Below are 72,089 nucleotides of genomic sequence, written 5' to 3'. Positions count from 1 at the left end.
AGAAAGCAACCTATTGCACAAGCTAAAGGGCCCTTTCATGTTTTTTAACACCTGCTGTGGTACCTCCTCATGACAAGTTTATCAGGAAGAAACAGGTTAATTGTAAATATCAAAATACAGTAAAAACATAAGAAATAATAGATGTGGTTATTTTATAAATTCAGTGTCCTTTCCAGGAAATGAAATGAAAAAGGTCTTCCTTTCTAACAATCAAGGTCATTACATAGAACATTTATACATATTTCACTTTGGGCTTTTCAATAATTTTCATGTAATATGCTGAGATTTATTTTACAGGAAAACCAGCAGAGAAGAGTGGGATAACTGAACTAATCCTATTCTAATTCCCTTGACATAATACTACAGATTCTCAGAAGGACCAAAACACAGACATAAAACCAGCGGAACAGAATACAGAATGTTTGCTTATAGTAGTTCCTTCTAAGCAGAGGGAACAGCCAGTACTAAACTCAGATGAGGATGTTCCTTGATGAGTTCTGGGAACAGGACAACCAGTGTGGATGGCAAACAATGACTAAGGGAGGGAGCGTTTAGGATGACAGCAGAGAGGGAGCGGAGTCAGATCATGGAGAGCCTCAATTCAATCTTGATGACCAAGGGGACCTATTGGAGAGTTTGAAGCAGGGAGCAATCTGGTCTGTATTATATTTTTTCAAGAATGACTCTGGCTGCTCTCTGGAAAATGTAACCCTAATATACACTCTACTAGGGACCCGGTGCATGAAATTCGTGCACAGAGGGGGGGTTGTCCCTCAGCCCAGCCTATACCCTCTCCAATCTGGGACCCCTCAAGGGATGTCTGACTGCCTGTTTAGGCCCGATCCAGGTGGGATCGGGCCTAAATGGGCAGTCGGACATCCCTCTCAGTGGGATCAGGCCTAAACAGGCAGTCGAACATCCCTCTCACAATCCAGGACTGCTGGCTCCCAACTGCTCGCCTGCCTGCCTTCCTGATTGCCCCTAGCCGCTTCTGCCTGCCAGCCTGATCACCCCCTAACCACTCCGCTGCCAGCCTGATTGATGCCTAACTGCTCCCCTGCCAGCCTGTTTGCCCCCAACTTCCCTCCTCTGCCGGCCTGGTCACCCCTAACTACCCTCCCCTGCAGGGTTGATCGCCTCCAACTGCCCTCCCTTGCAAGCCCGGTCCCTCCCAACTGTCCTCCCCTGCTGGCCATCTTGTGGTGGCCATCTTGTGTCCACATGGGGGCAGGATCTTTGACCACATGGGGGCAGCCATATTATGTGTTTGAGTGATGGTCAATCTGCATATTACTCTTTTATTAGATAAGGATAGAGGCCTGGTGCAGGGGTGAGGGCCAGCTGGTTTGCCCTGAAGGGTGTCCCGGATCAGGATGGGGGTTCCCTTGGGGCATGGGGCATCCTGAGCAAGGGGCCTGTGGTGGTTTGCAGGCCAGCCACACCCCCTGGCGACCCAAGCAGAGGCCCCGGTATCTGGAATTTATTTACCTTCTACAATTGAAACTTTGTAGCCTGGAGTGGAGCCAAGCCTCCTGCTCACTCCGTGGCCGGCAGCCATTTCTGTTGGGGTTAATTCACCTTCTATAATTGAAACTTTGTAGCCTGGAGTGGAGGCCTAGGCCAACCAGGGCAGGTGGAAAGCTTGGCTCCCTCTGTTGCCGGGGGCAACCCTGGCCTGCTCTCTCCAGCTCTGTGGCTGCCACAATTTCTGTTTGGATTTGTTTACCTTCTATAATTGAAACTTTGTAGCTTGAGTGGAGGCTTAGGCCTGCAAGGGCAGGTGGAAATCTTGGCTTCCTCCATTGCCTGGGAAACCTTGCTCTCTGCGGCTGTAGCCATCTTGGTTAGGTTTATTTGCATATCTGCTCCTGATTGGCTGGTGGGTGTGGCTTGTGGGCATGGCTTGTGGGTGTAGCAGAGCTAGGGTCAATTTGCATATTACTCTTCTATTAGGTAGGATTTCTCTTGGTTTGCCTTCTCTGGGAAATAAGAATGGGAGAAAGTTGGATGTTATTGTCATCATCATGGCAAGGAATGGTATGGAGTTAGACTAGAATATCTGCAGCAGATGTGGGGAAACATTGCCAGATCTGGAACATTCTGCCTGGAGAACTGAGAGTATTTGTGAATGCAATTGCTATGTGTGGTGATATTGGGGGTGGGTGGGGGGATGGAGTGACTCATGTTGGGGCCCCCAATGTATTGTTTCAGTTAAGTTTCTCGATAACTCTAGCCTGGGCAAACTGCAGCAGTGTACTAATCTCCACTTTTTTTTTTTTTGGTCTTCCATTCTTCCCATACAATCATCTTCAAAATATCCTCTATGTTATCCCATAAATCTCAGAATAATTTCCCTTAAAAATTGGATTAGTCAACATCTGGTTAGGAAAAAAGAATCCACACTAAATATTGTCAGAGAGGAATTTTTTCTCAGGGCATAAAGGGGACACGGAGGTAAGACCAGATATTAGCAATTTCAAAGCCATTGTCACTCCTAGTCTAGATCACTGACACCTGAAAGATGCAGTTACTACCCCAAAGGCTGGGATAAATAGAGAAGAGTGAGGATCCCAGACAGAATCCAAAGCTCCTAGATTCCAGCTGCATTATCTCCTGAACCCATCAGGTTTTTAAGAAACCTTTGCACATGTCATTTACTCTGTCTGGAATTACATCCTATCTGCATAGGGAACAGCTCTAGAAAGCCACCTCAGTTTCTCCAAGCAGAGTAAATCACACCCTCTTCTTTGACAGCTCTGTGCTTCCACAGCTCTATCTCAACATTGAATCATATTGCAATGTCATGTATCTGTTTACAGGGCGGTCTCACTCACAGGACTGTGAATTCCTTGCAGATAATATTATGTCTTGAAAACTTCTCATCATTCCTCTGAAGATGTTTGTTTAATTGATAGTAGCCACAGATAAGCTAGAGGATCCACACTGACATTGGACAACTTTTTGAAGTTCAAATTGGAGTGAAAGATTAATTACTGCTCACCGCATAGTCCATAAAATAAAGCAGAATTGATGGTGGTCATTTTGCATCTATGACATATATATCAGTCCATTTTGGTGCCATAATAAAACCATTCCTGAACTTCATGGCTAGCTCAGATTCTTGGGTCCTGCCTGCCAGAGATTTTTGAAGTAACAGATCTGGGCGAGGCCCAAGAAACAGCATTATAGCAAGAACCCAAGTGATACCGATGATGGCAGTTTAAAGACCATACTTAAGCACCACTTCAACTATCTGAGGTAACTTAATTGTATTGGGTCCTTATTTTTAAAACATCAAGGTGTTAATAAATTTAAAACCCATACAAACTAAAGCCACTTTGTGAAAGAGTTCAAAATTGTGCTTTAGGAATTGACCAATTAACAACTGCAAGCAATTTTAAGTTCTACAAAGTTCTTTATAGATAAGTCATGTTTATATACAGGATGGAAAAGTTAATCTAAGCCAAAGACAGTAACCAACTTCCAGCCAAAGTCTAAAAGCAAGACATAAAAACAAAATAAAAAATATACATTAGGCTTTATTGGCCTGTATACAAAATAAGAAAAAAAATCCATCTCAAGGCTCTCTTAAATTAGGTTTTGCTCCTCCTAACTGCGCCATTTTTCCAATTCTCTCTAAAATATCTAATAATGGCACACTCAGTAACAACCACATACTCCATTGCTCAAAATAATTAATATTTTCCCACTAATAACAGATTGCAGATGCTCTCCTACCAGTCCTCAAGATTTCAGACTGATCACTAGTGGAGCAGCTTACTACTTAGCATGTACCTGGTCAGATCTGTTGTGAGCCAATGAATGATATTTGAAAATCATCCTATAATGAGTCTTTATAAATTACTATAATTAAGCTGGTTATTAGCCTGCCCTTCCTTGATCCTAATTTAATTTCTTTCCATGATTTCTTTCTTCCACCCATCTTTCTACTTCATTGCTTAAAATAAAAAGAGCAAAGCACTTCCTTTTAAAATTGCATAATGTACCTCCATTTTATCTTGATCATTAAGATCATACTCCTGTTATTAGCAGAAAGCTGACCTGAATAATATTTTGAGTCTACTTTAAATGTGGAATAAGCCTCAGAGAGCAGGAGACTCTTAATGACTTTGGGAGAGTTTACATTCACCTCAGTGTCCAGTCCAAAGGCATGAGGTTAAAAGTAAATGCCAGCTTCTGTCATGTGGGATCATAGAGGAGAGGCCTGGAACAAAAATCTCACATGCCCCATGTGCAGATTCAAAGATTTATGAGCTCTTACAACTAAACACAACACACACCCACATGCTCTAATGGAATTGTCCTTACATCTCATAGCGTGTTCCTGAAATAAGTCTTCTCCGCCAACGGGGGTATCTACACTAATAAAAGATAAAGATGCAAATTGACTGTACCTCCAAGACGCCCACCAGCCAATCAGGAGTGTGTATGCAAATTAACCCAACAAAGACGGTGGGTTAATTTGCATACACAGGCATGGATCGAAGACTGAAGGCTCCGCTGGAGCAAAGACTGAAGACTGAAGACTGAAGGGTCTGCCCATGGCTGGAGCCAAGCCTGAAGGCTGCAGGCTTGGCTCCACTGAAGGCTGCAGGTTGAAGGCTCTGCCAGTGGCCGAAGCCAAGCCTGAAGGCTGAAGGTTTGGCTTCACTGCGGCCTGGGTTCCGGGTGTTGGAGGAAAACTGGTGCTGACAGCCAGGGGAAGGAATGCCTATTGCATGAATCTTTGTACAATGGGCCTCTAGTCCTATATAATAAAAGGATAATATACAAATTGACCCTAACAGCGGAATGATGCTTGAGCAGTCACTATGAGGTGCACTGACCATCTCTCAGTTCCTCCCCCAGGCTGGCAGGCTCCAATCATCTGATGGCAAACAGGGAACCAGGGGTAGGTGGTGGCAAGGGGCAGGGCCAGCTGCAGGCAGCTGGGGAAGATGGCCCTGATCTCAGGCCAGGCCTAGGGACCATACTCACACATGATTTTCATGCACTGGGCCTCTAGTTAGAATAATTAAGTACTTCAGATGTAGAAAAATCTGGTTTACATCCTGATTCTGCCTCATTTTTTCTTCCTTCCCTCTCTTCCTTTCTCCCTCTGTCCTTTCCTTCTTTCTTTTATTTGTCTTTGGTGCAATTCCATGAGTAGCTTTCCCAATTTATTAGAGTTATAGCTCTTTCTTTTCTTGCTTTCTTTCTTAAAAACCTCACCTGAGGATATTTTTTCATTGATTTTATTTTTTTTTTTTTTTAGAAAGGTGAAAGAAGGGAGGAAAAGGAGCGGGGAGAGAGAGAGAGAATATCGATGTGAGACAGACACATGGATTGGTTGCCTCCAGCATGTGCCTTGACTGGGGCTGGATTGAGCCTGCAAATGACTTATATGCCCTTGACCTGGAATTGAACCTGTGACCTTAGGGTCCTTGGGCCAATGCTCTAACCAATGAGCCAAACCAGCCAGGGCAGCTTTCATTTTTAAAACAGAGATTGAAAATTCCTACCAGACAGCCCTAGCTGGTTTGGCTCAGTGGATAAAGTGTTGGACTGTGGACCAAAGGGTCCCAGGTTCAATTCTGGTCAAGGGCATGTATCTTGGTTGCAGGCTCCACCCAGCCTTGGCCCTGGTCAGGGCTTGTGCAGGAGGCAACCAATCAATGTGTTTCTCTCAGATTTCTGTTTCTCTCTGTCTTTCCCTCTCTCTTCCACTCTCCCTAAAAATCAATGGAAAAATATCTTTGGGTGAGGATTAACAAAAAAAAGAAAGGAAGGAAGGAAAGGAAGGAAGGAAGGAAGGAAGGAAGGAAGGAAGGAAGGAAGGAAGGAAAGGAAGAAAGAAAGGAAGAAAGAAAGAAAGAAAGAAAGAAAGAAAGAAAGAAAGAAAGGAAGGAAGGAAGAAAGGAAGGAAGAAGGAAAATTCCTACCAGACAAATTTTGAAAGTTCCATTGGGACCACAGTTTGACTTAAACAAATTATTTCTACTTTTCTACATTTTCCGAATTTTCTACAATGGACATGCATTTTTAGAATAAACTTGAGAAGCAATATCTAGTATAGCATTTAGGAGTATGGTCCGCTTCAGAGCACCTTGGATCAATTTTGCTCCACGGCTTACTAATTGTGCCACACTAGGTAGCTATGTAATCTACCCAGGCCTCAATTTATCACTCTGTAAAGTAGGGGAAAAAAGAAGTATTAAAAGGATTAAATTAAATGAAAACTCATGAAAAATGCTTGAACAGTATTAATTATCATCATCACCATTTTTGTTACTTTGCTGATTACAAATCAGGATGCTATACATTTAATCCTCTTTGTCCTTGGCATATATCTTATTATAATGTAGAACCCAAATCTTATTTACTATGTTGTCTGCCTCCCGGACATTCACATTAATATTCTTTCCACAGTACAGCTTTTGGTTTGATGAATGACCCAGCTTTCTGGAATCACCTCCCAAATAAATACATACCTTTGAATCCTTGTCTTCGGATCTGCTTCTGGGTGATCACAGATTGAGTCATATATTTAAACCTGAGAATGCTAAATTGAAGGAAACACAGAAAAACCTAAAATTCATAGTCGACTACCAAAAAAAAAATAGAAGAGAGTTCACTGGAATGAAACAGATCTTACTTAATTTGAAAAACAGAACTTGAAGGCAAGAATGGGCCTGTTCAGGAAGTTCCTGTGTGCAGGGAAGGGTGGGGGTGGTGTCAATTTTGATCTAACTAGTAGTTCTGAGATGTAAACTAGCCACCAGAGATCAGAGTGAGTGGAAATATCATCAGGACTTTTCACAGAGTACACTTGGTACTGTTGTCCAGTTACAAAAAAAAAAAAAAAAAAAAAAAGAACCGGGAATGTGAATAGGAAATTCATAAAAGCAGAATGAGATGAGTTCATCTGTAGAAGTCATGAGATAATATACATTTATCATAAATTTAAATGCCTTTTAAAAGCAAATGCCTAATTCTTTTTCTGGCAGTATTGAAATTTAGAAAACCAGACTGACCTTAACAAAAACAATTTAAAATGCTAGCTAAAATATAAATAACATATTTGTATGTGTGAGAACGAGTGGGTGAGAAAGTGGCATTCTCAGAGGCTAAACACTAATTGAGAGCAGGAATCTACACAGGCTCAGGTTAGGGGTGTTTGCAAGTCCAAGGGAACTTGAGAGTTGGTGGTGGCTTTCACAGCTCACTTTAGGGATAGGGTTGCCTGGCATTAAGAGACAATGCCAGCCGAAACCGGTTTGGCTCAGTGGATAGAGCGTCGGTCTGCGGACTGAAAGGTCCCAGGTTCGATTCCGGTCAAGGGCATGTACATTGGTTGCGGGCACATCCCTGGTCGGGGATGTGCAGGAGGCAGCTGGTCGATGTTTCTCTCTTATCGATGTTTCTAGCTCTCTATCCCTCTCCCATCCTCTCTGTGGAAAATCAATAAATATATATATATAGAGACAATGCCAGAGCTCACCCATATAAAGGAAGATCTGCAAAGGACCACATTCAAGGTAAAGATACATGAAAAAAAAGTCCTTACTGTCTAACCTTTCTAAACCCTCCCATGCTTCACATGACATGAATCAGCAAGGAAAATGATCATCTCAGATCTTGGAATTGGGAGAAAAAGAAAAAAATCTCCTGAGAGGCTACAGTCACAAGATGTTCCTGTCATAGTTTCACAATCCAATTCCTATTGAACAGCCTCAAGCTAAGAATTTAACTTAAAATTGTATTTTTAGGGTAAGATTAACTGCTTTAATAAATAAACCTTGAAATATCAGTGGCTTAACACAACCACATTTATGTCTTTTTTAAATATATATATTTTATTGATTTTTACAGAGAGGGCTAGAGAGCCAGAAACATAGATGAGAGAAAAACATCGATCAGCTGCCTCCTGCACACCCCCTACTGGGGATGTGCCCGAAACCAAGGTACATGCCCTTGACTGGAATCAAACCTGGGACCCTTTAGTCTGCAGGCCAATGCTCCATCCACTGAGCCAAACCGGTTAGGGCCCACATTTATTTCTTGCTTACACTTCACCCAATTGCCAGAGGGCAGAACCTGGAAGTGAGGAGCTCTATAGGCACTTCATTACATGGCTCAGAAGGCCTCCTGGAGCATCTGAATCTACCTATCAGTGGAATAGAAAGAGGATTTTGTGTGAGTACGTTCAGGGCTGATGTGGTAGAATATTAAAAATGGCCCCCAATGAATTATGTCTCTCTGTGTCCATGCCCCTTTGCACTGTGACTTTGAAGTTCCTTCTCTGAAAAGGTGGAATCTACTTCCAGACTCCTTGTATAACCAAACCAAGGTTTGACTGCCTGACATCATGAAAGCCAAACTCGCGAGACAGGTGCTAGTGAAAAGGGAAAGAGATGTATTCAAGCGCCAGTCACCTGAGAAGATGGGGGACTCTTGTCCTCCCACCATTTTTTCATCACAGTGCAGGCAGAGATTTTTATAAGAAGGGAGATAGAAAACAGAACAAAGAAACCAAGGGGAGAGGGTTGAAAAGCTCTCTACGTGCAGGCCAGTGCAAGCCATTCTGATAAAGATCTTAAAACTGGTCAAGTAATGGTCTGGTGTGAGTCAGCCTAGTTCTACGGTTGAAGGTCAGCATTGTGGCCACATTGGGGAGAAAAATGGCTTCCAGCTCACATGAGTAACAAGGCCCCTGATACGTGAGAGAGACCATGTTGGGCTTTCCAGCTAAGTCCAGCTTACAAGCTTAATGCACTCAGTCATGTAACTGAGCACAGGCAAGACTGGCAAAATAACGCCCAGTCAACTGAGAGTTTCATGAAGAACAATAAAATGGTTGATGTTTTCAGGCACTAGATCTCAGGGGTTGTTTGTAACACAGCAATTGGGTGTTAATTCAGTGGAAAGGTTTTTATGGGCCAGGGTACCTGATTCGACTCATACTCCATGGGCAAGAACTGAGGCTCAAGGCCACACCCAACTCTAAGGATAGCTGGGCAATAGAATCTACCTAAGTACCCAGGATGATGAATAATATGCTTTGGTGAACAATTAGCCAGTTCCTCCCACAGAACTGGAACCTACTCCATAGTTTCCAAGCACTTAGAATATGCAGAAAGAGATAGTGTCTGAAGAAATTTACCTTTACTCCAGGCTTCAAATAACTAGGAAAAAAAAAATGTTCTAAATAAGCTTAAAGATGAAGAAAGAGAATAACTCTAGCTATTACAGTTATTTAAAAAGAATGTAAGAGGATTTTTCTGCAAAAAAGGAAAATAAACCTATAAATTCCTCAAAATATGACGCATCAACACTGACCCTGCAATCATAAAGATAAGGAATCTACACTTAAAAGCTTCTCCGCAAAGAAAATTCCAGATCCTGAAAGATATGTGGGCAAGTTCTAACAAACATTTGAAAAAATGATAATTTAAACATTACTCAGACTCTTCTAAAAAACAGCCAAAGAAAGAATATTTTTAAGAATTTATGAGGTGAGTATAACTCATGTCACAAAATCAAATAAGATGCTTAGTGAATGAAAATTGATAGGACGCCGAAACCGGTTTGGCTCAATGGATAGAGCGTCGGCCTGCTGACTCAAGGGTCCCAGGTTCGATTCCGGTCAAGGGCATGTAACTTGGTTGCGGGCACATCCCCAAGTAGGGGATGTGCAAGAGGCAGCTGATCGATGTTTCTCTCTCATCGATGTTTCTAACTCTCTATCCCTCTCTCTTCCTCTCTATAAAAAATCAATAAAATATATTTTTTAAAAAAAAGAAAAGAAAATTGATAGGATATTCTCACTCATGAACATACATATAAAAATCTGAAAGAAAACTTCAGCAAACTGAATTCAGCAGAGTGTAGAAAAGATAACACATCATGACCAAGTTGGATTTATTCTAGGAATGTGAGGTTAGTGTGTACAACCTAACATATATATATATATATAATTTATATATATATATATAATTTAACTACATTGAATTATATTCATACTATTCATTATATTGACAGATTAAAAGAATCTGGTTTCTGGTCTAGTATGTAAGGAGCTTGGAAAACATTACTTTGTACTACCAATAAGTAAAAATTGAACAAACTGAAAATCAATAATTGTTTATAATTCATCAGAGAATTGAGGTCATAGGACAAAGTGCTGCCCTAACTATTGGAGAGATGGGCAGGTAGAGAGAGACAACTTACAGGAGCAGAAACTTTTGTGGGAACCAGTTCAGTGGTAGGAAACCTCAACTGAAATTGATGAATTATTGGAAGCTAAGTGTAGAGAAGACTAAGAATTAAAAACTCCAGAGAGGCGCAGTCTTGATGGGGGTAAGGGTGAGGGGGACACCACACTTCTGTGAGTTTCTCCTCCTGGAACTCTACTCATTCTCACAGTGAAGTCGGGAGACAAATTTCCTTTTACTTCCAGCAGAGGGAGAGAAAAAGTAGCCATTTTGAATACACCAGAGCCGTGGTTGGCAAACTGCAGCTCGCGAGCCACATGCGACTCTTTGGACCCTTGAGTGTGGCTCTTCCACAAAATACCACGGCCTGAGCGAGTCTATTTTGAAGAAGGTGGCGTTAGAAGAAGTTTAAGTTTAAAAAATTTGGCTCTCAAAAGAAATTTCAATTGTTGTACTGTTGATATTTGGCTCTGTTGTCTAATGAGTTTACCGACCACTGCACCAGAGCATTCTGTGTTTAATAAGCCTACCCTAAGGAGAAGTTATCTAACCCATTAGGGTTTCATCTGCGCCTAACTGAACTGGAGGAAAGCAATACCCATCTCCTGGCCCCTCTAGTCATCCTGTCCCATCTAAGTGAGGGAACAAGCGAGAAGCTGAGAAGCACTTGGGAAGATCACAGTCCAGGGGCACAGGCTCATTAAAAGACTGAGACCTATCATAGGTCCATAGGACATTTTCCCTCCTCATCGCCATATTACAAAGGTCTATTTACTGCCATTCCTTTTACCCAGTACATCATGTCCAGCTTTGAACAAAAATGACAAGGCATGTTAAAGGACAAAAAACAACAATACAAAAAGCCCCCCAAGTTTGAAGAGACAGAGCAAGCATCAGAACCAGAGTCAAATATGCCAGGGGTATTGGAATTACCAGAATAGCAATTTTATTTTATTTTTAATTTATTTTATTGATTTTTTACAGAGAGGAAGAGAGAGGGATAGAGTTAGAAACATCGATGAGAGAGAAACATCGATCAGCTGCCTCTTGCACACCCCCTACTGGGGATGTGCCCGTAACCAAGGTACATGCCCTTGACCGGAATCGAACCTGGGACCCTTGAGTCCGCAGGCCGACGCTCTATCCACTGAGCCAAACCAGTTTCGGCGAGAATAGCAATTTTAAAGTAACTCTGATTAATATGCTAAGGCCTCTCATGGAAAAAGTGGACAGTATGAGAAGAAATATGGGTAATACTGTAGAGAAATGAACATTCTAAGAAAGAATAAGAAAGCGATGATAGAAATCAAAATGCTCTAACAGAAATGAAGAATGAATGCCTTTGATGTGCTCATTAGTAGACTGAACATGGCTGAGGAAAGAATCTCTGATCAAAACCATTGCTCAAAATACATTTGAGGAGCAAATGTATTAAGATACACAGTCGTCTCTCTTTATCCCCATCTTCCAGGTTTCTGTTACCATCAGTCAACCACAGTCTGAAAATATTACATGGGAAATCCCAGAAATAAACAATTCATAAGTTTTAAACTGTCTATCATTCTGAGTTCTGTGATGAAATCTCATGATTTCCCACTTTAAAACTGTGCACAACATGCCCCTTAGTTACACAGAAGTCAACTCAGTTATCAGATGGACCATCTCAGTATTGCAGTGCTTGTGTTCAAGTGACCTTATTTTACTTTAAAATACCTTTTATTACATTATACTGTACTTAATTTATAAATTACACTTTATCATAGGTATGTATATACAGAAAAACAGCAACAGTATATGTAGGATCAGTATTACCCTCTGTTTAAGGCATCCACTGTGGGTCTTAGAATGTGTCCCCTGCAGATAAGGGGTGCTACTATACACTTCTACTCCCATCTGCACTCATTCTCTCTCCCCCTCTTCCGATTCATTGCCAGCAGTGTCCCTCTTCCCAACCAAGACCAAGACTTCAACCAATGCTTGAATTTCTATCCCCCACCAGTTTTTCATTTACCCTTTTTTTTAAAAAAATCATTACTCATTTACTCTTTTTCTCTTTCTTATTCATACTACAAACCATATTCTCCCAAATAGCTTTGAACAGTTCTCATCTGTCTCATTCAAACATAACTCTCCTTAAACCGACATTTCCTCTCCAGCTTCCATCTTTCTCCCTCTTGTCTCCTTCGAAGAATTCTTACAGAATTGCTTACATTTGCCTCCATATGCTCAGGAGAATCTCCATCAACCCAAGTGGTACTAGCTAGCATCTCATTTTGAAGATCACAGCTGTCACCCACTGCAGCTTGGCTTTCTTCACCATGAGTTTGCTCATATTGTTCTTGTGTCAGGAATGGCCTACTTGCTCTAGCCAGTTTGGCTCAGTGGATAGAGCGTCAGCCTACAGACTGAAGGGTCCCAGGTTCAAGTCCAGTCAAGGGCACATGCCTGGGTTGCGGGCTTGATCCCCAGTAGGGGGTGTGCAGGAGGCAGCTGATCAAGGATGCTCTCTTTCATTTTTGATGTTTCTATCTCTCCTTCTCCCTTCTGCTCTGAAACCAATAAAATATATTTTTAAAAAACGGAATGGCCTACTTGAGCACAAATCCAATAACTTTTTTAACACCTCATCAAACATAACCCTCAACCTATTCCATAATCTCTTGACTATTTCCTCTTTCTTAAAATACTATCCGCCCTGCACTTTTCTGGGTTTTCACTTACCTCTTCAGATTCTCCTTTTTTGACTTTATTACGGGTTCATTCCTTTCTCCTCAGTCAGTGCATGTGACTGGTGATCACAATGCTCTAGCCAGCCCACTGTAGTCTTACTCAAGCCTTACAGTCACAGTTTCAATAACTACCTACAAGTAAGTGACTCACAGAGAGTTTTAGTATCAGCTCAGATCATCTCTCTGACTCCCAGACCTGAATATGCCAGCAACTTCCTCCTTCCTTGCATGCCCATCTGGATATCTCCAAATCTCCTCAAACTCTAAAATCTTTGAGAATACTGTCTTAGCCACTTCAGTTCTAAATGAGATAATATATCGTCTAAGTAGAATAGCCTAACCCTTCTCAGAGTATATTGGGAAATTTGCCTACAAAATATTGCATACTGCATATTGCAAATTACACACCAGCAATTAGGGAAAATTGAACTGATATAAGTGAAACTGATAAACTAGTGTTAACAGACTTCTCGGTAACAAAGAAGATACCACTGACATCAAGTTTGGGAAGTACCTCCATCAGGAACATGTAAAGATCAGTAAAAACCTCACTCCCCATGTTTCCTCTGTCACCAAGTTCTATAGCTTGTTCTATTTTCCTCATCTCCTCAGATCTACAGCCCATAATTCAATTCTTTCAGTGACAAAATCCAAGCACCCTGAACCACTCTTCAAGTTCCCATCATATCAACAAATCTAGAAGCAAAGGGGTCTTTTCTGTTAATTATGGATGACATTTCTCCTACTTTTATTTATGGTAGACCCTCTACTTGTTCACTGGGCACTCATAATTTTCATTCTCCTATATCCTGTCTTTTCCCTCCTTTTTAATGAATCACTCTCTTCAGCATTCAAACATGAAATTTTTCCCACCTTAAAAACTTTTCTTGGTCCCATTTCTCTCTCCATATAGCACCTCAGTTTTGTTTCCCTTTATAGCAAAACTATATGAAAAAAAACTCTCTACTCTTCCTTTTTTATTGCCTCCAATTTCTCCTTTACCTCTTGAACCATCAGAATTAGACACTCACTCAATGACCAACAACACTGGTATTACAAAAGTCACCTGTAATGTAAAGTTTAGGAAACAGAACAACATCCAGCAAAGGAGAATGAAAAGGACATGCCAATAAAGTAGGAGAAAAAGCAGGACCATGTGCTGTTTTAGAGACCAAGAAAAGAAAGTAATTCAAAAGGAGGAATATGATGTCTTGATTCAAAAGCTGCTGAGAGGCAGGAATGACCTTTGGATGGTGCAGTTTGGAAGTCATGGAGGACTCTGACAAGAGTGGCTCCCATGGAGACAATGGAATGACAAACTTTATTATGGAGGAGGTTCAAATGAGAATGGAAAGTGAGGAGAATGACAAAGAGTCTCCAAGACCACCCACTGTTTCAACCATTTCCTGAGAACATTCATAGAATTCAGCACAGCTGTACTCTCATCTATGATTCATGGCAGTGAAAGGTTACAAAAAATCAACAAAGGGAAAAGTTGTGAAGTCTGGGTGAAACTAGGCACAAGCTTCCAAGAGTCCTCTCCAAGTAGAGTCACATAGAACCATGTTTAGTTCCCCCATCAAGGGAGTTGTAACAACATGTGTGAAACTGTGCCAACCAGAGAAGCTCATTAGAGACTCACAACCACAGCTTTTATTAAACGCTGATCATGTAGCAGTCTCTGCCTAGCATGCACCAAAATTCTAGACTCACACAGGTATTTGGTGTAAAACATATTGTTTATGCAAACAGTGAGCCACTCTTATAATTAATGGTGGTAGTAACCCTCCAAGAACCAAGCTCCCTTGTAAACAGGCCTCTTAAAGTCGGGTCTGCTACTTTAACACTCTTCTTCAGGAGGAGAGAGACTCAGCAAGTAGAGATTATTCCTTTCATGAATTTGCTTAAAAGAGGAGAAGATCCAGCAGCTGGCAGCTGAAGGGAATGTAGAATACCAAAGGTTTTTATTTTATTTTTCATATGAGAGATTACAGGATTCTTCAATGCTAAAGAGAATAATCATTAAGGACAGAAAATTTGATGATGCAGAAGAGAAAGGGATACTTAAGTGGGAAAGAAGAATGAGATTCAGCACAGAATTGAACATGGCAATATGGGAAGTGTACCCATCATATGAATGAGTATGATTGCTGATTGACATAATAAATATGCCTATTTTTGTTATATATGATTAACAAGAGAGTTCAGCATTATAACAACTTATGTAATTAAATATACAAAATCATTAGCTGTCCTATTTAAAAAATTTTATAAGGAAAATCACCATTCTCAGTACCAATAGGAAAAACACATCTAGATAGAAATAGACACAATATATGTAAGACTTTTATGAAAAACACTATAAAATGTTACAGAAGGGCATAAAAGAGGAGAATTCATGGAGATACATACCAATCAATATTCTTGGGAAGAAAGACTAAATATTGCAATAGAGTATTTTCTCCTCAAATTAATTCAATCAAATTTATTCATTCAAATCAAAACCAATTTCAGAAAGAAGGAATTTAAAAGATTTCAAACTTTTTATTAACTGAAATATCCTTAAGTTATCTGAAACAAATTGATTTGATTCACATCAAAACCTAATTGGATTTATAGGAGTAAAAATTAAGTACTACATTTTTTCTTATTTATTTTTGTATTATACAAACAATATACAGCTAACCCTTGAACAACTTGGGGGTAAGAGTATTGACCCCCATGCAGTTGAAAATCTATGCATGACTTTTGATTCCCCCAAAACTTAAGTTGTCCCGGTATCCATGGGGGATTGTTTCCAGGACACTGGGCAGATACCAAAGTCCAGAGATGCTCAAGTCCCCTACATAAAGAGGCATAGATCAATGCATAGAGTTGGCCCTCTGCATCTGCTGCACTCCCAACTGTGGATCAAAAACTGTACATGAATTTATTGCTCAGGTGGGGGGGGCGGAATCCATGTATAAGTGGACCTGCACAGTTCAAACCCATGTTGTCCAAAGGTCAACTGTATATTAATAGCAAGAATACATAGAATACATATAAGGACTTTTTTTGAATTTAATAAAGTGAAACTATCTGCAAATGCAAGGCCCAGGAGAGCCACTCACTCCGCATTTTGTTGCATGCTCTTCAAGGCTTTTTCTGTTTGCAGTTTTTGATCTGCACGGTGCTGATATGCAAAACTCAGTTACCATGGTTCAAATTTTGGTTTCTATGTTATATTCACTGTAAGTAACTGCCTAAAGTACCAACTTTGCTTCCAGATCTTTGGTCCACCAATCACTTTGCAAATAACAGCAGTGCATCATGATCAGTGACCAATGGAATTACCTCTTTCCAAGTCTGTTAGTGATTGGACACTGCACATTTATTCTGTTCACACACAGACAGCAAAGCTTGTGGCCGTGTTTCCCAGTGATAAACCCATGTGACAATTTAGCAAAATGAGTAATTGAAAGATGAAATTGGCCAACCAAATGAAAGTTCAGCATAAAAAGAAGTGATAATGTTAGAAGTGAAATTCAAACAGAATGTAAGTGCGGTTATAGAAGAAAGAGCTGGCATTTGCAATGTTGACAGTGCTGCCATTAGAGAGGAACTTAGTGAAGGCAAACACACACATACATGAGGAATGCAGTTGTGATGAAAGGATGATGTCCCAGCAAAAATCTTTCCGTGAAAGAAACTCTCAGAGATATTTCATACTTGACAGTGCAAAGAATAAAATGTTAGAAGATGACACAAACTTATCAAGGAGGATGGTAATTTGCCAAGGCATAGAAAAGATGCTTCCTTCATATCATATACTAGAGGCCTGGTGCATGAAATTCGTGCATGGGGGGTGCTCCCCTCAGCCCAGCCTGCACCCTCTTCAATCCGGGACCCCTCGGGGGATGTCCGACTGCCGGTTCAGGCCTAAACTGGCAGTCGGACATCCCTCTCACAATCCTGGACTGCTGGCTCCTAATAGCTCACCTGCCTGCCTGCCTGGTCACCCCTAACTGCTCCCCCTCTTCCCCCCGCCGGCCTGATCATCCCTCACTGCCTCTGTGTGCCGGCCTGATTGCCCCTAACTGCCCCCTGCTGCCAGCCAGGTCGCCCCCAACTGCCCCCTCCCTGCTGGCCTGGTTGCCCCCAACTGCCCCCCCTGCTGGCCTAGTCGCTCCTCACTGCCCCCCCTGCCAGCCTAATCTCCCCCAACTGCCCTCCCTGCTGGCCTGGTTGCCCCATGCAGCCTGCTTCTTCAGTCATTTGGTTGTCCCTCACTAACTCCTTTGCCAGCCTGGTCATAAGCAGCTATCTTGTGAGGGTGTGAGGGTCAATTTGCATATTACCTCTTTATTATGCAGGATTATATGACAAGAAGAAGGCAAGCACTATTCAAACTACTATTGATACTTTTTTATTGAGAAACAAAACACTTTAATTTCCAATGCTTCTAATATTTTCCATTAATTTTACTATGCTTTTTCATTTCTGTATCACCTATCACAGATAGGAAGAAACAACTTGCACAGTCAGTTTTATAGTTCCACACTATCATGGAAAGGAAGGGCTGACTGTATTTCTCTCCTGTTCACTCTTTCTCTCTATCTCTTATCATCACTTGCACTTGAATAAAAATGGTACCATAATAGAAATGTTGTTTTGAGGCCTACTTTCACATATGATATGTTATTCCCATGTCGACAACATAAATACACACCACTTTGCTTTTAGTGAATGCAAAATATTCCACTGACTGATTGTGTCAACATTTGTACAATGATTTGTATTTAAAAAAACAAATTTAAGTTGTTGCTTTTTCTTTATAGTATGAACAATGCTACAATGTACTTCCTAAAAGTAGAATTGCTAATTAAAAGAGTACCTGTGTGTATATTTTAATTGGATAACATATTACTGAACTGTGTTTCTGAAAGTTACACCAATTTACACTTCCTCAGCAAGTGAAAGAGAACCCAATACTCAGATCCACATCAAAAGTTTGTATTTTTAATCTTTCTAAACTTTGCTAATCCAATAAATAAAATATTCATTTGTATGTTTTTGTTAAATAGTGTAACTGAATTGAATTTGTAATGGAATAAAATAAGAGACCATGGCAAATTTCTATTTCACATTAAAAAGAATAAAATTTTAGGTCAGAACGTTTAGAGATTCAAAAGAGACTTTTTGTAGTTTTCCAAAACCTTTAACTGTTGTTTCTTAGTAATCAATGTTACCTCCATCTTCACAAACTAGAAAATGTAGCTTACATAGAAACAGAATACAAGTTTGAGATTCCGTTTATTGTTCTTTTCACTGGCTTATTCACCCCAGATACTTGGATGTTCATATAGTGGTCCACATGAACACCCCTGTGTACTAAGGATGCTTCTAACATTAACAGATACTAATTAATGGATGGGTTTTGTTTTTTTGTTTGTTTGCTTTTTAATTTATTGATTTCAGAGCGAGAGAGGGAGAGAGGGGGGAGAGAAAGAGGGAAATTCATAGAGGCGGTGGGGAGAGAAAGGGAGAGAGAGAGATTCGTTGTCTGTAACCTTGGCATATCTGGACGACACTCCAACCAACTGAGCTACCCAGCCAGGGTAAGGTCTCGTGTTCTCTAGTGATAACACTCGACCTTTCATTTCTACATGGCAACTGTCGACAGGGACTGGAAAGTAGCTGCTTCCTTATAAAGGGGCAAACTTCATAGTCTCTACCTCACCTTCTTTATTCACTTATATTGCCTGCCTGCCTTTTGTTCAAGAAAATAAATCAATCTTGAGTTTCCTTTTTAATTTATATTACTAGGGGAAAGAAATGAAAAGTTATTATGGACTCTGATTAGCATATCAATTATATTTGAAAGGGACAGCAAATAAGTTTATCGCTCTCTTTAGACATTTTATTTTGGGAAATTATTTTTTTCTTTAATGTCCTGTGACGTTCTGACTACCTGCCCAAACAGATAAACGCTGTGAGTTAACGCACCACGTAAGGGTACATAGAATTCCACTGAATTTTCCATGGCCCTAGTGGAATCACTTATCTGACTGTAACATGTACGGTAAAAAGTGGCCATCATTAAGGGGAATGGATATAATATTCAGGTCTGCTGGAGAAGGGACTTCTTGATGTTACTTTGTGCCCCTGTGTACCTGGTATATACTTGTGCTGCCTGCCTGGCTCATATTCCCTTGTACTTACTGGTGCCAGATGCCTGACTTCCTATTGCCAGCAACTGAGATTCTTTGACTTTCTTTGTGGTCTCAGAACCACATTCAGCTCACGAGCAAGGACTGAATGAAAGACTAGGGAAATTAGTTTCCCTGGGAGCAGCCCTCAGTCTTTGATAGACTAGACAGGAATTGGTAGATAATGACCCCAGTGCTCTAGTCTCTTGATGAATGGGTGTGAGTGGATAATGATCCCAGCTCCCTGGACCCTCCATTGGGATATCCCTGAGCTGTGCCTTCAGCACTGGCTCCCAGAGCTCCCCTGTAGGACTGAACGCCGTCTGGTAACTCGGCTGCCTCCCCTTCGTGGTTTAACTTCCCCACTTCCCCACCAGTGCTTCCTCAGGTCACTTCCAACTAAACTACTCGCACTTGGATTCTGCTTGCTTCTGAAGAAAAGCAAGAGGGTCTGGTGGGATAAGGCTTTATGCTGTCACTTTAAGTTCCAGAACATTGCAAATCCACAAAACTAACCTTGGGAGAATTAGAACCCACAAGACTTTACTCAGAAAGAATACCTTCTCCAGCTTTCTGGGGAGTTACACAGTAACAACCCTTTTTAAAAGGGCAAACAGCATAATATAAATAAGTAGTGTTTCTCAGTCTATTTTTTGTCATTTACTCATGTAGGCACAAAGTGTTGCATGGTAATTCAAAGCTCTATGAACTGTAATTTACTCTTGTAAGGTTATAATCTAGTAACAAACAATTTACAATGCTTGTTTAAAGGGAAAAAGAAAAAAAAAATGTTTCTATAGGACTCTGAACCTCCACAGATGCCAAATAAGTAACCTCAGAGAAGAAAATGTACTTGTTTTATGTCTGAACACATAGATTAGTTATATTCTCAATTGATAAAATACAATGCTTTTTACTTTAATGTCTGGGTTTAAGAATCTCTCCATATATAACATTTTTGTATGTTTTCCTCAAAATTCAACCGGGAATGGTTTGACATGATGAAATGAGCCATCAATTGTGAACGAATGCAGTGAAAAACACACGTGTGAACTACAAATGTTCAATGGACAATGGACAAGCAGGAAGTGTTTATCAATATTGCATACATATAAACGCTTATGTACTTGATTTTTTAAAAATCAAATTTAGAATTTTGACAGAATATATAGCATTTAAAACCTTTTTGGAACTCAAGACAATGCATAGTCTTTTAAACTCATTGTATCTGTTTACAATCACAAATTTATTCATTTTTATTATTTATCCATCTAATCAAGTTTAAAAAGAAGTTTAAAAACATAAAATGACTAGACCACAAAGAAAAATTCTAAAAAACAGGATTCTAATAAAACTTAGAGATCCCATTTACAATAGGGAGAAATATTCAATCCTATATAGTAAAACCCTAATATGCAAATTGACCAAACAGCAGAATGACTGGTCGCTATGACACATACTGACCACCAGGGGGCAGATGCTCAATGCAGGAGCTGCCCCTGGTGGTCAGTGTGCTCCCAGAGGGGGAGTGCTGCTCAGCCAGAAGCCAGGCCCACGGCTGGCGAGCGCAGTGGGAGCTCTTCCACCTCTGCAGCAGCGCTAAGGACCCCTCGGGGGTTGTTCGACTGCCGGGTTAGGCCCGCAGGGAGTACTGTAATAGCCAAGAGAGATTAAAAAAAAAATGAGGCAGAGTAGGAACAACTGGAAAACAAACAGAACAGAACATGAGAGGACAAGTCAAATAAAACATGGTGCATGGCAGATTGAATGCACTCATGCCTGTATCCATGCCCTTTGGTAATGCCTCCTGCACTGACTCCAGGTTTGCCCATGTGGCTTGCTTTGGCCAATGAAACTGTGTCAACTTCATACACTCAGAATCTTGAAAATGTGCTTTCATATTTTTATATCATCTCTGAAAGGCCACCACTGCTCTTGAGAGCAAACCGAGGCTAGCTTGCTAGAGGTTAAGAGATCACAAGGAACAGAGCTGAGTTGTTCCAGGTGAGACCATCTGTTGGGAGCAAGGGACCATCCCTAAAAGAAGTCACTCACACATGTTTGTGTCTTTCCACAATGCCAGGTTTATTAGGGGTGACCTCCCCAATAAACCAATAGAGTTAAATTCAAGTTACACACAGAGAGGGACAGCTTATGTGATAGAGCCAGTAGAGCGAGCAAGGGGCGCCAACTCCTGGGTTACAAGTGCAAAAGTGGGCGTCAGTCTCAAGCCAGGTGGCTACAGTGGTGGGACACGTCCTGTGGAATTGAAGTCCTGTTGGGGTCCGAGAGTGACCTGTGGTACAGCTAAGCTTGAGCATCCAATGGTTGGAGCTCTGATTTCTCAGAGCCTACAATGGGTGGCTATGGATGAAGTCCTTATCTGCCTGTCCAGCCTTGTGGTTTTGGGCATTCAGGGTTCATCCATTACCTCAGCCTTGGGCATACCGCACTTGACGTAAGTGCCATGGCTGACAGTGACTCAATATTGGATTTTCAAAAGGTGTCCAAAAAGTCTGCTCTGCTCTTGCTCTATACACCACCCTGGACCAACACACCTCCAGGCACCCCACCAGCTACCTGGGGATGCTTGAGAGAGCTTCAGCAAGATTAACCAACTCTGGCCCAGAAGCAAAGCTGTACAGCAGACCCATAGGCTTGAGGGAATAAAGGTTGTTATTTTAAAGCCACTGAGATCTTTGAGCCGTTTATTACTGTGCAATATTAGATCTACCTAATATATTAGTTACAGATAACCAATAATCACAGGAGTAGAAAACAAGATGGGAAATACCTGTCAGGAGTGTAAGTTAGCCCTTATACTTGCAATAGGGTACTGGACACCAAGAGCTAAACATATCAAATAAATGTACGCATCATAGAAAGATTTATGACCCCATTGTTAAAGGGATTTCTCTATTAGGAGAGTTATCAAACAAATAAAAAATAAAAAAATCCAGAACATACACAGAAGTACCACTACTCAACAGTGCTCACAACGCACTAAATTAAATCCTCACCTGGAATCATCCATGTTATATATAAACTCAGGGCCAGATTAATCAAAACTTTGGAACTTCATTAGCGATTATTAATTATATTAAAAATACTAGGGATGTGCACATGCCATGTATGTTACCTATATCAGTATGTTTCAGCATGATTTTTAAATGCTGTTGGTTTCAAATAAGAAATCATTGCCACTGGTGTCATCACATTAAAGTTTTAATAATGCTTTAAAAAATAAGTGAGACTAATGATTTTCAAACTTTGCTTATTTGACTCTCCTAAAGAGTTTTTTGTTTGTTTTTGTTTTGTTTTTTTGGTGTGTTTTTAATTCCAATACCCAGGTGACACCACAAAGTAAATACACAAGAATCATGGGACCATGACTTAAGGCATCAACATTTTTTCAAGTTTCTCAGGTGATTCCATTGTGTAGCCCAGTTTGAGAACAAATGACCTAGTCCTACATCTGTGCTGTCCATCCAATATTACAGCCATTTAACTAGTCAATATGGAGATGAGCTGTAAATGAAAAATATACACCAGATTTCCAAGATGCAGTATTAAAACAATTGTTAAGTATGTCATTAATAATTTTCATATTATTATATGTTAAAGTAATAATATGGTGGATATTTGGATTAAATAAAATGTATTAATAAAGTTAATTTCACCTATTTTGCTTTACTTTTTAATATGACTACTAGAAAATTTAAAATTACATATGTTCCTTGTATTTATGGCTAACATTTCTATTAGATAGCATTGTTCCACCAAACTAAGGTATGCAAATAATTATTTTGATATTCATGTGACTTTACAAAACCTTGCTTAATGAAGTATGTGTTTTCATTCTAGAAAACTGGATATAATGTTCTGTAAGAGGTTCATTTTTAAAGAAAAACCCTCTGTAGCACAATATTGGGTTTGTTGCACTATTTTTGCCATTGCATATGCAGAATAATGTATATGTATTTAATTTTATGATCATATTCTATTTTCTATTTTAAATGTCATACTGATGTAGCTTATTTAGAATTCAAAATTACAGGTACAAGTAAAATGTGCAAAAGTCAGCTTATTGAAAATTTATGTCAATCCATCACATTTTGTCAGTGGGATGAAAAATTAAAGGGGAGATGGAGGTAAAAACCTATAAAGAATAACCAATATTGTGCCTGCTAACCATATTATTAAATTTTAATTTTTATGATAAAATATTCTTATAATAAGAAACACATTGCCATTCTCTTTACTGAGTGGGCAATATTCTATCTGATACTGTTCAGGTTGAATTCTCTTGAATAGTATTAATTAAAAAATCATGGAAAAAAGAATGCTGCATACAAATAGTGTATAGCTAATTGTGTTGTAAGTCTAATTTTAACCCATTCCATGCAAGTACATTGGTTAAATTTACAAGGCATTATTCCAGGGTTTGTAATTAAAAAAAAAAAAAATCTGGCCTAGGATGTATTTTAACTTATTTCACATCTTCTATTATCATCATTATTATTCATCAGATGATAATTAACATCCATGGCTGGAGGCCATTCCTTTTGATTTTATAAAAACTTTTCCTTTTCTGGTATTGGGTTTCCTTTAATCTCAGATAATTTATTTCCCAGTCACTGTGCCAAAATTCCTGAAATTAATATCTTCACAAATTCTCATGATAAAATAATATCCTGATTATTTAAAGATTACTAAAATGCTATGTATTTTCCCCAAATCACTTGCTTTTGTCAATCCTGGAGTTGGTTTACTCTCATCCATAGTGGAATATTTCACTCTCAACCAAAAGGAAAAAGGTCACAATATGGCAACATGGGCACAGAACAAGCATGATGGCCATTTTTGTCCACCTGGTTAATGGTTTCCAACTCAATCATTCCTTGTCCTTTTATAAACCCAAACCCCCATCTTTTGTTATTTTGATGTTACTTTTTATGTACTTTCCTCATAAATCTCAATTAGGTCAGGGAAATTTATCTCATTTTTTTCTAATGCTAAAGTTAAATTTTCCTTTAAATAAAACAGAAAAACCCAGCCAGGACAATAAAGAGAAAACAAAGAACAAAGGGGCTTTTACATCTGAGTGGGCTGTAAAAGCCTCTCCCATCCCTCTCTTACTGTGTCTTATAAACAGTAAAGCAAATGAGTCCATGGAATGAAAGCGTTATTTTTGTTGATATTTACCAACTTTGCTCAAAATGTCTTTAAAGCATGCTACTCTGTTCCACTATTTTGCACTATACTAAACTGTGCAAAGCTGGGGGCAATAATAGAGGCAGGATTGGGAGACTGAGCCCCCATCACCAACTTCCTGAACAAGATACAATTGGCCCAATCATTTATGTTCCTCCTCCCGCACTTGCCACATTCTGCCTTAAGTTATAGTTATGGTTATTCATTTTATTCTAGGCTATTTGATAAATTCCCTGAGGGCAGGGATGCTGCCTAGGACATAATAAATGGCAATATTTGTAGATTAAATGGAATATTTTCCCCATTTTTACAGGCTTCCAAAAGCCATAGGCATGCCCAAGAAGGAATTAAATAAACACACTGATTGAGTGCTGTATCATGCACCTACTCTGAGACGGGGAATTATTTCAAAGGTAAGTTTGCTTAGGTTTTTCTTTCCTAGTAGCAAGTAAAGTGAATTGAATTGGCATATATATTGGAATAAAATGTTCAGATGTGAATAAAAAGATGTGTTTTAAGAGTACAGCTAGAGTCTGTATTTACTTAATGGCTCATTTGGCATTTATTTCCAAATAATTAAAATATTCATGCTATTATATTTTTAGCACATCAGAGCTGAGACAAAAATATTCTGTTATCTCTTAAAACTATTTTTTAAATTTAATGCTATTACCTAGTAAACTGAGAAAATGCTTTCATAGTGCTAATATCCACCCTCTTGTTTTTGCCGCTGGTATTGCCTCACACGTAATAGTAGCTGCCATTTATTAAGACCCTACCATGTGTTGGATGCTTTACCCAGTTTTATTTAGTTTTTCATAACCTTACAAATTAAAGACTATAATCCCAATTTTTCAGGTTTAGATGATAATTAATTTATATAATCTTCATGATCTGGCAAGATATATTAGTCAGGGTTCTCCAGAGAAACAGAACTATCTATCTATCTATCTATCTATCTATCTATCTATCTATCTATCTATCTATCATCATCCATCCATCTGAGAAAAGACACTTATTTCAAGGAATTGACTCACGTGATTATGGAGGCTGGCAAGTCCAAAATCTGAAGGGTGGGCTGGCAGGCTGGAGACCCAGGGAAGAGTTGCAGTTCAAGTCCAAAAGCAGTCCATTAGCACAATTCCTTTTTGTTGTTGTTTTTGTTTTTTTGAATCCTCACCCGAGGGTATTTTTCCATTGATTTTTAGAGAGAGAGGAAGCAAGAAAGAGGGAAAGACAGAGAGAAATATCGATGTGAGAGAAACATATTGATTGATTACCTCCTGCATGCGCCCTGATCAGGGCTTAGCCAGGGGAGGAGCCTGCAACAGAGGTCTGTGCCCTTGATCAGAATCAACCTGGGACCCTTAGGTCAGCAGGCCCATGCTCTATCCACCGAGCCAAACCAGCTAGGGCAGCACAATTCCTTTTTATTAATGTTAGTTAAGTTATTTTTCTATCAGGGCCTTCATTGACCCAAAGTCCACTGATTTAAATGTTAACCTCACCTTAAAAAAAAAAACTACATTCATAATAACATCTAGAATATGTTTGACCAAATATCTGAGTACTGTGGCCAGCTAAATTAACCACCAACAAGGTAAACATTATAATTCTATGTAACAGATGAGCACGGTAAGGCCCAGAGATATTAAGTAAATTGCACAATATCAAACAGTTTATTTTGGAGCATATGGACTTCATGAAAAGGGTTTCTGTCTTTCAAAGTCCATGTGTCTTTCACTATGTATACTACTTCTCAAATTAAGTTTATTGATAGAGTAGAAATAAGTTCTTCCAGGGCCAAATTCATTTTAAAAGAATTATTTAGTGACTGTAGCGGTATATTTTAGAGGTCTAATTTATCCACTAATAAATATTTACCAAGGATGATGACTGAGAATAGAGTGTCATAAAGCTATGAAATCCTCCTGTTCTTCAAAATCACTAAAATGTTTCCATGCTTTCCATTCCTGCTGCCATTACTTAAATTTAGAAACCTACTACTTCTTACCTAGAGTATATACTACAGTATTTCCTGTCTGTAGTCTTTATATTCCTAAATTCTGACTACCACAGGTCCCTCTCCACTAAACTTTAGTATTTCTCAATTATCCATTAAAGAAATGCTAAAATTTTGAAGTTAAACATTAAAAATAATGATGAACTTCAACTACTCTTCCAACTGTCATTTGCACTATTCACTATGAGCAATACACTCAGGTTAAACTTGTTCACAACAGGGTTCATGAGCTCACATATTTGATATATTTTTTAAATTTTTATTTGTTTGCCACTTATGTCTTTGTATTCCCCTTCCTTGCCAGGTGATCTTATCTTTTGACTCTAGCTCTTATACTTTCAGGCTACTCAAATAATTTTTCTCTTCACCCCAGCCAGCAGCAACACCCTGTCCCTCAATTGCTTAGGAGTGTAGTTAAGGTTTGCAGTTTGGGGTATGGGATTATTCCTATCTATGCACTCTCCTTATCTGTGCAAAGGGAGGGCTGGAATCAGTTCCGGAAATGTAATCCCTAACCCAAATGTAATGGGTTCCCCAATATCAGAGGATGCCCTGTATCCTGCACAGAGACTTTGCCAAAGTAGATGCTCAATAAATGTTCAACACATTAATGAATGAACCAGATTAGGAAACTTCCGTTGGTGGGACAAGGGTAAACTTGCCTCTTAGTGGGGAGGGACTCCTGGCCTTTACTACCTTCCTCCTTTTTATTGGTCGAGGGTCAAAGTCCATTTTGCATTCCACCCCCCACCCCCACCCCACAACGCCCAAGGGACAGGCCAGTGCGCATGCCCCGTATCCACAGCCGCCTTTGGGAACACCGCCCGCTTGGCTCCGCCCCGTCCCAGCGCTCGAGCGCGCGCGCGCGCGGCCCCGCGGAGCGTGCCCTGCGTGCGGGTGCCCGCTGAGCCCGCCGGGCGCTAGATTCCCGAGTGCCCGGGCCAGGGCCTCAGGAGTGGGCACCGGGCCGGAGCGGCCCGCAGCGAGCTGTGCAGGCGGCGGCGCCGGAGGCGAAGAGAAACGCGGATGGTGAGTCAGGGCGCCGCCAGCGAGCGGGCGGGTACCTCCGCGCGTGCGCAGCGCCGGACCGCCCGGCTAGGGGCGCGCTCCCGGCCTCGGACCGGAGGGGCCAAGCGCGGTCGGGTCGGGACGCGGCTGCGGCCGGCGATGGGCTCGGGGTTCCGGGGGCGCCTGGAAGCCCTGCCCGGGCTTTAGAGGCTTCGGTCGCGCGCGCGCTTCCCTAAGGCTTTCCGGCGGCGGGACAGTGCGGGGCCCGCGCGGGGGTCCCGGCGTGCAGCTCCCGGCGCTGGGCCAGCTGCAGCCCGGGTACCCCGGGGAGGGAAGAGGCGAGCCCCCGGGCTCCAGCCGGCCGGCCGGGCTCCCGCGGAGTGTGCGGTCCGGGAGGTGGCGGCGGTCCAGCGAGGGGGCGCGGCCGGGGAGCCTTGGCGCCGAGCAGGTGGCGGGGGCCGCGACCCTCGCCCGGGGAGGAAAAGTGAGCAAACTTCCCTCAAGTAACTTTATGGAGGGAGTTCCAGGGACCGACGCCCAGTCCCGGTCGTGGTCGTCGCAGCACCTTGGCTAATGCTGGTGGGATAACTGGGGGTTCGGTTTCTTTCTGGTCCTGGAGCTGGCCCACCAGGTTCTTAGCGGCATTCATGGCCCATTCGCTGCTAAAATAGAAAAAAAATGAGTTTGGTGTTTTGGTAAGAAGGAGAGTTGCTCTCTTGGGAAGAAAAGACTGAAACTGCCCGGTCTTTGTATCTCAAAGAAAGTATTGTTAAGGCATGCTGGGGACTCCTCTTTATGAAGCAGCCTATTGTCCTGTGTGCTTGGAAAAAGCCAGCTAGTTCTATTATTAGCCTTAAAAAGACAACGGGAGATAATTGTGCTTTCTTTTCCTTTTCTTGTTAAAAATAGTCCCAGCCACCTCGCCAAATCATGGAACACGGTAGTCCCCAAAATTGGCTACACAAGGGAATCTCTTGGGAGTTTCAAAACTCTGTACCCAGATCACACCCCAAGTTAATGAAACACAATGTATATTTCAAAGATCCCCGGATAACTCCTGTATGCAACAGTTTGGGAACCACCGGTTTAATATAAGAAAATCAAGATTTCAGTTTTTACAGAGTGTTCAGTTTGTAGTTGGTGAGATGAAACTCCATAGCGTCATTTTTTCATAGACAGAAACTCACAAAGGGGTGGTTTGTTTCCCACCGGGGATGGAGGGAAGCGTCTCTACTGTTTCAAACTTTAGCTGAACTATAACATGACTCCAGCGTCCAGAACATTGTTCCGACTGGTGTTTTGAGTTTCTGTGGGGTTCCTAAGCCCACTCTCTCTGGCCCCTGCGAAAGCCAAAGGGTTTCATCCTCTTTTTTTAACCCTCTCTCTACCCCCTTCTCTTCACCCTTCTCCCACTCTCCTCTTTTAACCATTCCCAGCCTCTGGGAGGATCCCCTCCCAGACTGTTCTGGCTTGAAAGGGTTATTTCGGGTTCTCCTAGCAACCGGTTCTCCAGGGGAAGTGGGCGGGTCTGCTGTGCCTTCGGGTGCCCGAATCTTTTCTGAAAATTTTGAATCCCCATTTTCAGTTCTTGGTCTCAGCGCAGGTAAGGGTGAGTGATACAATTCCAGTGGTTTTTGTTTGTTTTTCTAAGTAATTACAGAATTATTTAATAATGCTCTCATATGAGGTGACACTGCTGGCGGCTATGTTGTCCTCTGAATATTCATTCTCCCTCCCCAACCCCCCCGTCCAGTCTTTGTTCTGAAAACTTGTTTAACAAAGTTCCAAAATAAAGTGGAAACAATAAAAACAAACAAAACAAAACAAAAAAACGACACACGCAAAACCAGTCCTCCTGCGGGGCACACAAATCTAAGAATTGTATCATCATTTGTCTAAAGTTCTAAAACCTTACAGTTAAGAAATTTTTAAAAGTGAAATATAATCCTACAGCCATGCAAAAAATCCTTTGATAATTTGTGGCCCAGGGAAAAAAAAAAAGTCAAATGTCAATTTCAGCCTGTAATTTGTTTTGTTCCTAGAAAGTACTTAGCCATGATTCTTTACAAAAAGTTAAACCACTTGTAATGTTACACTTTAAAGTAACAAAGGAAAGGCACAGTTTGTCTACAAAATCGCCCACTCCTTTTCCTCCCCCAAGGCACACACATCCAAACAAAGATGCATTTTAAAAATATTAATTCTTTTATGCTCAAAACAGATATTTGGTAGTCATCTAATTGCAGTTTGCCTTGCAAAGAACTGTTCTGAACAAAATAGTATAAAAATATGTCACTCGTCTCAGATTTTTGTTTTTTTTTGAAACCTTTTTAACTTTACTGTGTAAATAATTGGAATTCAATCAGTGAATTCCCAAATGCTTTTAGTAGTCCAGTGATTTGGAGCATGTATGGGATGTTGAAGAGTTTTTTCCTTGCTAATATCTCTTGTTTTATGTGCTAGTTAAATTTCAGTTAACTGGGCTATCAAGCAAGTTACTTAAGGCTAGTTTTTCCAATTTCACTCTGAGAAAAGAATAATGATGGAAAATACTCTTATTTGCTGGACCCTGTAGTTCAGCAGTATTGCTAAGAGTAACCCTCTCACCTGATCTTCCCTGTTTTCATTGCTTGTTTAAAAATTGAGGACTTCTAAGCAGGCACAATTATGAATTTCTATTGTTTCTATGCTTTTAAACATTTTACAATAAAAAGCAATTATCCCTGTTGTAGACATTTTCCAGAAACATCCCTCCCTCCTCCCCCCCAAAAAACAAAAAAGATTAAGAAAGTAAAAATCACAATCACATTACCCAGAAATAAACTACTGCTCATTGGATGAAGTTCTTTCATTTTTCCCTTTTTATTTATCTGCACAGACATATTTTTAAATATTGCCCCTTCACTTAATATATTACAGATTTCCTATACCTTTAACTCTTACTTGAAAATATGATTTTTAATGATGAATATGCCCAAGTTTAACTTGTTTTCTATTGTTTGACATATATCCATTTTTAGTAGTTGAGAATATGGTATTAAATACTGGTTGCAAATCCTAGCTTGGCTACTTCCAATCTCAGTGACCTTAATGGCGTCATTGCATTTCCTTATGATTGCTTAGAATGAAGGTGATAAAGGTGGCCACAGTGTAGAGTTTGGAGAGGTGGAATGAAGGAAGGTCCTCAACAGTCTGACACGGGAGGTAGGCTCAGAAAGAATACACATGCAGGCAGAGCTGGGCTAAATGCCCTTGTCTGAAAGTCTGTGTGTCTGACTTGTTTGGGTTAGATTTAAAGAGAAGAATTCCTCAGGCAGAGGTGAAGTCTTTTATGGCTTGAGGCGTGTTGCCAAATTGCTTCTGCCTAGATACACGGATTCCCTTAAGCATAGAATGATCTTCCCATGATGTCAGCATCTCAGTGTTAAATCTTTCCTAATTTTCTATAAAAATGTGGTCTTTTATATTTTTTGGTAGCTAGTGAAGTTAGTTTTCTGTTTTACCTTTTGAGAGTTTATTCAGGTACTTTGCCCATTTTACTCTTAACTGATGACTTTTATAAATGATTTTACATACTTGTTTTATATAGAGTATTGTGCCTTTATCATATTTGCAGTGATTCCTCTCCCCCCTCTGGTCATAATTTGTCTTTTACTCTATGGTGTTTTCCAAACAACGTAATATTTTCATTTTTATGCAGTCAGCTCTCTATATCTTGTCCTTTATGATTTTTCCTTGTGAACATTTGTGTTTGGAAAACCCAGAGGTGAAGTGAGTGAAACAAAATTTTGGAAATATACTAGTTTTTACATTTAATTCTGTATTAGTATATAGATATGATTTGTCTTATACCACCTTCTCCCCCCACCCCTCGCAGCTCCTCCCTTCCTTTCCCCAACTAGCCAATTCTATCAGCACCATTTGTTAAATATATACAGTCCATCCTTTCCTAACTGGTTAGTAGTCTTTCCTTAATTATATTTTAAGATCTTAACTAGCTTTGGGGTCTATTCTGTTTTATGCCTTATGCATCAATGCATTGATCTCTACTCTTAATGCCAGATCTTTTTTTGTTTGTTTGTTTTTTGTTTTAAATTTAAATTCTTTATTGTTTAAAGTATTACATAAGTCTCCTTTTCCCCCCATTGACCTCTCCCTGCCCCCCCAGCACATGCCCACCCCCAAGGGCAAGACCCCACCACCCCCATGTCTGTGTCCATTGGTTATGCTAATATGCATGCATACAAGTCCTTTGGTTGATCTCTAACCCCCCTCCCCCTCCTCTGCCTTCTCTCTGAGGTTAGACAGTCTGTTCAGTGCCTTGTCTCTGGATCTATTTTTGTTCATCAGTGTATGTTGATCATTATATCCCACATATGAGTGAGATCATGTGGTATTTATCTTTCTCTGACTGGCTTATTTCGCTTAGCATAATGTTTTCCAGTTCCATGCTCTCCTGTTGCAAATGGTAAAAGCTCCTTCTTTTTATAGCAGTGTAGTATTCCATTGTGTAGATGTACCACAGTTTTTTAATCCACTCACCTGCTGATGGGCACTTAGGCTGTTTCCAAATCTTAGCTATTGTAAATTGTGCTGCTATGAACATAGGGGTGCATATATCCTTTCTGATTGGTGTTTCTGATTTCTTGGGATATATTCCTAGAAGTGGGATTACTGGGTCAAATGGGAGTTCCACTTTTAATTTTTTGAGGAAACGCCATACTGTTTCCCATAGTGGCTGCACCAGTCTGCATTCCCACCAGCAGTGCAAGAGGGTTCCTTTTTCTCAGCATCCTTGCCAACACATGTTGTTTGTTGATATGTTGATGATAGCCATTCTGATAGGTGTGAAATGGTACCTCGTTGTTTTGATTTGCATCTCTAGGATGATTAGTGACTTTGACATTGGAGTCAAGACAGTCTCTTCAATAAATGGTGTTGGGAAAATTGGACAGATACATGCAAAAAAAAAAATGAAACTAGACCATCAACTTACACCATATACAAAAATAAACTCAAAATGGATAAAGGACTTAAACATAAGACAGGAAACCATAAAATTCTTAGAAGAAGCCATAGGCAGCAAAATATCAGACATTTGTCGTAGCAATATCTTTACTGATATAGCTCCTAGGGCAATGGAAACTAAGGAGAAAATAAACAAATGGGACTACATCAAAATAAAAAGCTCTGCACAGCAAAAGAAATCATCAACAAAACAACAAGAAAGCACACTGCGTGGGAGAACATATTTGCCAATGTTATCTTCAATAAGGGTTTAATCTCCAAAATTTATAGGGAACTCATACAACCTAACAAAAGGAAGATAAGCAATCCAATAAAAGAAATGGGCAAAGGACCTAAATAGACACTTTTTGAAAGAAGACATACAGAAGGCCAAGAGACATATGAAAACATGCTCAATGCCAGATCTTTTAAATGTAGATTTAGAATATATAGAAATACCTGGTAGAGCAAATCACACTATTCTTTTTAAAAAATCATAATGACATTCATCTGTCCTTAAAGATTATTGTCTTGCTATCATTAATATATTCATGAAGTTTATATCTAAGAATACTGAAAGAGAGCATCAGTCTGGAATGTTAGCAGTCTCTTTGTATAGTCACTTTGGGGAAAGTTCCCATTCTCTCACGGTTCAAAAATTTACCTGATTTATCTACTCTTCCCAGAATCAGTGTTCAGTCTGGCTGGGCCCTGGGACTGTCAGCCAGAGCTCACCAGTGAGGAGTTGGGAAAGGCATCCAGGGATGTAGGTCTCAGCCTTTACTAACCTTTTATTAGCCCGCCACCCTTTTCACCTCCAGCTTTTGAGCAATCTGGAGTGCTTCTCAGCTTTCCTCTGACAGTGTAGTGTTTCACTCTTTCAGTTCTGCCAAGTTGCTACTTGTCCTTTGCTTTCCACTTCCATGATTGTGTTTCTTTAAGTCCTAAGGTCTCTGTCTTGTAGAAAGATCTCTCTACTGCCATTTTAGTGGAGTTTAGAGAGAGGATGTATCGATAAACCTACCATCTTCATCTGGAAGACTCTGCCGATACATCCTTAGAACTAAGAAATGCCCAATTATGTTGTATTTTTATTCTTTGTCAAGGACTGTCGTCTACATGTAGTGTAGTCAATGTTTCTATTAAGGGACATAAAAGCTTATTCAACTTGTCTCTCCTAGCAGAGGTAGTATATACCTCTTTTTTTTTTTTTTTTTCCTTAGAAGTTCTAGTATTTCCTGTTAGGGTTCTTAGGTATTTTTGACTTTGTTGTTGTTGTAATGGGTTCTTCCTATTGGCTATTGCTGGTGTAAGATGGTTGTTGATTTTTTGTATATTTATTTTATAGCTAGCTCTTATTCTAAGAGCTTTGTGGTTTATTCTTTTGGGTTTCTAGTTATATAATCAATTGCAGATAATGACACTGTGTCTACTTCCTAATAATTATACCTTTCATTTTGGTTTTTATGGCTGGCTGCACTAGTGTTAGCATTTTGGAACATAATCAAATAATAATGGCAATAATGTACAAAATTGTGTTGTTCTTTATTTTAATAGGAAAAACAGTGCTGTAATATTGGCTTTTGGTTTTATCATAACTCTTCATGAGGACCAAATAAATCTGTCCTTTTATTTCCAGTTTACATAGAGGTATTTTTATTTTTTAAGGGACAGGAATTGAATGTTGGCAAATTACTGTTAGCATCTGAAGTTTATCACCGTATTTCCTAACAGAGTGCTGATTTGAGTCCCAAATAGTAAACTGGAGTAAATCCTTCCTTTTGGATAATTCTTGAGAAAAACAAATTCAGTTCATGAGAAAATTGAAAGATAACACATTCAGTGCATAATCATGTTCTCTGAGGTAGGATGAAGGTAGGGTGGGGTACAGTCACAGGGCTTTTTCAAAAGGAAATATTCCAAGTTGCTATATTCAACAGTCATTTCTCTATCTGTACCTGGTAGCAGCATTGGATATAATGGGTCATTCCCTCTTCTTTATGACATCCTTTCTTCATTCAATTTTGAGGATACCACAACTCCCCTGCTTTTCCTCCTATACCACTGGCCCACTGGTTTCTTTTCAGTTCTGAGTTTCTTAAAATTTGTGTTTGTTTTCTTTTCTCACCATCCTATTATTTGGAAATACTTCAAGGCTCAGTTCTTGCAGAACACTTGTCCCAGGTGTAAGACTTTCATAAAATGCGTGTCGCTGCTTAAGACTCCCAGATGTGTATTTCCAGCTGGGGTACCTCTCTGAAACTCCAGGCACATATACCTAACTACTTTTTTGGCTTCTTCACTTGAGTATGTAAAAGATGCCTCAGTTTTCACAAGACTCAACCTGGAAAGTTCTGATCTTCCTCTGTAAACCTGTTCTTCCTGCGACCTGCTCTAATTTGGCTCCATTTTTCAGTTTATTCAGTCAAAAACCTTGAAATCCTCCTGATTTTTCTTTTTCTCTCCATTCTTTTCCTCTCCCACTCTACATGTAGGCTGTCAGCAAATCCTGCTGTTTTATCTTCAAAATATTTCCAAATAAATTCAGGAGTTCAACCCTTTTCCCACTTCTGCTGTTAGCTAGTGCCTTTGTCCTAGTCTCCAGGACCTCTTGCCTGGATTACTGCCATGGCTCTTCTTTCTCTTCTTCTGGCTTCCCTTTAATTTGTTATCAGTGTAACAACCAGAGTGACTTTTTTTTTTTTTTTTTTTTAAGAAAACATAAATCAGATTACACTTAAAATCCTCAATGGCTTTCCATGTCACTAAGAATAAAAGTCAGATTTTTCATAAAGGTTCACAGAGCAGATACAATCCAGTTACCAGTAATTCTGACTTCTTTCCCTCCCTCTCAGATGCTCTACATTCCAGGCATCCTTACTTACCTCCTTGCTCATCTTGGAACAGATCAGGCATGTTCCCATTGTTTTATCTTTGTGCTTGGTTTTCCAATTTGCATATTTCCAAAAACATATATCTTCTCCTCTGATATATTTTTTGGCCAGTTCTCTCACCTCCTTTGAGTCTTCACTAAAATGGCACCATGTCAGTGAGGTCTGTCCTGATTAAAGTTGCAAGCTTCACCGATGTCCTTGGAATACTCCACTTTTTCCACGGCATCTGTTACTTTCTAAATACTATAGTGTTTGTTTTTGGTGAGCTGTCTCTTTCCCCCTCTTCTAGGCTATTAGTTCCATGTCTGCTCATTACTGTGTTCCAAGTGTCTGGTATATAGAAGTTGCTCAGTAAATATTTTTGAATGAATAAATGTAAGCTGCCTTCTTCTCCCCACCTCTGACCCATGAATTTCTCATAAAGCAGTCTAGTGCTTTGGCATCTGTGGATCCAATATAGATTATTTAGCATCCCACCAGCAAGGGAGAAGTTCCAGAACATGTAACATTTATAATGGATATAATACATAGAGTGGTTGTGAGGATTAAATAAGATGCTGTCTGTAGTGCTAAACTGTGCGAGTGTGTAGGAGAAGGTCACTTAACTGTCAGAAAAGCCCAGCCAATTGTCTTGATTCAAGTCTGAATGACATGAATCGTATTCTAGAACATGCTCTCTTTGGATTTCAGTTTTTAATCAAGGTTGGGCAGTGGCCTCATCTTGGGAACTTTTCAAATTTATGCCTGAGCCCCCTGATAAATATCAGTGATGTACTGTTACAATATTTATTCTTTAACCAATCTGTTAAAGTGGAATGTGGTAACCATTTGTTTTCTCCTTTTGTACTTTCTTACTGTTCAGGACATCTCTTCATCTCTCATGTCCCCTTTAATCCTTTTTTCCCCCTGAGGTTCTAGCTGAAGTAAGTTCTTTTAAGTTGATTTTGAAACATTTCAGAGCCACAGAGAATCATATAACTGTACATGGAACTAAATCCACAAAATCTAAGACTCTCAGTTCTTTACCTTCAATTTCCCAGACAAGAGTACATTGTAGTCATCGCTATAGCAATCATTTTAAAGTTTTGCTTACAGTGTTTCTAGAGTCTCCTTTTGTGTCCAGGTCCCAGAGTATCTCAAAAACATCAGACTTCCTTTCCTTCTCTTTTAATAGAGCAAGAAATATTTGCATAGTTTGTACTGTTACAGTCACTGCGCAAGTAAGTGGTGTCGGTATGCAAGGAAAAGATGGTTATTAGAGATCATGTAAGCATAGAATAGAGGGTAAACCAGATATATACCTCTATAAATGCATAAACCCAATAATTGCTGCTATGTAAAAGCACAAAAATATGTGAAAATTTCCACTTTTTTCCCTCTCAAGACATATCTAGTTTCTTTCTTTCTTTCTTTTTTAATCTACTTAATTTTTCAGTAATAGCACGGATGGGGAAAAAGTAGGTTTATAGTTCATATAGAAAAAATAATACAAGAATAAACTCTATTTAGCATATTCACAACTGTAAACCTACTTTTGACCCACCCTGTGTATCAGCAAGAATGTTCCTACATTCAGTTAGAGGGTGTAAACATTTTAGTCATGGTTACCATACAGCACCACTCTTCTGAATGCATTACACTAGAGACTGCCTTGGCTTTGAAACGATTAGCATTGTATCTGGGTTTTGTTATTGTGAAGACTCATTCTTTTGCAAATATCACTGTTACAGCCTATTTTATTTGAATACTTTACAGTCAGTCCTATTGACCAAAGCTGAATGGAAAGCTCTGACCTGCATTTGTGCTGCTGAATCACAAAATATCCCTTGTTTAGGCTATTAATGGATAGCCCAGTTAGAATACACACCTTGTTTTTATAGTTCTATACCTGGTTTGGGGACCTGTGTATGTATTTGTTTTGTATGTAGATTTTTTTTTTAATTGACATCTTTCTTATATTCATCCAATTTTTTGAAAGTGGGGATCTTGCCTATGCTGCCCAGAAAATAGGCCTACTTTATCGTGAGGGACTAATTTTGGCCTTCAGCTATTATTATACTTCAGGTGTCTGGATAGACTAGAGGCCCGGTGCACGAAATTTGTGCACGGCGGGGGGTGGGAGGTGAAGGGAGGGTGTCCCTCAGCCCAGCCTACACCCTCTCCAGTCTGGGACCCCTCAAGGGATGTCCGACTGCCCGGTAGGATCGGGCCTAAACGAGCAGTCAGACATCCCTCTCACAATCCAGGACTGCTGGCTCCCAACTGCTTACCTGCCTGCCTTTCTGATTGCCCCTCACCGCTTCTGCCTGCCAGCCTGATCACCTCCTAACCACTCTGCTGTCAGCCTGATTGATGCCTAACTGCTCCTCTGCCAGCCTGTTTGCCCCTAACTGCCCTCCCCTGCAGGCCTGGTCACCCCTAGCTGCCCTCCCCTGCAGGCCTGGTCTCCCCCCAACTGCTCTCCCTTGCAGGCCTGGGTCCCCCACAACTGACCTTCCCTGCAGGCCCGGTCACCCCCAACTTCCCTCCCCTGCTGGTCATCTTGTGTCCACATGGGGCAGTCATCTCTGACCACATGGGGGCAGCCATGTTGTGCGTTGGAGTGATGGTCAATTTGCATATTACTCTTTTATTAGATAGGATAGAGGCCTGGTGCACGGGTGGGGGCCGGCTGGTTTGCCCTGAAGGGTGTCCCGGATCAGGGTGGGGGTTCCTTTGGGGTGTGGGGCGGCCTGGGAAAGGGGCCTTTGGTGGTTTGCAGGCTGGCCACGCCTCCCAGCAACCCAAGCGGAGGCCCTGGGATCTGGGATTTATTTATCTTCTATAATTGAAACTTTGTAGCCTTGAGCGGAGCCAAGCCTCCTGCTTGCTCCCTGGCTGCAGCCATTTTTGTTGGGATTTATTTATCTTCTATAATTGAAACTTTGTAGCCTTGAGTGGAGTCCAGGGCCTGCCAGGGTGTGCAGAAAGCTTGGCTTCCTCCATTGCCAGGGGAAACCCAAGCCTCCTGCTCGCTCCGTGGCCGCAGCCATCTTGATTGGGTTAATTTACATACTTGCTCCTGATTGGCTGGTGGGCATGACTTTGTGGGTGTAGCGGAGGTACGGTCAATTTGCATATTACTCTTTTATTAGATAGGCTATCTGGACTAGTACCTATTTTCATGCCTTTTGTTCATGGAAATGTAGTGAATAGTTGGCTGTAATATTCAAACTACATTTAGATGTTTTATTGGAAGGACTTACTCAGAAATGATCTACAGTCCTAATTCTTAACTAAGGTTACAGCAGGCATCTCTTCCTAAATAACCTTATTGTCAACATTAAAAAGGTGAGAAGCTAACCAGTAGCACCTCCTGCTCAAAATGCAGGTTTAGGCTCCAAACAGCTGTTGCTAGCTACACACACCCCCTTTCTCTTGCACAGCCCTTCCACCCCCTCCCAGAGTGCTCCCTCCCTTTACCCTCTCCTGTGGCCTCAGGAGACAGAGTGAGTGCTAGGAGCTGGCACCCATCTGCTGGAGACTGGGCAGCAGCAGTGGAGGAAGAGTACACAAGTACAGTAGTTTCTGATGCCTACATCTACCCCTCCTCCAGGTGGTTTCAGCACATTTTCATAAACACTGTAGAAATTCTTTATGTGAATTAGATTTTGTACCTAATTTAATGCTATTCAACAAGTATTTCTGTGAGACCTCATAGATGGTGGCACCCACAGCCACAAGATGGCAGCGCCCAGTCCCCTCAGGGCCGCTGGGGCCTTGCTGCGCGCCTGCCTCTGGAGTCCCCCGATCCCCTCAGCCCTCCAGCCGCCCACGTCTGGCCCGAGGCGCAGGCAAGCCTCAGATGTAGGCTGCCCAACCACCAGGGCCGGCCCGAGGCACAGGCAAGCCTCGGATGGTGGCTGCCCAGCCTCCCAGGGCTGCCCAAGGCTCAGGTAACCAGGGCCGGCCGAGCCTTGTGCCACTGGCAGTGGCAGCAGCAGAGGTGTGATGGGGCGTCACCTTCCCCTGATCACTGGGTCGCCTCCCACCCCTGAGGGCTCCCAGACTGTGAGAGGGAGCAGTCCGGGCTGAGGGACCCCTCCTCCGGTGCATGAATTTTCATGCACTGGGCCTCTAGTACAATATAAAAGATTACATTTATTTAATATCACCAATCTCATCAGGAACAGTCTTTAACCATTGGGAAGCTCATGGTTGCTTAATCAGTATTTTCAAAATTCTAATTTTTGCTTAAATGTTCAAATGTTATCATTAGCAATAGTTTTCCTTAAAGTGACAGGCTCACTTCATTCACTTTTGAGAAAATGGCTGCTAAATACCTAAGTGTGAATAGCACAGTTTGCATGTTTTCTCAAGTACAGTAGTGTTTCATGGAAAAAAATAAAAAGGTGTCTGGTTCAGCTCTAACATAAAGAGTTGCACAACTCTTTTTTCTCAAGGCAATAATTGTATTTCAGTTTCACCAGAAATGCTTTAAATATACTTCCATTTCATCACACAGAACATTAAAAAGGTGTGTGCTCGAGGATCGAGATTTGATGAAGTCAATAATTTGTACTGCTTATCTCCCATGAAACAGTACATTGATTATGACAGGAATACACAATACCTAATCTGTACTCACATAAGCTGTTTCACCACTGTTCCTAATCCCCCAGGTGTGAATGGGGAAGGAAAGGTGACCTGACTGGTCCTTCAGTGACTGTGCCCTTTGGCTGCTCAGAGTCCACTGGAGTGACCTTCAAGTGGCTGAAAAACCAGTGGCATCAATAGTAAAAAAGAGCCCTGACTGGTTTGGCTCAGTGATAGAGTGTCGGCCTGTGGACTGAAGGGTCCCAGGTTCGATTCTGGTCAAGGGTATGTACCTCGGTTGTGGGCACATACCCAGTGGGGAGTGTGCAGGAGGCGGCTGATCAATGTTTCTCTCTCATCGATGTTTCTAACTCTCTATCCTTCTCCCTTCCTCTCTGTAAAAAATCAGTAAAATATATTTTTAAAAATAGTAAAAAAGAAACATAGAGCCAGACTATGGAGCTCTTAGAGAAAACCCTCTCTTTTCTGTTGGAGCAGAGAGACGGCTCTTCCCATGAGGGCTTTTGGTTATGCTCCATCACTACCAGATGGCATTGGGCGATTTCAGAGGGCTTCAGCCACTTGTACCAGCTTTAAATACCTTCTTACCTATTGTGATCAAAACCTAATACATTAAAATCATTCACAGTTTAAACAACAGGTGCAAAACAGATGTATTTACCTCATTGCACCTTCCAAAACATACACTTTTATAAAAAAAACAGTTGAGCTTACTTGGAAATTCAAGCTGTCTTTTATTTTTTGCCAGCACACAATTCAAGCCATTACTTTACAATAGTTTGTTTACATTATCAACCTTACTAAAAAATTTTAAAATCATTGCTGGTGGTAAAAGTTTCCCTTCATAAGCACACCAGCCAAGCACCAGACTTTCCAGCCATGGCTAGGACATTCAGCTATCTCACTATTGGTATTACCATCTCCATTTATTCTTACACTGTAATATTGTAAGAGAATATATAATTTTAGGGGAAAAAACTTAACACTGGTTCTTAGTAAAGCATGACCTGGAGACACACACGTGTGAGCGCGCTTGGCTACTTGCACTGTGCTCTGCAATAATTGGAAATGCGACATTGCCCATCCCTAGCAGTGGGGCTTGTTTGCGGTGTAGGTGTGAGTTTCTAGACTGTTCACATATTCAGCCCTGTACACAAAGCCTGTTTTATTGCTTTGTTTGAAGAGGCGGGTGTCTAATGTAGTGGGAATTCATCCATTCAATGTTAAATACAGACAAAATATATTTCAAAGCCACATATTAAAGTCTCTTTAATTATCCATTTTTTAGATTATTCATATGACTGCTTTCCTCCTTTTACATGAATTGCTGAGCATTTATTATCCTTTCCAGTTCATTAAGTCACTAAAATTCTCTACTGGTGCTATAAATAAATATGCCAGACCATGCATTGAGACTAGTTGATAAAGGCAGCTTTGTCCTAGTAATGGAGTCTTTTACTCCTGGTTGACCCACACTTCTCTTTGAATATGTGAGTATATTACATTAAATTTTAGACTTCTAATGAAGCAAAGCCTTGCTTTCAGTACATGTGGAGACTTGCTTAAGTCCTGCTTTAGTACTTTCAGTTGGCCTAGCTGCAAGTTGAGTGCAATATTATAAAACCACATTTGTGTTTAGACATGTTCAGGAGAGCCTCGGGACACATTTAATAGATGTCTAGATTCGTTACTACTGTACCTTGTTTAGGCCTATATCTCAGACAGCTAAAAACATCATAGACCTTATTTGCAGACCATTTTAACCCAGGACAAGTTGTATTCCACAAATGCAATCTAGGGTTCTAGATAGACTTGGCAGTGTTGAACTTTATCCTTCCTGTTTCTTATTGATTGAAAGCCAGATGTGGGTGTGGTGCTGTTAGCTCTTGTTGGGAGATGCAGCCCTCAGAGAAATCAGTCTAATGGATCAGACAACATTAGGCAAGATGAAATGTGATAAAGTGCTGCAAGAAGTCTAGAAGTGCAGGGAAACCTTCCTTGAGGTGTCTGGAATGCACTGTGAAGGATGCATAGGCTTCTGATAGGTAAGAGTTGTAGGGGAAAGGGGCAGTGAGGATAGCAGGAGCAGTGGACTCATTCACAGTATTGGAATATAATTGACCTTTGAACAACATGGGTGCTGGGCACCTGTTCCCTGTGCAGCTGAAAATCTGGGTATCACCTTTGAATTCCCAAAACCTTAACTACTGTTGACTGGAAGACTTTCCAATAACAGTCAATTAGTAAATGTATGTTAAATGTGTTATAAACTGTATTTTTACAATAAAGTAAGGTAGAGAAAAGAAAATGTTATTAAGAAAATCTTAAGAAAGAAAAAGTAATTTACAGTAATTATTGAAAACAATCCACATAAAAGGGACCCACATTTTTCAAACCTGTGCAGTACAAGGGTCAACTGTAGCCTTGTTTGCACTGTGAGCGAATGAAGAGGACTAGAGCGGCAAAGAGCTTAGATCCAGATCATGGAGGTCCAAAATGCACCGCAAGCCATGTGTCTTCCTCTCACTGAGAAAGGTGAAGCAGAATTTCTTCTCCTCCTGGGCAGATGCTTGGTCTACAGTCCTGGCAATCTTCTGATAGACCCATCCTCAACTAACATGGTAACCTCTGGGAAGAGCATCATAGAGTAAGTAGCTGGTTAAGACTTGACCACATGCCCCTTAATAAATATCCCTTTTCATTTTCTTCTTGTTTTAAATTTTATGAAAGAGTATTACCTTAAGAAAACTGACATCAACCAGGTCTCCCATATGAACTTCTTTAGTGGATTTAGTGATGGCATCCTTACTGCTGGCTAGCAAAAAATCCTTATATATTGATCACCATTTTCAGAGACTATCTGTTCTTCCTTGGCCTTGTTCCACCCATCATCATTACAGTGGATCTTGTATGAGTGCATGTAGTTCATAACTATGATGAAATGGTTGCTTCTCTGTATGTTATTAAAATAAATACTAAGTCAAGTTGCCACTTTTTGACAAAACACACACACACACACACACACACACACACACACACACACACACTAATTGATTTCAGAGAGAGGAAGGGAGAGGGAGAGAGAAACATCAATGATGAGAGAGACTCATTGATTGGCTGGCTGCCTCCTGCACCCCCCTCCTGGGGATCAAGCCCACACCTGGGCATGTGCCCTGACCAGGAATCGAACTATGCCTTTCTGGTTCATAGGTCAACCCTCAGTCACTGAGCCACCCTGGCTGGGCTGAAAATATATTTTGACTTGAATGTTTTTATTCTGCTCATTATAGTTAAAGTACATACACATGTAAAAACTGTGTACCTATTGTTTATTATATGATGCAAAGATGGGGGAAACCCAAATTTAAGAACTTATTTCCATGAATAGTCTTGACTTTCTAAGTGAGACTTCTTTTAACATTATTTTATGAGCAATTAAAGTATTTTATTCTGTACCTCTGGGCAGTTCAAGTACTGACCTACTTATATAGTAGCTTTTAATTAAAAAGAAGACTTGCTGAATATATTGTTAGAATTGAATTTTTATTTGAAATACCTTATTTTCTTAGTTCTGACACATTCAGTGAAGCTAAGTATAGAAGCCCCTCAACTTTCATCCCAGTTACACCAGCATGAGAGTTGGAAGTAACAAGGGAGTACTAATCAGTGCCAAATTATTTTCTGCAGCAAATGGAGGCAGTCTCTGCATGTTACTTGGTGTTGATATTGTTAAGGTTAGGCCAACATTTACAGGGCAATGTGTCTTTATATTGTGTCTTTCACAACAGTCATGGGGAATTATATACTTTAAAGCTAATTAAAAGTAGCATAAAACACTTTTTAATTTAGACTTAGAACATATTTTACTTTGAATTTTTGCCAGAAGCTGGTTTCTATAATAACCCTCTGTCACTGGCTTTTAGTTCTAGTTGAATTTTTTTGTTAGCCAATATTTTTGTAACTAGGTTTAGAAATAAATGCATGTGCCTTTTTCATTTTCATTTGATGGTTTTCAACTTCAGACAAAGATGTTAGAAATTGGATATAAAGGTGCCTATAACTTCATTTGCTTGTGTTTTCTTATAGTACATTTTTTCTCGCTGTAGCAGATCTCGTTTTTAGATCTTATATTGTTTGCTTAAAATAACCATATTCTAGTCCCATACATTATAAAAGTAAGGGAAGGTATTTCATTAAATAGTAATTAATTGAGGCTTTTTTTTATACACATATGTATAATAGTGGTCAAATCACAAAATTGGTAACTGATCTTTTCTATGTAGTTTTGCTAAAATAAGAAATGAAAGTTTTTTTTTTCCCCTGACCTTGCTTTTTCCAAACCTATTTTGTTCATTCTATAGTGATAAAAATTTTATATCTAAAATAATTTATGTCATGCCCTGTCTGGTGGGGCTCAGTTGGTTGGAGTGTCGTTCCCTATACCAAGAGGTTGTGGGTTTAATCCCAGTTTGGGATGCGTGCAGGAGGCAGTGGATCAGTGCTTTTTTGTTACATCATGCTTCTCTCTCTTTCCACCTTCTTCTCTCTAAAATCAATAAAAATAAAAAGACTTTTCTAGAAAGAAACAAATGAAAAAAGAAAGACTACATTAAAAATAATAATAATTTATGTCATAACTTCAGGTGTTTTAGGGGGTGGGACTAAATTATATGATAGGAGAATAGTATTTATTGCTAAGGAGTGTCTAAGAGAACAACACACATTTAGACAACTTATATTTAGGGATATATATTTTTATCTTGTAGAGCTCTTTCACCAAGAGTTGTGGATGTTGGGGAAATTGGTCTGTGACACCCCATTAATAATCAGGATTGATATAGCATATCTGGTGGTTTGAGAGTTGTCTGGATTTTTTCTTCCCATTCTGTGTGCTCATTGGAAAAGGGTGCCTTTCTCAGATAAAGCAATACATTCTTTAGTTAAGTATGTAAGTGAAGAGGAGTTTTGGATATTAATGATCTTATTGTAGAAATGTTTTTGGTTATTACCTCCTAATATCAGAAAAAAAAATCTCCAAAGTAAAAAATATTTATGAAAACAATTTTCTTTGGCTAAAACACATTATTTCCCCATGAACTAATGTCAACAAACAACCAGGAGAAAGCCACAGCAATTGTTGGGCAAAGTTGTTCTGTTCAGGCATTTCCAATAGAACAGTGTCCCCTTTTGGATGAGAACAGTCTCCCTTCAGGCTTTCTCAGAAGAGACCTCCTGAGGCCTGATTTTACTTTTCTTTGGGCAAATTGTTTTCAGGAGAAAATCATATATATAATAATCCTTACAACATTTCCCCCTCTTAAGCTAACATTTTAATGTACATTCTATTTGTTTGAAAACAATAATTTCTAAGGAATCATTTAGCTCCAGGTTTAACCTATGTATAATGTTGCTACAAGTTAATAAACCTTTGATTGATTGATAAAATATCTTTAGCAATATTACCCAGAGAGTTAATAGGCTTTCATTAGTCAGATTTTGTACATGCATAGTTGTGTGCCATGAGAAAATACTAGAAATGCATTGTATTAATGCTGGAACTCTTACCAGTCCTGGCAATGGTAATTCTCATTTTGGAATTTTCTTCTAGATTTTCTACCATATCATTGGTTGTCATAGTAGCAGTCTCAATTGAGAATTGTGATTATGTACTTTATTAAATGACTACTTGATGAAAGCTCAATTATTCTAATGCAGTTCAGTTGGAATTCTGAGCCATCCTCTTTCCTGGTTAGAGGAATAATTAACCAACCTAAGGAAGAGAGTCCTTTCTATCTCTTGAATTAAATATTTCACTGTCTGTGAGGTGCCATCAGTTGTAAGACATGCCATTATTTTATGTACCAACAAAAAAGAAAAAAAAAAAGCCTAATAGTTATAGTCATGAGATGCCATTAATTTCAGAGGCAGCCCAATTTCAGCTATGTAAAAAAAAATGGGGGGAGGGATTTTAAATCAATAAATATGGCACATATTTGCACATAGTTTTAATTGTGTATTGGTCATGATCATAGTATTAAAATGTAAAGAAAACTATTTTAAATAAGTTACTATTTCTGCTAAACATTATATAGATTCCTTAATTCTAGAAATCTAGAATTGGAGAAGATAAGAGATTATGTAGTCAACACTTACACAGCAGGGAACTTACTATGAGATCCTCTAGAGCAGGCGTCCTCAAACTATGGCCCGCGGGCCACATGCGGGTGTTTTTGCCATGTTTTTTTTTTTTTTTTTTTACTTCAAAATAAGATAGTATAGTGTGCATAGGAATTTGTTCATAGTTTTTTTTAAACTATAGTCCGGCCCTCCAACGGTCTGAGGGACAGTGAACTGGCCCCCTGCTTAAAAAGTTTGAGGACCCCTGCTCTAGAGAATATAAAATTTTTTGATTACCTTGTTTACTAGTGTTTCTTAAACTTTGCAAAAGAATTCCTTTAAATAGGTATGTTTATAGTATCTCATGATAAATTTTATGTATTCCCTTTCAAGATCACCCCATTTAACATGTGATAGAGAATGATGGATTTAGATGAGTATTCCAGAAGAGGTACACACAGACACAGCTATAATAATCAAATATCACGTTAAATGCTATATGGAATTTTAAAAAGAATCATTCCTGCTTTTGAAGAAGGACACATTCTACCTTTGGGCATTTTTTCCAAATTTAAGGTACAATTCAAGGTTCACTAGAGATCTATGTGGTAAAAAGGAAATGACTTAGTGAACCTGCCCATGAGCCCATCCTTCCTGCCAGCACTGAGGTATGCCTTGGTCAAATGCTTGTCTTAGTTATTGCCCTTGGTGCTAGAATTCAAACTGGGTCATTGTTGAGAGAAGGCCAAATTGAGCTGTTAGTGTAGACACTGCTGAGTGGCTAGATGGACTATTTGCAACTACAGGCTCTCTGTGGAGGTGGGGACAGCGGGACATCTGTCAACAGGTGATCTCAAGGAGGTTTGAATGGAGTCCAGTAGACACACAGCCTGGAGTGTGAGTTCTAGGTACAGATTCAGGCATTGGGTGGGACCTGATCACCATGTACAATAAGAATCTTGATTATTGAACGTCACCTGCAAATCCAAGCGACCCGGGACCTGTTTGGCCATTGGATGGGGCTGGAGCAAGCCTGGAAATGGGATGAAATGTCAGTAGCTATGAAGCCTGGAAGATTACGAGGGCAAGAAGGCAGATTAATCATTGTTTTTTTTTGTTTTGTTTCGTAAGATTGTATCACAAATGTTTCCTGCTTTGGGTATGATTGTTGATAATAGTGAAAGCTTACCTTTGCAGAATGTTTTAAACTTTTATTAAAGCACTTTCACAGACATGTAATCTTGCCTTCAAAATAAACCAGGGAAGGATGAACTGGGTGTAATTACCCCATTTGGCAGATGAGAAAATGAGGCTCACAGATACTAAGTAACTAACTGTAAGGAAACTTGTTATTGGGTCTTGCTTTTTTCACTATACCAGTGGTCGGCAAACCGAGGCTCACGAGCTACATGCGGCTCTGTGGCCCCTTGAGTGTTCTAACGCCACTTCTTCAAAATAGACTCGCCCAGGCCGAAAACCGACTTCTGCGCATGGGCCACGCAGTTTCAGTCACACTGTACATGTGCGCCCGCACGTGGTATTTTGTGGAAGAGCCACACTCAAGGGGCCAAAGAGCTGCATGTGGCTCGCGAGCTGCGGTTAGCCGACCACTGCACTATACCATGCTGCCAGTGCTCGACTCCATATTTATTTTCAAATTTAGAAAGCATGCAGTCTTTTCCTGTAGCTGCTGCTATCTTTAGGGACTGCCAACATTTTGTCACATATCTTTTTACCTAGCATATCACAAGCATAACTTTCATGCAGTATTAAAGCACAAAAGAAGCAAAAAAACAAAACATTATTCCATCATGACTTATCAGGTTCAATTTCTCTCCTCTGTTATGTTCTATTAATAATTTGTGGGAGTGATAACTTTATTTCTTCAGTCCACACTACTTTGTTTAAACCTCGGTTAACCTCACTGCTGTAGCTGCGGAGGAGTCTTATAGTAAACCAAATACAAGTCCAGACAAAGAGTCCAGACTTAGAACAGGTTGAACAAGAGCGGCAAGCATTGTCAACATAGGATTTGTTGGTGTTAACTGGGAATAGCTGGTTTTCAAACTTTCATTTTACGTGGAGAGCCTCCTCTGTTTTTGAGAAGCTTGCTCATGGTCGAGGGCTTTTATGGTCCTTACTTGTTGCACTTCCTCTCCATTTCTTTCCAGAAAGTATCTTTCTAGCCTTCTTCCTACAGTGTGCCTCCTGTTGGGTATGATATGTTCATGACTTTCATGTCTATAAATTTTGCACATATACTTTTATTTTAAAGAAGAATAGAAATATGAAGATAAAGCATTATGTAAAGATGTAGGGTAATTATTATGGGTGAACATTAGAGTGAGTGGAACAGACAAAATTGGCAAGCAGTCAGGAAATCTGCATTCTAGTCTTGACATGGTCCCACTACTTAACTGTGGACTTTTCACAAATGTCTTAATCTGTGGCCATCCAGTTACCTTATTTGTGGGGCAGGCTTGCATGAAATGATTTCTGTAGTCCCTTTTACTAGTTCCAAACCTCACTCAAGTCCCCAAACTGAACATACCAGATTCTACTAAATAAAGATAGGATGTCGGGCAAACCTGCCAGTGATGAAGAGGATGATTTAATGATCTTAAATTGATAATTTTGTTATTATTGGGAATTGACTGAAAAGAGATAAAGGTAATTGAACTCTGGCAATTATAAAAATCATCTGAAACACTATTATTAGCTAATAACCTTTTAAGCTTAGTTCCTAATTTGCTCACCATTGTGTACCTAACACTTAATACACTGCATGATCAGCATGTTGTATTTTGAGAATACTCTCATAAAAGATTGATGGGCTTCTTGACCTATTTACTTCATTAGAGCAGATTAACCATGGCTCTCTCGTAATAGCTTTGAAATTTAGGAGGTGTAGGAATAAGTGATACAATGTTAGTTGGAAATAAATTTTAGAGGTGAGATTTGGCAATAGATAATAGGGCTGGTATCTTTTATTACCCTTCAATCCAGTGTGTGGTATTTCTGGGTTACAAATTTAATAAATGGGGCTTTAACTATTTATATTTAAGAAGCCATAATTTGTGTTTAATGAGATAAACTATAGAAATTAAAGCAGAGAATAAAGTGACATGAATATTTTGTATATTCAAATCAATCTTAGATGTCTTTATAACTTTTTTTTTTTTTTTTGTATTCTGGGTCATGGATTACTCTGAAAGACAGATGAGAGCTATGGCTTTTTTTCCCCCCCAGAAAAATAAATACAACACTCCCAATTTTGCATGCAACCTGAGGGGTTTCATGGACTCCATGAAGTTGATGCAGTCTTGCCTTATTCCTTACCTGATTGCCCCTAGTCCAAATTCTTCATAGAAAAAGACCCTGGGATGTTAAACCATAAAAACCTTTAGAAATAATCTGGACCATTGTTACTTAGATTCTCCTGTGCTCATGAAACCAATAGAATGAACCGAGACCAACATTCAAAGGAAAAGAAAAAAGAATAAAACAGAAAATTTCAGAGTATATCGTAACAGGTTAAGAGTTAATTTTGTGAACTGCCTTTCCATTTGTGTGTGTGTATCCCTAAGTCTGAATATAAAATGCATGCCTTGCTGTGAATTGAGTGTAAAGTTTGAGAAATATTAATCTATTCTTGATGAACTTCTTTGTTTTGTAGCCGAGGAAACTGAGGCTCTTAAAGGCTAAATGATTTGTTCAGGACCCCCCAGTCCCCAACACACACTTACCTTAATTTTTAGTGGCTGAGCTAGAGCTGAACCAGATTACTTGGTTGCTAATTTTGCTGTGCCACATTAATTTTTTAAAATAAAATTGTGAAGTAGGTTATTTAAAAATATCAAGTAGCATCTGTTTCACAATTGGTATTTTTTAATCCTTTTATTTCCCACTAAAATCATGTCTGTTTTTGTCCTTGAAGATAATCTGGGCTTGAGTTTCTTTTCAGAGAATTGAAAAATGTGGGGGGGACTCTCAGTTGTTTCTTTACACCCCTGAATGTTTACATTTAGAGCTTAATCAGAAGAATTTCAGAATAAGACATGAAGGTTATTAAGTTTCATGTCCAAACCAAATTAAATTATTTTGAATTATTTCTTCATTCACTTGATAATTGAATGCAAAATGCAATGCCAGAGGTTGATACTGGATAATTGGGTAGACCGGGCAGCATTCCTTAGTTTTCTAGAAAAGGTTTTCTCAAACTTCAGTGTCATACAGCTCACCTGAAGGGTCTTATAAATGCAGATTCTAATGTAGAATCTGGCTGAGATCTGGGTTCCAACAGGCCTGCAGACAGTGCTCCTGCTGTTGCTCCTTGGGCCCTAATTTCAGTAGCAAGGACCTTGGTAAGGAAAGATAGCTCTCCATAAGTTTTCCATTGTCTCGATTTTATTAACATTTCCATGCTTTTCAAAGTGGCTGCAAGAATTTAAATGCCATTCTTATTTTTTAATTGGATTACTTTTTATAGCCAGGACCAAACCTTGGTAAACAACGGTGCTCCTCAGTTCCCACATCTATGAGTAATAAGGCCCCTCTTCACAGCACTGTTCTTGGTGCTTCAGAATTAGCACTACTTCATCTAACTTGCAGATTTGGGATTTTCCACAAAACTTAATTTTCTAATTTTCAGAAAGAACATTTTCTAAAATACATAATTTTCTTTCCTAACTGGCCTGTGTGCACATTTTTCTTTATTTGATTGGTGTAAGAGCAGCGTTTGTTGGAGGCTTTCTTAGTAAAGAGTGTTGAACTATATGCAAAATGAATAACAGCCACAGAGTCTTCTAAGTTCTCGTGTCTGCTTTTCATGATTTTTCTATTTTGACTGTCCAGCTGCCAGTTAATACTATATCAATCTCAAAGAGCTTGTTTCCCTTCCATTCTAATGATTACTGTCTCTGACCTGTCAGAAGGACCAGTTCCCTGTCGTGGTGGCTTCCTAGGAGGGTGGTGTCAAAAAGTTAGTAGCAGTTAAGCAAGAGAGAAATCCTTTGATTTTTAAAAATCATATCCTGAACACTTAGCTCAAATAGGAACTCATTTGTTTCTTTTTCATGCTTTGAAAAGCTAGTTTCTAGGTCTCTCTCTCTCTCTCTCTCTCTCTCTCTCTCTCTCTCTCTCACACACACACACACACATTGTGTGTTAAAATGTGTTAGAAGGTGACTTGAAATTGTGTATGTGAGTGTAGGTAGCCCTGTAGTAGGAAACATGACAATCGTAATAAATAAGCAGCTTTTTAGTGTCCGTGTAAAATGGGGATGAATAACCTACTAAAGAAAGACTGTGGTTCTCTTACGTAGCAGTGGCTTTGCTAACAGTTTTAAGAATAACAATGATAGTAAAGAGGATATTCCTTGGATCCATTAATGACTTAGGGTTCTAGGGATCTGAAGTCTGATTTCTGGTATGTTATCGTTGGTAGATTATCAGTCATAATAACAATCGAGGCCCCCATTTGTTGAACCATCACTCTGTCCTGAACTCCTTATTCAGATGAATGTTGTGCAGCCAGCAGGGATGTGGCCATAAAGGGTGCATTCACTTGGGGGGTAGAAATGGCTGCTGCATTGGGGACAAGTGGATAGGAGGGAGATTAAATCTCCTCATTAGTCCCCCTTTGGGAAATAATAAGCATGTGTGGAACCTACAGCAGGTGTTTTTGTTTTTCCTTAACCCACTAAAGCTAGACATTATTGGAGGATTGGCTATAAAAAACAGATAGTAGTTTATAGTCTTCTGATTCAAAGTAGCGAGAACCTGTTTACATTTTAACCAGGTGGCATCAGAACATTTATCATGTTGAATAGCCATGTTACTTGTTTTGTGTTAGAAGTTGTGGGTTATATTCTTAAAAATTATGACAAGGCTAAATGTAACCATAGTATTTCAGTTGCATTTTGAAACCCTGAACAGGGCCCCATCTGACATATTTTTAGTTAATTATAATCCTTTTCCTCCCTTTATTTTCATTTTATTTTTTTCTTTATTTTTTCCCATTACCATCTATCCCCCCTATATTTTCTTCCACCTCCACCACCTCCCTCCCCCCTGCAATCACCACACTGTAGTGAATTACAACCTTGAAACACTGATTACCAGATTTAGATTTGTCTCACTTGAATCTTATTTTTGCATCTAGAATTTGTCTGTGCTTCAGTGCTGTTAAGCTTACTGGTATAATCTTAGTCTAATTAACAGTATGTTGTGATCTGGGACTCCTGTCAAAAATCATTATAGGAGCTAGAAAACACTGGGAGGTAAGATGAATACATGACCTCATCTCTCTCTCTCTCTCTCTCTCTCTCTCTCTCTCTCTCTCTCTCTCTTTTGCACTATAACTTACATTCAGAGACTGGAAAAAGAAAAATAACATTTTTTTGCACTAAGTTCGGATAAGTATGTTTAGTATGGTTTTGCTGTTAATAATTCTTTGTAGCTGGTAGAATGGAGAATTTCGTTTGAAGTATTTGAAACTAAATGCTGCCGGATAAAGATTTTACTAGTGATATAGAGTAGACATGAATCCCTACCCTTTGTTAATAGATCCTGTTTGTTTAACTGGGGAAATAAAAATCTACATCTACTGAAGAGAAATCTGTGAGCACAAACTCTTCCTGTGTTCAAATGTATTTCATGGATTGCTTGTCTTATTTAAATATGTAGTAATACAGTAGACCGGAGAATGCAACTGCTGTTCCTTTAATACCAGAACTGTGCACGTTACAATAGGTGTCACTGTTTTGCTTGGTCCAATCATGATTGGTGACTTCAGCTATTGGCTCCGAGCACTGGCTGTCTGACTCCATCTGCAGGGCTGTAATACCTACTCTCCTCAGATCCATTCACCACACAACTTCAGCCGGCTGAACAGACTCGCACGGCTCCAGCACGTCTTGCTAACCTAATTCAGAAAACAAGTGCTGAGGCTCTCTGCCTGTCATCTTCGCTCACTGTAGCAGTTTCAGGTGATCCAGGAAACTCGGTTATTTTTATGAGCAAGTAAGAGAAACAGGAATCATGACGGGCATGTATTTAACAGACCCAGTACTGGATAAAACTTAAAGCCAGTTACTATTCAACATAGTGAAAAGGTCACCTTGCCTGGCTAAGAAAAGAAGCAAAATATCAGCTTGTTGGTTTCTGTGAACGTCTTAGCTCATGCCAGCCTCCTTTCCTTGATGTTCGTACCATCTCGGGATATCTAACTCTAAAGAGACATCCTGTACTCATGGTAGATGACAAGGAAAAGAACATGAAATGTCTCACCTTCTTCTTGATGCTTCCAGAGACGGTAAAGAACAGGTCCAAGAAGAGCTCGAAGAAAACAAATACCAGCAGTAGCAGCAGTAGCAGCAGCAGCAGCAGCAGCAGCAGCAGCATCAGCAAGTTGTCTCCAGTTTGTTATGAAATAATTACCTTGAAGACTAAAAAGAAGAAGATGGCTGCTGATATATTTCCCCGCAAAAAGCCAGCCAACTCCAGCAGCACCACTGTCCAGCAGTACCACCAGCAGAACCTCAGTAACAACAACCTTATTCCGGCCCCGAATTGGCAGGGTCTTTATCCTACCATCAGGGAAAGGTAAGTGCCGGGCCCGCATATTTACTTTAAAAGTTTTCCTGTGCTGAAGTTTCTGCTTTTGCACAACCCATACTGTATTTTAACATAAATCTGTGTTTCCTCTTTTCCCAGCAGCTTTATTGGTAATGGAAAACTGCCTTGTGCCTTTTCCAAAACAGTACAGCTGTTTTCCTCTTAGATAAAAATGTTTTTGCAAGCTGTAACATTTAAGTGACAGGGGTATGTCTGTGGGCCACAGAAAACAGAAACCTTTTATTTAGCCTCAGTCTGATGAAAAGTTTGGATAACTTTTTTTTTTTTTTTAACTTCAGTTACTTCCCATGCGCTTGCAATGATTACAAACACAGTTGTTTAGTTGGAACCTTTATTTGTAGTTTTACCCTGAACTTTTTAAATTGTTGCTTAGCTTGCGAATCTTTTGTGTGTTTTGTACATTGGGGAGGGGATATTAAAAATGCTGGCTGTGTGAATTAATGAATTGCTTCTGTTTATAGAAATGCGGTGATGTTCAATAATGATTTGATGGCAGATGTACATTTTGTGGTTGGGCCACCAGGTGGGACTCAGCGGTTGCCAGGACACAAAGTAAGCAACAGCTGCATTACCAGTTTAGTCCTGAGATTCACAAAGAGGGACCCTGTCTGCCAGCCTGGGATTGGGGTGGGCAGCTTGCTGCTGGCAGGCAGTGCATGTTTCACCCCATCACTGTGAAAGCCCAGCCTCTCCAAAGGGCTTCGGCCACGCTTAATTTTTTTCTTTGTTCCTTTTACCCTGCTTTATAGCGCGCACAAAAACATGCCCTTTAACTCTCCAGTCATGGGGACTTGTTGTGACAGGTTAGGAAAGTCATACGTTTGCTCTTCCCCCTAGAAGTCAGTCAGATAAGCTTTTCTTGTATTTATTTTGTAATGAGGGAACTTGTGCATTAATCTGTTAAAGCCTTGAGATAATTAGCAGCATAGAGACTGATTTGCATGAACATCTATCTTACACTGTCACAGCAAGGCGCACCGTACCCCGGCTTTGACAGAAGAGCAGGTAGAGGTGCTCCGTGTCCACTGAACCCGATTGCTTAGAGCTGTCTTCTGGGCTGATTTGCTGAAAATGTTCCAATATAGAGCATGAAATAAGACTTCCCTTTCTCCGCAGTACGTCTTAGCTGTTGGGAGCTCTGTGTTCCATGCAATGTTTTACGGAGAACTTGCTGAGGACAAAGATGAAATCCGTATACCAGATGTCGAACCTGCTGCTTTTCTCGCAATGCTGAAGTAAGCATCATTCGTATGTTTGGAAAGAGTTTGTTTATGCTGTATTTGTACTCTGCTGGTTTCACAGTTAAATTTAAGTTCTGTGTAACAGAAAAGGGAGACTGATGAAGAAAGAGGGTGCTGCTTACCTTGTAAATGTTTTTGGAGAAAACTGCATCTTTCATTGGAAAACGAGGAATGATGCAGTCATTTATAATCACACCATAGCACGGGATTTGGGGGCAAGTGGCTTGTGATTTGATTTTTAACAACTTAGAATTAAGGAAAAATAACGTTCTGGCATAGGCATTATCTAATAGAGGATGTCCTTTCTAAAAGCATTGTGTGTGAAGAACTCTTTAAAGGCAAATTACATTTTTGCTTCACAATTCTGGAAATATATACCTTGTTTAACTCCACCAGTTAAGAGATTCCTCCGTTTTTTAGGACTTATTGTTACCTACCAGCAAATGTAAAACTTATTATCTGATATTTGCACATACACATCCGTATACTCTTACATAAAATCAGATACCCTTTCTCAAGGATAAGAAGTGCTTGAATGTGATAGTAGAGGAGAAATTTTTGAGAGATATGAGTAGTTTTCTATAGTTCTCTATATATACAGAATAACTTTAATTGGTAATATAGCAATATAAAGCTATAAGGTATATATTAATTAAAAATAGTTTTATATCTCATGGGTGGGTGTTTGAGAATCCAGTACATGTTACTGAGATAAATAGAATCCACGTCTTTACATGTACTGGTGCTAGGCAGTTATAACCTACCATGTTACTAAAAAGCAATTATATTATAAATCATATTTATATAATTTGTTGTTAAATACTTACTCTAGCACACCAGGTATATTGGAGTTCAAAGTTATCAGCTGCTATAGGAATTTCAGCTCACTAGAATAAATACAATGTTTGTTGAAAAAAATTATTCAAGTGGGTCAACAAGTTGGACAATAATCCCACAAATGGTTAAAATGTTGCTATTTATTGTCTGCTGACCTAGTAAAAAATAAGTAGTATAGTTAATTTTCTAACCGAGTCCCAGCTCAGTGCATGACAGCCAGGTGAGTTAAGTGACAAGGAGTTGGGGCAAAGACAGCGACTTCATTCAGAAAGCCAAGAAGATGTCAGGCTAACGTCCTAAAGAACCATTTTAAAAAAGTACAGAATTCGGGCTTCTTTTATTTCTAGGGAAGAGGGAAATAGGAGAGGCAAGAGGTGATTGATGACTTAGACATCTGGGCACCAGCAGGGGTTCAAGAAAGATTGGGAAACTTCTTAGTTCTTAGTCTGTTGACTCTAGTTGATGTGAGTCTGGTCATAAGGTTAGGTTCCTGCAAATCTGTGGTAAATATTGTTTCTGTATACCCTTCATCTCCTTGGGAGAGGCAGTCTCTGGTAAGAGGCTGTTTTTGCCCAACTAAAGTCACAAGCAGAATTGCTCTAATGAGTAGCATGTCTGTATGCAAGACTAAGCAGAAGCCGTTAACCTAAAGGCCATGGGAACAAAGTAGGCTTGAACACGATAGTCAGAGAGGCCAAGCAGTTTACTGTTACAATTCTAGAACTTAAAAATAATTTAATTATTTATTTGCATTATAGTTTTGAAATCTAATTGCTGCTGACTTAAACTTTCACAGTGGAAGGTAGGGAAGTTAAAGGCAAGTGAGCATGTGAAGTACCAAAATGTAAACTAATCTACCCCCCCCCCTTTTTTTTTTTTAATATATTTTATTGATTTTTCACAGAGAGGAAGAGAGAGGGATAGTTAGAAACATCGATGAGAGAGAAACATCGATCAGCTGCCTCTTGCACACCCCCCACTGGGGATGTGCCCGCAACCAAGGTACATGCCCTTGACCGGAATCGAACCTGGGACCCTTCAGTCCGCAGGCCGACGCTCTATCCACTGAGCCAAACCGGTTTCGGCTAATCTACCCCTTTTTAACTAACTGCTTTGTAATCTTTTAGAGATATAAGTATAGGAACCAATTTTACTTGCAAGATTCTCTTTATTTTCACAAGTCAAGCCAGCTTTGTATATTATCTTTTGCAGAGGGGAATGCTGCTGGTTCAGCATTTTGACTTTACTACAGTGGAGGTAGAGTGTTGTATCATTCTAGATATATACACAATTAGGAAACATGAGTGAGCATCTCAGAGTTACATTTCACCTAAGTAATTTGATTGGTCAATTGACAAGCATCTTTTCTCATAAATCGATTGCCTAGAATATATCTCAGTGTAGCTTTTTAAAATTAGACAGGCTGTCCACGTAAAGTGGTAAAAATCAGAGACGTAGTAAGATGCCATTTGCTGTCATGCTGTAGTTATCAGTACCGCGTTGTTCCAGGGACAGAGGCAGCCAGGTTTTCCTCATGCCTGCATGTTGGGTGAGTAGCTAGTATTCCTGCAATGGGTTGTCAAGGAAAAGGGAAGACTTCTCAGGGTAAGAGCCAGAGTTCTGACTCTGCTTCAGAAGCCTCCCCAAGGTCCTGGTTTTCTGGCTACAGCATCTGTAAGCTGCAGGAGTTTTGTCAGGAGGTCTTGCCAGTGGTAGATGGCTTAGCCTATCAGAGAAGAGAAGGAGCTTTCTGCGATCAAAAATGCCTGTTTCATTTGTGATTGTGGACATTTTTCTTATTGCCATTGCCATCGTTGTATGTGTAAATTAGCTAGAAAGATTTAAAAATGAAGTATCATCAGCAGGTATTTTTCACCCATATGTAGTTCTCTCTGACTCACTTGGTGAACCATAGCAATCTAAAAGAAGCATATGATTTCTGCCTTTACATACCATTGTAGGAGACTGCAGTGTCCCCCAAAGCATTACAGAATCACAGGAGTAGTGCATATTTAGGCTTTCTTACTTTGTCTTTTAATTAAATATATTATTTAATTCTGAAGGTGGAAAGAATGTGTGGGAGAAAACAAAGAAGTTCAGAGTTTAAAAAAAAGAAGCCCATTACAAAGCCTGCATTAGATTCTATGTAAAGGTAACTAGAAAAGAGCGTTGGAGTCCATATTTTATAACCCATTGAACTTGGAACTAGTTGAAAAATATTTTATTTTTTAAAATATATTTTATTGATTTTTTACAGAGAGGAAAGTAGAGAGTTAAACATCAATGAGAGAGAAACATCAATCAGCTGCCTCCTGCACACCCCCTACTGGGGATGTGCCCGCAACCAAGGTACATGCCCTTGACCGGAATCAAACCTGGGACCCTTGAGTCTGCAGCCCGACACTATCCACTGAGCCAAACCAATTAGGGCGAAAAGTATCTTATTTAATCTCAGGTTTATTTTGTGTTTAGGAGAAATCCAAGAAATACTTAATTAGAAGTATCAAGATGCAAACATTGCTAACTTTATAGTATTAAAGGCATTTGTTTCTATCTGTATATTCAGAAAAAATGTAAAGTAAAACATGTAATGCTTCTAAAACAGAGAGGAGTTATTTTTTATTTAATATAAAAAAGTACATGTAATAGAATTTTGCTGTTTTTTTCGTATTAACTATCTCTGATAGGTCATTATAGTATCTTTTATTTTTTTTTTATTAAATGCATAGAGGCTAGAATGATAACATAAAGTTAATATCTTTAATTATGTAAACTAAGTTGAGATATTAAATTAAGAATATATTTCAGATGTTTTTTTTAATCCCTGATCATTTTTTGTCACCTAAGATGACTTTTTTTGAACTAGCTTGAAAGTAGTTGCATCTTTTGTTGCTGGACACACTCATTTTGTGAAAATTCCATTTACGTGCTTGTACTTTTTTCTTTCAGATATATCTATTGTGATGAAATTGACTTGGCTGCTGACACGGTGCTGGCTACTCTTTATGCTGCCAAAAAGTACATTGTCCCTCACCTTGCCAGAGCCTGTGTTAATTTCCTGGAGACCAGCCTGAGTGCCAAGAACGCCTGTGTGCTCCTCTCCCAGAGCTGCTTGTTCGAGGAGCCAGACCTGACCCAGCGTTGCTGGGAGGTGATCGACGCCCAGGCTGAGCTAGCTCTTAAGTCTGAGGGATTCTGCGACATCGACTTCCAGACACTGGAAAGTATCCTCCGCAGGGAAACTCTGAATGCCAAAGAAATCGTCGTTTTTGAGGCAGCTCTCAACTGGGCTGAAGTAGAATGCCAGAGGCAAGATCTAGCTCTGAGCATTGAAAATAAACGCAAGGTCCTCGGAAAGGCACTTTACTTGATCCGAATACCTACAATGGCTCTGGATGATTTTGCAAATGGTGCTGCACAGTCCGGAGTTCTAACTCTCAATGAGACCAATGATATCTTCCTCTGGTACACTGCGGCCAAAAAGCCCGAGCTGCAGTTTGTGAGTAAAGCCCGCAAGGGCCTTGTCCCCCAGCGCTGTCACCGTTTCCAGTCCTGTGCTTATCGGAGCAACCAGTGGCGCTATCGGGGCCGCTGTGACAGCATCCAGTTTGCAGTGGATAAGAGAGTGTTCATCGCGGGCTTTGGGCTGTATGGCTCCAGCTGTGGCTCTGCGGAGTACAGTGCCAAGATCGAACTCAAACGGCAGGGCGTTGTCCTGGGGCAGAACTTGAGCAAGTACTTCTCGGATGGCTCCAGCAATACCTTCCCTGTGTGGTTTGAGTATCCGGTGCAGATTGAGCCAGACACCTTCTACACAGCCAGCGTGATACTGGACGGCAATGAACTCAGCTACTTCGGACAGGAAGGCATGACAGAGGTTCAGTGTGGCAAAGTGACTGTCCAGTTTCAGTGCTCCTCAGATAGCACCAATGGCACTGGGGTACAGGGAGGGCAGATTCCTGAACTTATATTCTATGCTTGAAAACACCTCCTGAAGCAGAGTGGGCTCTGAGGTGCACATCTGGTTCCTACTTGCTTGATGCTTAGCTCATCTGCAGATATATGATCTGCGCAGGTAATTTGTAATGAATGAAGCTGTAGGCAGTTTCTAATTTCTTTCAACCTTTTAATTATGTACAGGCAAAAATGCAGCATTCGGCTTTTAACTCTATGCTTCAAAGAGCCAAGTTCTTATTAGGGCTTTGTGGTTTTTAGAATTGCATTTGTCTGTGCAGCTGGGGAGAATGTGTGCTCTTTTCCAACTGCCCCATTGACCTCCCAGTGTTGTCCCTATTAAGAAAATTTTTTAATCACCTCAAATTTCCTTCAGGGCTTTATTTTGACAAATAGAAGTAAATAGTCTAAAATAATAATGACAAGAGTTATTTTTAAACAGAACACCCCGCCCCCCCCCAAAAAAAAAAGAAACAGATAAACCTCAGTGTACAATTTTGAAAGAAGTTTTGTTTCATAATAAGTAATAATTTAGAAAGTAGACAGTAATCATGTTTAGCTCTTATTTTATTTTCCTTTTAAATATTTTACTTCTGGGAATGGCTTTTTCTTAAATCCTACATTCATAAGATTGTTACATATTAAACACTGCGAAGTGTCAGTGTAGGGAGTGAAAATAAGGATTTGGATGATTGTTTAGACCATGGCTTCTGCTACAAGCAGATTTGCTCTATAGATTAGAAGGCAAAGTATTGCAGTACAGACACTTTTTAGAAGTAACTAAATTATAAAGTTTTGTCATTAGAAAAGAGTTGCAGGCCTATTATTTTAAACTAGAACATTTTAGAAAGGAAACCTAAAAAAGTCCCATACTACAAATGGATTAATTGATGGCACAATAAAATGCACAGTTTGAAAAAGTCAGACACTTTTCTCCCCACTTAGCTTCTGATCCCTACCATTTGCTTGTTTTCCAGGTCGTATTGTATATATTCCTATTCCCTTTTTTTATGAAAAGAGGACCAAACAATTCCTTAGATGAATGAAAAACAATTAGTTTTGTAGCACTACATGTTCCTATAGTGATACCTTCATTCATTGATTTTTTTTTTAAATCTAAAATATACTTTCCCTGTTTTACTTTGATCACATGCTACCTTCTTAGTTAATTATAATTCTGTCTTGTTCCTGGAATGCTAGAATCTGGCCTCTGGCCATCTTAAAGTGCCAATATATTCCTGCAGGGTTTTAAAAAAATGGTCTGGAGCGATGCACCTGATCAGGCCTAATAGTCACTGCATCATCATCATCACATCCAGCTCTCTTATTTGTCCCTGGGTAATGTAAACAAAGGAGGGAAAAGCTTATCAAAAAATTCTCCTTCAGTGATGGCTTGTAATGGTTGAGTGCCCGTGACCCTGGTAGTGTCCAGTGTGTTCACTTCCAGTTGAAGTATCTATGTGTTTCTGGGCAGCTTTTCTGCTCAGTGTGATCCTGAGATGGCTTCCCTTGCCACCCAGAGTGTGGTCCCTGGCCACCTCCTTCTCCTGCTCTGCGAGCCTGAAGCTGGCTTGTCTGGAGCCAGGGGTTAGTCCTGGGGTGGGTGTGTGTGCGTGGGCACCCATGTGCATGCAGGTTGTTGCCGACTCAGGAATTGTCTCCTCCCTGCCTGGCCAGTGAGAGGTGGGACAGAAATGTTCCCCCTGCTGGCCCCAGCAAGGCCCCAGTCAGTGACTGCCCTTACCATATTCACTGTGTTTCTGGGCCACTTCTTCCCCTGTAGACAAGGGCTTGCTGCTTTTGGCCGGCTTTCCTGATGGAGGAAAACACTGGATCATGGGAAGTGTTTTAATTGTCTTTGCCATTACCTATGTCTGTTAGCATAGATGACCAAAAGCTGTTACTGGTGATTATAAATGAGTACTCCCAGGACAACTTTCCAAAATTATCTAAAAATTATTTCTTACTAGAGAAATAACAGATAGTAGTGTTGGCAAAGTATCTATGAAATGAACATACATTTTCAATTTAAAAAATACTTGTACAAATGGTTTTTTAAATAATTATTATTAAACATTTCAGGAATTCATAGCTACCGTGCAAATTGGTAGACTATATATACCTGATTACAAGGCACCCATTTTTAAGCCAGAGGAGAAGAAACTTTGTTTATTACTAAGTTCATCATATCAGATTGTGAGGTGGGTGTGACAACCTTAGAGTGAAGATTGTTCATTCCATAACACTCACTGTCCATGCTCCTGTTAGCTAGCTGCCCTCCATGTGAACTCCCCATGAGATCCTGTACACTGAGTGCAGAAGAAACTAATTGTATGATCGTTACTGTTACTTAAAGAAAAGACACACTTACCACCTGATTGGCTGGTGACGAGAGCTGTGGGTTAAATTTGAAAATTGTATTTAGAATAAATTTTAAATCCTAGTCTCCCTTCTGCATTTTGAGCAACATGGAATGAAGGCTAATGTGCTTGCTTTATTTTCTTTGGTAATCTTAAATTTTGTAGCTTTTAAAAGTAGAAACTATTGTTCTGACAAGGCAGGCAACTCTAGTGTATAAACACAATTTTATTAAAATATTCTGTAAATGCTTTTTCCAATGTACCTGGCAGTCTTTGCTGTTATTCATACTGGGGATAATGGGGAACTAGGCTAGCAGCTCTAATGTAACATTCTTTAAGCATATCTTAATATAGTATTTAAGTAAATGGTCTCATTTCTATATAATTATTGCACTGAACTGTCTTTTTTGTTTTTTAAGTGTTGAAATAAGCTTGACTAATTCAAGTCACTAGCCATTTGTGCATCAGAGTGCTTGAATTTAGTAGCTTACAGCATTATTTATGAAGGAAAATATATAAATATGAAGTACCTCATGTTGAATGTTATTGTACTGTATTTTTAATGTAACAGTGCAGATCTTGTTAGACACATGAATGTGTATAATCATGTTAAATGCAAATAAAAATAAAACTGATTCATAGATTTGTTTTCCTTAGCATTTTTTGCAGGTTCCTTGAAATAGTAAAATAATTTCATTCTGGCACTCTTGGTACCACTGCATTGTACAGAGATGGTTTGTCAGGAGCATTTGTTTGCTAAGATATCTCTGATCCCTAAAGAAGTAAAAATTTGAAGCTAAAGCATAAGAGAACAATTCATATGTTAATCAGTTGCATTGTTCAAAGCCTGACTCTTAAGTTAATGAGAGGGAGTCAATGGATACATTTATATTCCCCTGATGGAATTTGGGATAGGCTGACATTCTGATACTATAGTTGCTCAAATATCTGTGAATCTGACTGTACTAAGGGGGTAATACTGCTTTACAGCTTTGGATGTGATCAGTGCTGCTTGTTGCTGCCGGGTTATAATAGTTCAAGTTTAGGAATTTTTTTTAAAAGTCATATGAGAATATTGAATATAATTTTATGTGCTCAATTAGTTTTATATTTCCCCTTTCCAAGTACATTAATATGCACACATTTATACATAATTATATACACATGTACATATATTATTTCTATGTTGCTTTCATACTAGAATGTATTGTGAAATCTTGTATATTTGCCAATCACTTCAGTTGCTATGGCATACCTGCTCAAAGGACTTTTGGGATCTTTTCCAAGTGTAAGGGAACTAGAGGTACACATTCTCATCAGCTTAATTACAGATACAGCCTGAATTGGAAAGATCTTTAATCCAGGAAAATCTTAGCCATTCTCTCTTCTCTATTGCTATTTAAACTTAATCCACAGATGTTTGTTTTCCAAATCCCAAAACAGTTGAAAATTATCTTCCTCCGTTGTTGGCACTCAGGATCTACATGTCAGTTAACTCTATGGCAAGCCTACAAAAGTCATAGACTTACATGGGAGGGGGAAAGACAGAAAGGAGGAAAACATCGCTGGTGAACTAAATAGTATGAAACTTAGAGGCCAAAATAAGAGCAAGTGGCCCTGAAAACCTGCGGTTATCATGAGTGGTAGAGTAGGGCTTTGCCTGCCTTTGAGATGCTTCAGTAGAAGATGACTACACTTGATTTCTAATTCTTAGGTTTCAACCTTTTTTTCTGAGCCATTTATATTTATTGACCAGCTACTCCCTACGCTCAACACTTCCTGTTGTCCTCCACTTTTTAGAATATATCATCTCACAAAACTAAAACTAGGGCACATTTTCTTTTTTTAAAAAAATATATTTTATTGATTTTTTACAGAGAGGAAGATAGAGGGATAGAGAGTTAGAAACATCGATGAGAGAGAAACATCGATCAGCTGCCTCTTGCACACCCCCTACTGAGGATGTGCCCGCAACCAAGGTACATGCCCTTGACCGGAATCGAACCTGGGACCCCTTGAGTCCGCAGGCCGACGCTCTATCCACTGAGCCAAACCGGTTTCGGCTAGGGCACATTTTCAAAAATAGAATTTTCTAGTTTATTTATAACCAACATAAGCACTAGTGAAAAGAGCATCTCAACCAAGACATTGTCAGGTAATTGAGGTGAAAATATCTGTGAGGAAGAGATGATGATAATGAATGGTTGACTAGCACACACACACCAAGCAGTGTAAGACACCAGCAGCTATATCTACCTCTGAAGAATCTTTGGGTGCATTTCCCCAGCTTGGCATCTCACTTCTTTTGCCTCTTCTGAACCTTGTTTGAGGGAGGGTGCTGGGGAGAGTTGTAATTCTTATTTATGCAGACCCTAGCTATCTTTATAATTGTTTTCTATTTGCCTATTTACTTAAGTGTCCAATGGACAGCGGTTTCATAGCAGATGCTGCCATTTTATGTTCTACCATTTAAAAAATCCCCAACCTCAAGATACATAGTTAAACACAACACCCACTCTTTACTTTGTCAAATCTGTGCTTTAAGTCTGTATACAGGATAAGTTTCCTATTAAACTACTAGTACTCAAACATTAGTTTATTCCTACTGACTTCTCTTTAAGCTGCTCTTGGTAGTAACCAGTCTAAGTGATATGGAGGAGGGGCTGTCCTTTTTTTACTTCATGTAACAAGACTACATAAAAATATTTCAAAATTAAAGCATACTTTTTGTTTTTATGACTTTGGTGAATAGTTTATACTTGATAGACTGTCTCTTTTACATCAATTTCTTTTAGAGGAGTGAAATTATACCTGGATATTTGTAAAATAAGTCATACTAATGGTCTTGTTAATTCTAACTTGAAGTGCTGTAGAAAATATTTATGAGCAGCATATAGCATAAAGGCTTTTGTGAGAAACCAGAGAAGTCTATGAGATAATAGTTTGATATGTATCAGTCTTTACTGTGGCTGTGCAATTTGCATTTTCCTCCCTAAACTACTATACTCAAGATACAGTCGAAAGAAAATGACTATTTAAAGAAACTGCAAATAATCTTTGAAAGCCTGAAGCAGAGGCCATCACTTTCTGCTCTACAGTAGAATACATAAAAATGTACTTTTGAGAGACATTCTGTGCATCATACAGAATTTTCATTTTTGTGCTTGTCTTAACCACCTCTAAACTTTAAATTATTGCCGTACTCCTTATAACAGTACTGAAACAAAGAGTATACTTGAGTCTCAACCAATTTAAAATTCAAGAAAAAATCCAGTTTTGAGAATATTTGGACGTATTAATGGATTAAAGAATATTTAGTGTTTACTGGATAATTTAGCCTCCCCAGGAAGGAAAATGAAAAAAAAAAAAAAATGATCTACTGAATCACTCAAAGGATTTACCCAACGTTTATTCATTGATCCTGTGCTTTATCCCAGATGGTCAGAGAAGTGCTAGGGAGCTGGAGACCAGTCAGGAAGACGCGCTGTGTGCTTTTAGAGGCTCATGGTCCCATGCAGTGCTGCTCTGCTCTTAGCACTCAGGATTGTTGGTTGCTGGCCTCCACCCCCAGAAATTCTGATTTGGGTGGAGCCTGAGAAGTTGCATATCCAATGAGCTTCCACATGATGCTGATGCTGCCATTTGCAGATCACACTTTGCGTAGCCCTGGGGTCTGAGTGGTGTTGGGGGGGTTGGAGGGGAGCCTGTACAGAAATCTGTATCGCTAGGGAGCAGTACAGAAATGCCTTTTGCTATTATATGAACACAGAAAAGGGGCAACTAGATCAGTTCTTAGGTAGAAGAAAAATGGCTGGGTTTTGAAGGCTGCATTAGAATTATCTGGTGAAGACTGGCTATGTCAGTTGGAGGGAGGGGGTAGGGATGTAGGGATGAAGGGAATTGCAGAAGGGAAGCAGCTGGACGGACAGAATGGCAAACAGCTCAGCTCAATATGGCTCAAGTCAAGGGTACATGAGGAAAAACAAGGCTACCTACTGTGTGCCAGGTATGGAGCATGATAATGACCTGGGCAGGAACATGGAGTGCTTCAACTATTAAGCTAAATTATCTGGCTTTTATCCACAGGATAAAACGGTGACATTGAAGAGATTAGAGATAGACGAGACGACAGTTTCCTGTTTTAGAAACATTTTTCTTGAACTCTGAGAAGAATAGACTGGATCAGTCTTGAGGCAGGAGGAAAGGTTAGGTCAGGGAGTAACACAGACGAAGACCAAAGGGGCCAGGGAATGGAGGGAAGAGAGAAGAATGAAGATTCTAGAAATGAGGGGAAATACCCAGGCTGCATGGCTGTCATCCAGTTAAAAAGGGGTTTCCTCAAGTTGGAGTGAAACCTCTTGCCTTACACTTATGAGGGGGAAAGAAAACATTTTTACTCTACCATCTTCTATAGGTAATTGGTTTCTAAGTACCCAGCCTTGATTTTAAGATTCTTTTAGGAAGAAGGAAAAACAAGAGCGTTGACATAGCGGACTGATTAATAACAGACTGGAGGGAGAAGCATGGATTTGAAGGTCAGCTCTAGCGGTGTGTGATGTTGGGTAAATTACTTAATCTCTCTGAGCCCGTTCTCTCAAGAGAGACAATAATAGTAGTTGTGCCTTTCTCACCAGCTGATTCTGACAATTCAATAAATCAGCATTTCTAAAGCACTTATAACAGTACCAGGCAAACAGAAAGTGCCATGTAAGTGTTAAGTGAAACGATAGAAAAGGCCACCATGCACTTTTCCTCATATATGCCCTTATGAAAACCAGTTTACTCTTAGCTCGCACACACTTTTAACAAATTGTCAATGCACGCAATTAAAAAGAGTAGCTTTGTTGCTGTCCCTTTAAATCGCTATGGTCAATAGCTAGGGAGTATATAAAACTACAAAGAGCTGTGTTGCTGGGGAATTCCCATATTTTAACCGAATTCCTAAGAAGTATTTCAGTGCTGCCATGTTAATAAGAGACATGATGTAGATGGATTCTAGATATCAGATGCCTTCTGTGTTAGGATATTACCTAGATTTTTCTCAGAAAATTGCTCTGTAAAAGCTGACTCGGAGAGCACATAACGAGTTTTTGAGAGACCTTTTGAAGACATTTCCAAGAGACTATTTTGCAGGTAAAAGAATGACCCCTTTATGAGCTCTAGTTCTGCTAGAGTTGAATAGGCTCCTTTTTCTTGGCCTGAGTCTTAGACAATTTTGTATATAACCCCTTCTTAAAATAGTTTTGGATTAAAATCAGTCTGTGGCTGAAAAGCAGGTATGAACCTTATTATGAGTGATGTGAATATTAAATGCACAGTTGTATCTATCTAAGCAGACAGGGGTGTCAGAGGTACTGGTGACTCTGAGTCTGTGTGCCCCCACTCTTGGTGGCACTTCACCTCCCTTCTGCTGCCCTCCCCACAAATGTCCTTTATCTGCAGGCTCACCTTGTCCTGAGCCAGCGCTGGGGCCTCATTTGACAAAGGCCCTGGTTTCCGGGAAGTTCATTTCTGGTCCCTTGTTCTGGATGCTCTGTTTTGCAAACTAAGCTTTCAGGAGCCTCACCCCCAGAGGTTCTCACTCGGGGGCAGTCACTTTTATATGAAGCCCAGAGTGGGTACCTGGGGATTCTGATGCACATGAAAGGTTGAGAACTGCTGGTGTAGGCAAACCTCTTGGAGCCTTTACTCACACCCACGGGAACACCTAGCTTCAGCACCTGCTTGTGGACCCTGGTGCTCCACACTCCCAAACATCAGTCTGGGGCTTGTGCCCTGACCCATGAGCCCTGGGTCAGGGCACAAGTGGATGAAATAAACCAGGGGTATCTGAAGACCCAGCCTTGACTCCCTAATTTACTGATGTGACCTCTGCTTGTGGATTTTGCCCTTGTCAGTCTCCCTGCACCCCAGCCCTCTATCTGCACCTCAAAAGCCCATATATGCAGTCCTTACAGCAGTGTCCTCTTCCCAACACTGCTCTGCTTGACTATGTTTAAGTCCCAATCACTATCAGCTGGTCTCAGTGCCTGCCCATGTTTGGGACTGATTCTGTGCCCTGTCTCTAACCCTTCTACTTCCTCCAGATATGTGCTGACCCTGTCCAATAGACCTTCAGGGGCTCCTCTTTTAGCCTCCAAATGCTGGCTGAAATCTCTGCCCACTGGTCTTGATGGAGCCTCCTGCCCAGCCTATTCATAGCCCCCACTCCCTGTTCTTTTCTTCTTGCCTGGGACCTGACCCCCATAATAAAATACATTTGTGTCAGCGCTCAGTTGCCCAAATACCTTGTAACAAATACATAAAACCTCAGTAGCACCCAGCAGTACCTTTAAGCGCCCACATCTAGGAACAGCTGGAGCTTTTCTTGGCAGCCCTGCGGACCTGACCAGGCTCACTCACGTGTGGGGGTTGGCAGCCTTTGGTTGGGTGATTTTGCTCTGATTGTCTCTCATCCTAGATGAGGCATGGTCTCATGGTGATGGCCAAGGCACAAGAAAATCACCTGCAACAGAGGGAAACATGCAAAACCTCTTGGGGTTTGGGCTCAGAACTTGTATGCCCTCACTTATGCTGTAGTCTATTGGCCAAAACAAGTCATAAGCCACCCAGATGCAGGGGTGAGGAATGAGACTGGGCCCATTTACTGAGAAGCGCTGCAAAGTCACATGGCAAAGAGGGGAGTGGTACTGGTGTCATTTTTTGGCATCAGGGAGCCACAGCATTTCACCTGAGTGTTGGAGGTGCCTCCAGTAGACACTGTGTTCCTTCTGAACCTGGACCCTGCATTCAGTGCCACTTAAAGTTACCCACAGAGGATTTACTTGCTCCCAAAGGCATCAGTGAACATGAAGATTTCACTGAAGATTTTTACAGGGAGGAGGAATCGCTCTCATGCAAGATAAACTGCCCAAATATCCTTCTAGGAGGTCCTCTTCCCATGTAACTAGTCTGTTCTGCTAACAAGTGTTTCTTCTTGGCTCCAAACCCCAGGCACAGCTGTATCTTCTGATCAGGACCACATCTCACCCCCCAGCTCCAGCTCCTCAACCTGAAGCCTTCACTTCTATTACATTTGTCATTTACATGACTCCCACTCTGACAGAGCATGCTTGTACAGTGTTGCTCCAAAAAGCAGGCCCTAGTGCAGCAGGGAAAGATGGTGGAAGTGGGTAGGAATCAGCCTCCCCCTTCTGTGTTTCTTCATCATCATTAAAGGCAAAACCCTTAGGAAGCCTTAGATGGTCCATGAGCTTCTTCCAGGTACAGGAATGTAGGGAGAGACTAAGTGTTGGCTCTCAGGAAGGGAAGAGGGAGATGGACTTTGATATAACAGCTCAGCCAACCCCTTGGACCAGGGGAAAGTGAAGAAAGAGGGTTGGCCAAAGAAGGGAGAAATGATGGGGTGTCCGATAAGCCAAAAACCTCACGCAGCTTGTCTACTGGAAGCTTCTCTCCCACTTCCTCATCTCTTCAGGAATCCCTGACCTGGGATCAACCCCCTGTCTGATCTGAGGAAGTTTAGTAGATGGAAAAGTTTAGGGCGAGTCCACTAGCCAGTGACCCAAGCCACGTCAGCTGTACTCCTAAGGACAGTTTGATGGGGACTGGATTTTGTGACTGTACCATCGAGGTCTCATCAGAAACACGAGGTTTCTTATGTGACCTTTACAACATGGCCCTGTGACCTCACACACGCATTGGTGCAGCAGCTCGGAACTCCCTGATCTTTGGGGAAATATGGCAGTGCTCTTGATCCTGCTTTTCGCCCACAGTACAGAAAGTTTTAACTGCGGGAGTGTCTCGGATCCTGCATTCCTTACTGAGGAATCAATCTTGTTTACTGTTTCAGAATCCTGACTGCTGAAAGAGACGCTTAATCACTCTGCTCCTTCCCCAAATTTCACACTTACTTGCCAGTAGGTTTATCAGGAATCAAGAAAAAAGCAGCCCAAGCCACTTCATTTGCTCACACTTCCAACATTTATTTTCCTTAAATACCGAACATAGAACAGTTGTGATATACTGTAAATATGTCCTTGTTTATCAATTAGTGTTGTTACTCCTTTAAAAAAATTCCAGGGGAATGGAAAAGATGAACCAAAGGACATATGCATATATGCATAGCCCATGGACACAGACAACAGGGTGGTGAAGGCCTGGGGAGGGGCTGCTTGGAGGGGGGCAAAATTGGGGACAGCTGTAATACTGTCAACAATAAAATAACATTCCATGATTGTAGGTGTGGTTTGGTTGAAGGTAATATTCAGTGTGAATGGGAGCCATGAGACATGGTGGCATCCCAGGTATTGGCTCTGTCATCCACCCCAACCAGAAAACAGGGCTGAATGAGAGCATCTCCTTGGCCAGACCTCCTCCCAGGTACAGAATGTGAAAGCTCCTCACCCCTTTCCTCTCACCTCCCTGTACAGACAGCTCCCCAGGAGAGCATAGCCAAGCACGGTAACAACATCCATCTCTAACAAGACTCCAGGGTGCATTCTGACTATATGTGTAAGAAAACTTTATTCGGGGCTTAGATATTTTTGGTGGGTTTCATTGCCATTCTTTAACATTACACTTACTTAGACAGAGTTCAGAAGTCAGGAAGGAAATGAACTGAGTTCTTCCCTGTATTTGCAAAGAAACACCCTTGTTTTCATGTTCAGCTATTAGATTGATAAAACCCGATTTCCAACAGTGCAACTCACCTTGGCCTCCAACTCCGACTCAAGAAAGCTTCAGAACTGAACATAAAGGTGACTAGAAATAGCATAGTTCAAGCAAAATAAATCAGGGAAGGAAAGGAAAGGGGAGAGAGAGAGAGCCTCCCTCACTATTTCCTCTGAGATGCAAAGTCTTTGGAAGAAGGAAGAAAGACCTTTCAGTGAGGAAGTGATGTTCAATAGTGACAAGCCACTGGGGTAGGGAAAGTGGCTGTTCGACCTCTCTGATCTGCCATCTGTACTCAGTAAGAGCCTTTGTAGGTTTGCTAAGCCTTTTACTCGAGCCCCATGAATGACCTTTTCAGATGTGGAGTTTTTCAGGTTCTGGGCCTCCAAATAGAGCCCAGAGTACAGACAAGACCCACTAGCCATTCAGGTTTGAGGAGTGAGGTAGGAAACCAGGACATCCTAGACTCTTCTCCAGGAAGTATTGCCCTTAGGCCTTGTTGCAGCTGAAAAGATGAACGGGCTCTGCCATTTGCCGGGAAAAAACAAGTCTTGCTCATGGTGGCCTTAGACCTATCTGGAGTCAAGAGGATGCTGTCAACATTTTCTTACTGTTCTGCTATGCTCATACCTCAGGCTAGGTGAAGTCAACCTCACATGGAGAGCCAGAGGTCTTCTTGGCTTGCATGCATGACTTATTTCTTTTCTATACTTCCTGCCTCAGTGGAGTCATCCTACTGCTGCTCAGTGGCCTCCAGTGATAGCCCTTGGACTTGGGCAATCTATTCATTTCCTTTACCACCCCCTCTCCACATTCATCAGCAAAGATGTTAAAAGTGAGGAAGCTTTTCTCTTGCAGAACTGCCTTCACCTCACAACTAAAGACCACTTCACAACAGGTGGGAGAATAAGGAGGGACAAAGCAGGTAGATGAGTCTGTGGATGCCATGTTGTCACAGTGAAGATGGGTGGGAACAAATTGGTGAATGTGAGCAGATTCCTGATCCCTGACCCATAGACAAGAAAAGACAAGGCAAGTGGTGTCTTAAGCCTAAATAAAATAACCCCTTTGTCAGGATTTGCCATGTGACTGCCATTTACACGGGGGTATTGCAGTTTTCCCAAACTCCCACTAAGACATCCTGGTTAGAAAAACAAATTGCCGTGTGTGCGGCCAGAATGCAATCTTTCCCAGGTCATTATCAGAGTATGTCTCTTGTCAATACCATGCCTGACTGGGAGCAGTTCTCAGAATCACTTAGTTTCTCTTGTCAGAGGAAGCTTTTTAACTGCTTCCTGCTGTCCTGTCATTTAGTGCTAACCCCAAAAGGCAGTGTTAAATTGATGTCATCTTTCCAATTTCATCCCAGAAGTATTTCCCTTTCTGGGTAACAATG

The 72,089-nt window shown here is 40.3% G+C and overlaps 1 protein-coding gene across 2 annotated transcripts; it reads left to right on the top strand.

Annotated features, from left to right (window-relative positions):
- The first annotated feature begins 27,276 nt into the window (after nt 1–27,276).
- BTBD3 (BTB domain containing 3) lies at nt 27,277–62,661 on the top strand. Of its 2 annotated transcripts, XM_008141097.3 has the most exons (5): nt 27,277–27,397; nt 53,301–53,595; nt 54,090–54,180; nt 54,745–54,863; nt 58,656–62,661. In XM_008141097.3, exons 2-5 carry the CDS (start codon nt 53,453–53,455, stop codon nt 59,686–59,688), a joined length of 1,386 nt encoding a protein of 461 aa, XP_008139319.1. In that variant the 5' UTR covers nt 27,277–27,397; nt 53,301–53,452; the 3' UTR covers nt 59,689–62,661. The 2 variants fall into 2 exon arrangements, with proteins under 2 accessions (XP_008139319.1, XP_008139315.2); XM_008141093.3 differs by lacking the exon at nt 27,277–27,397 and having other exon boundaries at nt 52,879–53,595.
- The last annotated feature ends 9,428 nt before the right edge of the window (nt 62,662–72,089 follow it).

Source organism: Eptesicus fuscus, chromosome 12, assembly GCF_027574615.1.
Source record: "Eptesicus fuscus isolate TK198812 chromosome 12, DD_ASM_mEF_20220401, whole genome shotgun sequence".
Taxonomy (NCBI): domain Eukaryota; kingdom Metazoa; phylum Chordata; class Mammalia; order Chiroptera; family Vespertilionidae; genus Eptesicus; species Eptesicus fuscus.
The sequence above is the reverse complement of the archived record's forward strand: the minus strand, read 5'-3'. Positions and strand labels throughout refer to the sequence as shown.

Bases quoted from the DNA above. Each gene is read 5' to 3' on its own strand.
- BTBD3 (XM_008141093.3), top strand. From the start codon at position 53,243: ATGGTAGATGACAAGGAAAAGAACATGAAATGTCTCACCTTCTTCTTG. The intron at 53,596-54,089 runs GTAAGTGCCGGG...TTCTGTTTATAG, and splicing joins TATCCTACCATCAGGGAAAG to AAATGCGGTGATGTTCAATA. The intron at 54,181-54,744 runs GTAAGCAACAGC...CTTTCTCCGCAG, and splicing joins AGCGGTTGCCAGGACACAAA to TACGTCTTAGCTGTTGGGAG.